At 32.7% G+C, this 72,089-nt stretch overlaps 1 long non-coding RNA gene across 1 annotated transcript; it reads right to left on the bottom strand.

Moving 5' to 3' along the window:
* On the bottom strand, window positions 16,991–49,693 carry LOC110257224. Its single transcript, XR_002339535.1, has 3 exons — window positions 49,593–49,693; window positions 49,118–49,158; window positions 16,991–17,104 (listed from the first exon to the last, which is right to left on the bottom strand). It is a non-coding gene; the product is annotated as an uncharacterized LOC110257224 (long non-coding RNA).

Raw genomic sequence — 72,089 nt, 5'->3', positions numbered from 1 at the left:
TAATTCCCCAAACAATTCCATATGCTATGTTAATATTTACTTATGTATCACATTTGACAACTGTTTGCTTCCTTAAAACAGCAACTACTTAAATATTACTGGATTCTATATTTCTTCTTAAATATAATGCTTCTAGTCTCTATTTTTAAAATACAGTATTCTCATAATTTAATGTGCAATTATTTCTATTTTTAATTTTTCACAGCATTGCATGTAAATAAAATAGAAAAATAGTGCAGATTAACTTTCATATAAAACACTATTTTTCTGCCTCTTCCCTTTTTCCTTCAGTCCTACTATTGTAGACATGCTCTTTTCATTACTTCTGTCGTAATTCTTCCTGTGGATATATGCAGAATTCTAACATTATTTTTGACACTGTTACTGATTTATTAAAATTAGATACTATATGACCATATTTAATATCATATCACCTGTCACCTAATATCTTAAAAATTTTTCATAGCTCTTAGAAACCTTTACCTTATATTAGTTTCATTTATAAATTTAAGTTATATACTTAACATCTTTTATTTTTGTTCAAATGAATTTTTCATAGGTCTAGGGATTCCCCAGATCTTAAGATATGTTTGTCTCATGTACTGACTTCTAGTTTTCTAATCTCACTTTCCTATCCTAATTGTGGCAAAGGATACCTACATACATCATTGTCTTTAACATCCACTTATATCATGAATCTATTCTTAAGTTTTTCAGGGCTGTGGCAACAAAACTTAAAACATTTACATTGCAACTACTATACAAACATAGCTAATTCTGTAACAAATGTGAGTTATGATTATATTATTTTCATGGGTAAGACCATATCCTTTAAGAAAACAAATAAGAATAATCTTTAACATATATCTTTATAATTTGTTAAAATCCCAATAGCCACAATTCATTTGCATCATATAGGGGGGAAGTTTTATTTACTCTTAAAATTTCTTATGGTGGTGGTTTGCTATTTTTCTTAGAGTTATGTTTTTTAACTCATTTTCTCTCTGAATTGTTTTCTTTTGTAATAGCCTCAAATTTTTGCAAACTATCAGTCAAAATATTTTCCCCTTTGACTGGTGATTTTCATGTTTTCTTTATCCCTAAAATCTCTATTCTGGAACAAAGGGACTGGTTTCTTAATAGTTTCCTACACAGCTGTCTTTATATTGATTCTCTTCTTTGCTTCTCTAGTTTTAAAGCACTGTTAGCTGGATATCACAATCTCCCATCTCTTACATTGCTCCCATGATCCTATGAATTAAATTCCCAAGTAAGTTCCTGAAAATAGGTTCACATGAGGTAACTTTGCTTTGTGCTTACTTGCCTAAAAACTCCTTTTGCATTTTTTTTTTTTTTTTTCCCATTGTACAGCAAGGGGGTCAGGTTATCCTTACATGTATACATTGCAATTACAGTTTTTCCCCCACCCTTTCTTCTGTTGCAACATGAGTATCTAGACATAGTTCTCAATGCTATTCAGTCCTTTTGCATTCTAAATGGACTGATTGTTTGAATGTTATCATATATTTTAATGCAGTTGCATACAAAATTTTAAAAACAACATATCATTATTTTCCACGATTTACAGTTAATAATGCAAAGTATGATGGAATTCTGGCTTTTTTGTGTTGTACATAACTTTTTTTTCATATTTTTTCCTTTGGAATTATAAGATAAAATTAATGATGTGTCTAAACTTCTGACATTTTTGACATTGTTTTAGTGTTTCTCAGTCTGAAGTCTTGTGACATTCTCTCTGGTTAATTCCCTTCCATTTTTGGTTCATATGTGGATTCCCTCTCACAGTTCCCTCCTGATGCTGGATCTCGTAAATTTCTGCTTATAACTGTCTTATACAGTTCCTATATTTTCTGTTTCTTCCCTTTTCAATTTTTTTTTAACCTTTCAATAGAGACTGCTATATATTCTAGTTCTTCATTCAATTTTGTTTTAGGGTAGAACAATTACATATTATTTTTGTAATATATATATATGTTTGTTAATTTATGAATACAATATTTCCTTCACTGTGTATCTTCATTGAGGTTTTTATAATTTTTTAGTCTTTATGTTTAAAATAATTTTCAGTTGTTTATTCTCTGGTCAGCTTATTATTACTGTTTTTCATATTGGCTTTTCTCTTTTATGCTTGCTTTTTCTTGATTGATGTGATTACAATCTCAAGGAATTAAAAACTATGCAACTTAACTTTGTTGCTAAATATCTAAACTAAGAACTTCAGATTTTTCTAGATATTTGTCCAATTTATTGAGAGTACTTCCATTTCCTCACAGAGGCTTAGACTACATGCTTGTACAGGAGAAATTAATTCCTAAGAGGTATAATTATATATTTTCAGGTCATCAATTAATCTAGTTGTTGTTATCCTTGTAGGACATCCACTTTTCTCTAGGTACTGTGAACTCATCCTCTCTGTTCAATCACCATACAGATTAATCATTATCTTTTATTAATGTTATGGAACTATCAAGCCTGAAATTTTTTCACCTTCATTATCCCAAAACACTATCCTATAGATGTTATGTTTTCTAGAAATTTTTGAAAACTACATAGTTGGAAATTTCTAAGGCAACTTCCAAGGACAGGATACTAATTTTCTATATTTCAACAATGCTTAATATGTAAAAGAAGGCCTTTAAATACCTATCTTTTTTTACCATATACATTTTGAAATGAATTATGAGTGGTGTGTATTTGTGCAGTTAGTATTTCTGACAGTTCAATAATTGCAAGGAACAGTTGTAACATTTCACCCAATTCTAGTCAGGGACTACTAATTTAGACATATTTGTATTTCTAAACATATGTATCTATTTAAGTAATCTCTGCAATTCACCATTAAATTTACTACCATTATATCATAAGTATTAAAGTGCCCAGAAGATGCTGGAAAGAGAGCTTTATTTCCTTAATAGTAGGAAAAAGCAAACTTTTTACATTTTCACGTCTACACATACCAAAAAAAAAAAAAAAAAAAAAAAAAGTTGCAGGGAGGAGGGAAGCAATTTGTTTTTCATTGACCTAACTTGATCTTTTGTCAGCAATCACTCTGTGGTTTTCAACAGTGAATTGTTATCTCCATAATATTGTCTTTCAAAATATTTCTTTTTTTTTTTAAATTTTCACTTCAGAAAAATGTATGATCCAACTGACAAAATAAAATCTATAAAATTGTCAGTGCCTATTTGATCTTAAACAAAAATTATATTAGCTGAACAGTGATTTGGTTCACTCAGAGATATAATTTATCATTCGTCTTGAAAGGTTAAAAAGAGGCAACTATATATAAAAGTGAATAAAAAACTATTAGGTTGGAAATTCACAACAAAATTCAACTCTTTACCTTTGCACTGGCTCTCAAAGAAGAAAAATGATCTGGTACATTTAAATGTCAGCAGAGTTAAAATTATTCCTGGACTAAACATAACATATTTTAATATTTTTGTCTTCTCATATCAAAAGAAAAAGTCAAAATAATGTCTTCTCCTGAATAAGAAAATACTTAAAATGATTTTTGAATATGTACGTGGATTTTAAGCAGTGGTATGTTGGTAAAGATTTAAAACAGGCTCTTCCTGTAGGGGTGGAAAGAAGCCTTGATTTGTAGTGTTTGTCATCTTTCACAATGAAAATATCCCATGGCTGATTTCAACCTGTCTACATGTCCTCACTGAATAAAAATGGTTAAGGGATGTTAATAAGGAGCTCTGTGAGCAACTGAAAACCATCTTCTGCATACCACTTCCCTAAGGCAGTTATGGTGAAATGGAAAATTATTTAAGATTTTGTTTATATTATCTCTTCTGCATGTAAATGATTGCTATGTTATAGATCAATAAGTAATGATTTTTAAAATAGGATTGATACTGTTTAATCATTACTTGCCTGGGCAGCTTCCTTTATAATCACATCAAGATTAAAATGTAGGGTTTATAAGTATATCACACTTTGGCTCAGATAAAATATAAACCTCTCCTTTCTCAATGTTTGTCACAACTCTGGAAATGTGACTAAGAGTCAGCTCTACATTCTGCTGCAATTTCCCAAAATGAATGAACGCTTTGAATTCTACCTTTGGATTTATTTATTTCCAAATATTTATTTATTTAAGTAACACTGAGAAGTAGTATTTTTCTCAAAATTTTGCCTAGTTCCCAAAAGATTTCAATTTACTTATGACCCACATAATAGTATATGCTCTTTACAATTATACATGTTTTCGCTATTAAATGTATTTGGAATGTAAAATGAAAATAAACATCTTTACGTGGTGTAAAGAGACAATAGGGTATCTTCCCAATTTCTGTCTCATACAGTGTTTTCTATTTGTTTAGTTTTGGGGTGTGTGTGTGTATGTATGTGAGGTATGTTTATGTAAGTTGACTTAAGAGCTGTGTGGAGAATCCCAGTAATTTATCAAATCTCTGATTCTGAAGCCTGATCTCTCTCTCTATCCATTGGTGCTCCTATATAAGTTAAAATTTTGGATACTGTATGATAAGAAGAAGAGGTTTCAAAGAGAAAAGTATTCTAAAAAAGATGTATTTATAGTTTTAAAGAGTTTAATTTGGAGTTCCCGTTGTGGTGCAGTGAAAATGAGTCCAACTAGGAACCACGAGGTTGTGGTTCAATCCCTGGCCTCACTCAGTGGGCTAAGGATCCGGCATTGCCATGAGCTGTGGTGTAGGTTGCAGAGACCTCGGATCCTGCGTTGCTGTGGCACTGGTGTAGGCCGGCAGCAACAGCTCCGTTTATACCCCTAGCCTGGGAACCTCCACATGCCATGGGTGTGGCCCTAAAAAGGACAAAAACAAACAAACAAACAAAAAAAAGAGTTTAATTTATGCTATTAATGTTTAGACACTAAGCATTACTTGGTGATATTCCACTACTCTAAACATCAAGAACTTAAAATTTCAAAGTTTACTGAGAGATAAAATGAAGATAACCTACACATGAGTAGGAAACCTCAGTAACAGAAGTTTTACATACATCAGATCTTTTGGATACTAGAAGGAAATGCCTTAAAAAATGGGGGAATTATAATCAATGATAACCCCTGTCTTCTTGCTTCTTTAACATAGATTCTGGACTAGTAACACTTGTGTCTTTTCTCTCTACACTTTTTACTCAAATTTTCCCAGTGGAATGAATATGAAATACTAGGTCTTTGCGGTGCATGGCAGGCACTGAGCATTCTTTTTTTTAAATGTTTTTTTTTTTAATTTTTATTTTTTATTTTTTTCCCGCTGTACAGCATGGGGATCAAGTTATTACTACAAGTATACATTTTTCCTCCACCCTTTGTTCTGTTGCAATATGAGTATCTAGGCATAGTTCTCAATTGAGCATTCTTGAATCATCCTTTTCCATGTTTGCAGATCTCACTGCCTTCAGAATAAGAGACTTCACTATTCTTGTTTCTATGTGCAAGACCATGTAGGATAATATCTGGGGCAAAAGCAGCATTTGGAATCATGACCAAAAACTGTTTCTCCCTGTCTTCAACAGTGTGGCTGGATGAATATGAATTAGTGAGTTATTAGTATATTTGATCCATAGAATTAATCAATTATTTCTGCACATCATTCAAATATAAGAATTAAGAGTAAATTTAAGTAGTCTGATTTGTTCAAAAACCCAATCAGTGGTCCTTATCACTGTTGATTCAATGAGACAATATTTTAATATTCATCAATATGACTCTTTTATAAATCATTTTGGTATTTAGGAAGAAAGGGGACATTATTTATTGCCTTTTTAAGAATTCAGCAATTATTTTGACAAAATATTTTATATTTGGTTACACTGTAGATTTCAATGAGCTTAAGAATGACCTAAGCTACCACGTGTATATATAGTATCTACTATTCTCTAACACATTAATGGGATAAAGGACAGTTTTTACAAATATAGGTCACTCAAAAACATCTTTCATCTAAGACACTTGCATAGCTTAATGTAACACCACACAGCATTTCATCATTCAGCAAATAAGATAAGCACAGTAAGTTCACCCTGGTAGTCAAAACAAAAAGAAGCACCCTGGGCTACCAAAGTTAGCTTATAGATACATGCAAAATCCAAGCACATATCCCAGTATATATACTGGTAATATTCTAACTGCTCTATAACAATATAAAAGAAAATACTATCTTAAATAATTAAATTGCTACAGCTACATTAGTAAAAAATCATAAACTCAAAGTCATTTTTGTTAGAATTTATCACTTATGTTATCAAATAATAATAATAATTACAAAAAATAACCTATGCTTCATTTTGATCTACTAACATTTTACTTGAAAGAAGAGCATTATAACTTTATGCATAGTTGACATTGCTATAAATCAAAAGATGAAAATCCACAGCACAGTAATTAAGAACAATAAAAAGTAATAAACAGATAGTAACTGATAAATACATTCATAAAAAAGTGCAGAAATGAGGTCAAGTAGCATCTAAAGACTTTAGGATAATTATGACTACACCTATATCTCAAAAACTACCACAAATTATTTAAATACAATTTTTAAAAGGGAAAATTTCAGTACATCATATAAATATTTTATGAAATGCAAACAGTGTTGTTATGGAACATTTTGTGAGTACACAGTATTTTATGCCATTTCTAAAATAAATAACATACAGGAGCCTTCTCGGAAAAGTACTGAATGAGAGCTTTTTTTCATTTTTTTAATGGACCATAGTTGAATTACAATATTGGGTTAGTTCAGATTATTATTCATTATAGGCTATTACAATATATTGACTATTGTTCCATCTGCTATATAGTAAATCCTTGTTGCTTATCTATTCTATATATAGTAGTATCGGTTAATCTTATACACCTAATTTATCCTTCCACCCCTCCCTGCCCCCTTTGGTAACCATACATTTTTTTTTTCCATTTTAGGAGTCTATTTTATATTTTGTATATAGATTCATTTTTGTTATTTTAAAGATTCTACATATAAGTGATATCATATAATATTTGTCATTCTGTGACCTAATTCATTTAGTATGATATTTTCTAGATCCATCCACAATGCTGCAAATAGCAATTTTTTTTTTTTTTAAATGGCTGGAGAGTTCTCTCTTTACTTTTATTTTGTACATGTTTCACCTAACCTAGACCTCTAAATGGACTACTATCACAGCCAGTGACATTCACTGGAATCTGATAATCCCTCGTTTACTATATTCGTACTTGATTACACAATAACAAATATTACACCCTTAAAATAAATAAATATTGACATCATTTTATATTGGTTAAATACTTATCTCTACATTTCTACATGGTATTGTATCTACAGATCTACAGAAAGCCAACCCCGGCTGAAATGCCAAGATTCAGGCAATCAGACTGGAGTTTTGTCTGTACAAAAGAGGTGAGAAAACAAAGGGAGTGACAGAGCCACTGAATTCCAATTTAAGTGATGGTTTGGATTACGTATTTCCGTTAAAAGTGGACAGATAGTAAACTGGAGAGAAAATTACTTCATGACAACAAACTAGCCAAAGTCACTAAATATCATTTCAAGTGCTATCTCTGTCATTCTTTCTGTAGAATAATTTAGCTTGCTCATTGGCAGTCTGCCCTACTCTGGCACTTTGGCTCAGCAAAAGCACTTGACCCTGGCATTGACAATTGATTCTAGCCTCCAACTTCTATCATTCCCAAGTAAGCTTCAGCCTCACCACATTCCATCAGATATACTATTGAAAACCTGGTCAGGAACCACCCACAGGGATCACAGGGATCAAGCCCCCTCCACACTTGACCCCTTCATACCCCTCCCCTTTTGCAAACTCCTTTATTTCTTAACCCCATTTTCCTCCCTTTTGTGGTAACATACCAGGAGTGGCAACAGCTTCTTTGACTCTTCAGTGTGAGTTAACATCGGTATTAAAATTTTAATAGTATAACCTTTCAATATCTATGTAGCTCATCCTTATATTGAACCTCCATTCTTGGGAGTATAATTTGTTATGAATATATGTATATACTTTTGGTTGACATACAAACTTCACACCTCAGAAGGATACCAGTGTGCTTTTTACCATCGCCCCTCTTAAAGTAGACTACTCAGAATATTTTTCCTTTTAATTTTGTGATGTAAACTCTTTTAAATCTATGAATACATTTCTCATCAGTTAAGATTTACCCAAAACTTGGTCATGTCCTTACAACTTTCTTGAGCAAATTTTATTTTATCCATGCCAGATATTCATGATTTTATATTTGATATGAAAATTTTAAAATATCCAATGGTCACACACCAACCTTAATTTCCTACAAAATATATAGCTTAACCTACTAAAATTTCCAAGGACCAAGTGAGTGTTAAAAATAAAATCAATTTGTCTGCATGATTTTTATTTTTAGGGATCGTTTTTTAACATTTTGTTCAAACATATGGAGTAATCTTAACTCACATGACTAAGTGATTGTTACAAGTTTATAAATGGGAAAAAAAGTTATTTCTAAATGTCAGTCATATCAGCTGGTTTTTTAAAATATCTGATTTTAAAAGATTATATAAAATAAAATGCCACTAGACAATATTACATTTTATCATCTTTGATATTAGGATTCCAAGACAGTCCTAAAATATATAGATTAGCAGCTTTTTATTTTTAAAACGGAATTAACAGGGTAATTTTTTTTTCTATGTCATGCTTGAGAAGCCATGGACATAATAATGACAGCATTCATTTCTATCCGAGATCCATGAGTTAGAACAACAAAATGGCACCTGAACTATTCATGGCAAAGAGCTAAGCAGAAAACTCAACTAAAATATAGTATCATTCTTGGTCCTAAAAACAACCTGTGTCTATTGAATTTCCAATAATCTTTTTAAATTTGTTAAGAACTTCTTTTCAAAAATTATTTTTAAATAAAATTAACATCTCAGATATTGGAAAAATTAAATTTTCCTTTGAAATTTAAACAGCATCTATAGCAAATAAAAAATATTAAAATCTTGACTGACTTAAACATATAAAAATAACTAACATTTAATGAATTCCTACAATGATCCCTACATTCTGTCAGCTCTGATTAACTTCCTTAAAATCTCCAAAACTTTTCTTATTTGCATTTTAGAATAAGAATTTCAATAAACACAGTACTCTGAATATAATTGTGCATCACCAGCTTAAACATGTAATGTAAAAATAGAAAGTGTTTTTCCTTCTTAGCAATTCATGTGTAAGTTAGATATTTAGAGATGCAATTTTCATGCAATAACTTTAACACATAATTTATACCAAACAATTAGTCATCTGTGATATAGTTGAACTTGCATATATTAAAAAAGTGATATAAAAATGGGTCCTGCTCTAGGTGACTGACATGTGAGCAAATCCCAGAGATCCTCATTGAGGGAATAAATTAAAAGGTACAAATTTATCCATCCACTAATTTATATTTATAACTCCTACTATGTAGGAGGCTCTCTGTTAGCTACTGGGGGAATTTTCAAATAAAATACCTAACCTCCCATTCTTGTCAGAGGGAACAAGGAGACAAATGCATACACTCAAACATACTTACATGCCTTAAAAAGTAAACCATAAAATGTCATGACTATTGGAGCATGGGAGGGAAACTTGAGCCAGTATTGGAAGGTACATGAAAGAAGGCAAAGCTTAGCTACAATACGAATTTTTGATGTTGCTATACACCACAAATAGGCAAATGTTTTCTGTCAAAGGCCAGAGAGTAAATATTTTAAGCAGTTTGGTTTCTGTCACAACTATCCAACCCTGCTTTTTGGCACAAAAAATGACACAGGCAACATGTACCAAATGAGGATGGCTGTGCTCCAATAAACTTTATTTATAGATACTAAAAATTGTTTCATATAATTTTACATGTAACACTATATTCTTCTGTCAACTTGTTGAAACTGTTTGAAATGTAAAACCTATTTTGTGTGGCTCGTGGGTCATGAAATAGCAGATGGCAGGTTGCATTTCGCCCATATGTAGTCATTACCTGACCTCTGTTCTATAAACCAGGACTCATGAAGACAAAGAGAAGACTATTATATAGGTGCAGAAAGGTGGAAGGCATCAGGGAAATTAAATTGCCCACCAGGAAAAGTTAAGTGAAAACTAATACAGTAGATAACAATTTCCTAGAACAATTAACACATTTATCAATTCATTCATTCAATCAAAAAAGTCACATACTTGGTACCATACACCAGATGCTATTTTACATGCAAGAGTTGGTGCAATGAGCAAGATAGCCAAAAGAAGAAGGGATTCTCTCATGTTCATGGAACTTACATTATAGTACAGACAATTACTCAATTTATAAATTTTTTCTTATTACCTAAGTTATTCTTGGTAATAGGTAAGGTGAGAATAATGGTGTAGAATAAACATAGCAAATACAGTAAAAACAAAATCCACTGAATTTCTTTTGTTTTGTCTATTGTCAGAAAAGCATTTTTTTCCAACCACAGATAGTAAGGGGAAAATAAAGCAAATATCCTTTAATATGTACTGTATTCAGAATTAGCACTTTTACATTTTTCACTTTTGCTTAATTTATGTTATTTATTTTATTAATAACAGTTAAATTTAAAATACCTTTATCTTCTTCACCAATTCAAAAATTTTTTTCAGATATAACCACTATCATGGATTTGATATGTACTAATACAATATACATTTTTATTTGTTATATCACATAACTATGTCTTCCATAGATATGTGTATGTGATTTATTAATTGTCCTATATGCTATCATCATTTGTATGTTATCAATAAAGTTTAAAATTTATGTATCATTCTGTAAGTATTTTTCATTCATCATGTTATGGAGAGTTTTTGATGACAGGTAGTTTATTCAAATACAAGCAATGATATGAAGTTCATCCAACAATTTCATTTGTCCACTTCTCCAATGATGGCTGTTCCCTACTCTTAAATTATGCAAATAATACTACAGGATACATTCTTTCACATTTTACTTGATGTACATTTACAAGACAATTTAGAGAGTATATATGTAGAAAAGAAATTGCTAGATTTTGCAGAGGTATATAGTTCCTAACACTAAATTTTATTGCTTTCCAATGTTGTTACAAATTTATACCTCTCCTTCTATTAGAAGAGTCTCTTGATCTACTATTCTTGTATGCAGTTATAACTGAAATAATTTATTTCTGGAAGTCTGATTCCTATTAAATGGTTTCCAACTGTTACAATTGGATTAAACTTTTAACACTTTCACCGGTAATATCAGCTTACTCTTGAAAAATTTTTATTCACATTATATCTGCCTTATTTTGCTTTTGATGTTTTACCTTTGCTATAGTCATGAAGAATCATTTAATATAGCTTTAATGTAGCTCATGTGATCCAAGTACTGCCATAAATGATGAAAAAAAGTGTATTTCAATTCATTTGCTGTTTTAAATTTAATTTACATAATTTAATATGGTACAGAAGATTTAAAGTGAAACATTTTATTCATTCATACCCTCAAATCAGTTAGATACTTGTCTGTGTTTTTTTCTCATTAATTTTTAATACAACTAAACTTCATTCAAATTATATGAAGTATAGATTAGTATTTTTTCCAAAAAAGGAAAAATTTTTTTTTTTTAATTTCCCCACTCTTGGGCATATATTCGGACAGAACTTTCCTTAAAAAAGACACTTGCACCTGCATGTTCACTGTAGCACTATTCACAATAGCCAAGACATGTAAACAACTCAAATGTCCATTGACATAAAGGAAATAATTTTTAATGCCATTTTTAGATATTACATTGCTTATTTGATTTGTAAGCCCACTTCTTTCACAATCAAGTTTTGATAAATATTTGCATCTGATTTTAGGATAGTGTTAACTCTATTTTTGATAGTTATATATTGTAATTACATATAAATATATTTGCATATTTAAATACATAAGAAAATACTCTAATATTTTTAAGATTTTGCTTAATTGATTCCATCCCATATTTTATACATTATCCTACATTTTGTTAATTATCTGAATCCTTTAAAATAAATTAGAATTATGTGGACTTTATGTGGATTGACATTTATCAAATTATTAGTAATTACATATGACTGGTATTTTTATACTTTTGGAACTTTTTTTTGGACTTTTTTTTTTTAGGGCTGCACCCACAGCATATGGAGCTTCTCAGGATAGGGGTCCAATCGGAACTGCAGCAGACAGCCTACACCAGAGCCACAGCAACACAGGATCTGAGCCATGTCTGCGACCTACACCACAGCTCATGGCAATACTAGATCTTTAACCTGCTGAGTGAGGTTAGATATTGAACCAGCAACCTCATGGTTCCTAGTCAGATTCGTTTCTGCTGCGCAATGTCAGGAACTCCATACTTTTGGAAATTTCTAACTAGAAAACATGCCTCTTTTTTTATTTTGTGTTTACTTTACATACATCAATGACATTTACATATAAATCTATGTATAGGAGTTGCTGTCCTGGCGTAGTGGTTAATCAATCTGACTAGGAACCATGAGGTGTGGGTTCAATTCCTGGCCTTGCTCAGTGGGTTAAGGATCCGGCATATCCATGAGCTGTGGTGTAGGTCACAGAGGTAGCTTGGATACCACGTGGCTGTGACTCTGGCATAGGCCAACAGCTGTAGCTCCGATTAGACCCCTAGCCTGGGAACTTCCATATGCTGCTGGTGTGGCCCTAGAAAAGACAATAAATAAATAAATAAATAAATCTATGTATTTTCTGGACTGTGTATTATTTTGTGGGGTATCTTCAGTGCTAATGAATAGTAATCTTTGATTTAATGTGTATTTTGAATCCAGACAACTTTCTGAACACTTCATAAACTCTTCCAGAAGTTTTTATTTAATAACATTTTATCAATTAAGTATAGGAAAACACTGTATTCTCTTTATTAACAATGTACAAAATCATGTTGTCTGGACCTCTTGACTTTTCTATATTAACTTATAGAAATACGTAGGCTTCGTTTATTTCACAATTTGGATTTCACTGATTGGTGCTTTGATACTTTATTATAGTAAGGGTTGTAATAATAACAGGCATTTTTTACATTATTTTTCTGAATTTATTTGTGGTGCTCATATTTGTACTGTATTATATTTATATAAGATTGGATTATTTGTTTCTAAATATTCTCTCACTTGCTATGATAGAATTAGTATCTGTGTTTACTGTCATATGAGTGGCCCACACATATTGTGCGACTGGATCTCTCAAAGAGTTCAGAGATCTCTAGAACAACCATCTGAGGCCAATGAAGCTAATTATGTTGTGAGCTCATCAACAAATTTGGTAAAGTTTCAGGATACAAAATTAATACACAGAAAGCCCCACAATCCCTACACACTAAAAACAAAAGGTCAGAGAGAAATTAAGGAAATAATCTCATTCACCACTGCATCAAAATAATAACCTATCTAGGAATAAAGCTATCTAAAGTGGAAAAAACCTATACTCTGAAAATTATAAAATTCTGATGAAAGAAATCAAAAATGACAAAAACAGATGGAAAGATGTATCATTCTCTTGGATTGGAAGAATCAATAGTGTCAAAATGACTATACTACAGAAAGCAATCTACAAATTCAGTGTAATCCCTATCAAATTAACAATAGCAATTTTCACAGAACTAGAACAAAAAATTTTAAAACTTGTATGCAAACACAAAGGACTATGAATCGGCAAAGCAGTCTTGAAAAAGGAAAACAGAACTGGAGGAATCAAGCTTGCTGACTTCAGAGTACACTGCAAAGCTACAGCCATCAAACAGTATGGCACTGTCACAAAAACAGAAATACAGTTCAGGACAGAAAGCCCAGAGATAAACTCAAACACCTATGGTCAACTACCTCTGACAAGAGAGTAAAGAACATGTGATGAATAAAAGACAGTCTCACTTTGTTGTACACCTGAAACTAATATGACATTGTTAGTCAACTATACTCTAATAAAAATAAAAAAATAGATTTAACAAAAAATAGAAGATGTAAAGAAACAGGATAATGTGCTTCAACATTAAGAAGAAAAAGTCATAAAGAAACATTTAAAAATTTTCCCTGATATTATTCATAAAAAATTACAAACATAAATATATATATAATTCATTTAAAAATGCCTTAATGCTATATAGATGACACACATATTTTATAGCATCTCACATTCCACACAGAGTGACTGCAATTTTTAAAGAATTTTGGTAGTGTTGGAATTCCTTTTGTGGCTCAGTGGGTTAAAAACCCAATTAGTATCCATGAGGATGCAGGTTTGATCCCTGGCCTTGCTCAGTGGGTTAATGGATCTGGTGTTGCCACGAGCTGCAGTATAGGTCACAGACACAGCTCAATCTGGCATTGCTGTGGCTATGGTATAGGCCAGAAGTTGCAGCTCCAATTTGACCCCTAGCCTGGTGAACTACCATATGATGCAGGTGCAGCCCTAAAAAAAAAAAATAAATAAATAATAATAATAATAATAATTATAATAATAATAATAATTGAGTTTTGGTAGTATTATTCCTAAGCAAAACGTAAATGGAAATAAATGTTTTTGATAAATATTAATTTGCTTTATAGATTTCCAATTAAAATACATATTGCTTTATTACTATCTTAAATACCTAAAATGATATTTATTTTATCTTATAAACTTTGGATAGAAACTTATAAAAATGAGCTCATGGGTGTCTGTCCATTCATGAAACATTCACACAATTACTGGACAAAGTAAAAATAATTAAAATTCAATTGAAGAAAGAGAGAGAGGAAGAGTCATCAAGCACATGTTAATCGCAGGGACTTAATCAGTGGATTCCATCACACCAACAGGTATTACTGAAAATACATTGAGTCAGGCTTACACATCCACAAATGAACATAGGTAGTTCATACCACATACTACAGAAAGGTAGTATCATAAACACAGCTGAAAAACAAGCCATCATTTTTTAATTTTTTTTCACTACTCTTATTAAGTTTCTTTTAAGTTCAATTAAGAAAGGTTACTTTTCTTATCAACATTTTTTGAAAATTTCCTCATCATTTTATTAAATAGATAATGTTCTCTTCAATACAATGATGTGCTTTAAATTACTTAAAAACTGGTGGATTTTGTTAAATGACTTTAATGAAAAAAACAAATTTCTTCCTTTTCATTGGTACTTACAGTTAATTATGTTAGAGTACAAACATCTTGTAAACATTAGACCTGTCCTATATATTTGTATATTAACCATTTTCATCATAAAATTTGTCAGAATAAAATTAAATGCATAAATTAATTTAAAGCATTGTTTTAATGGACCCAAGTGACTAAGTTTAATATCTAAACTCATTAGTACCCATCGCCAAGTAATATCCTTATAAAATATCAGATTGTATCTGATTGCTTTATTAGCCTACATCATTCTTAGAAGTAAGCATAAACTCAAAGAACTGAAAAAACACTCTATTCCTATAAATAGTTCATTGTTATGTGAAATATATTTGTGAGAGGCAATTTGGGATTTTTGACATAGAATTTTTTTCACTTTGTTCCTTGAATGAAAGAAATATAAATCCACACTTTTTTTCAAACATACTTTTATTTCTATCTCAAAAATCAGAAAATTGCCATTAAAATATAATTTACTTAGTCTGACAAAAACATCCATACTTATACCCTGGTTTATAAAATTAATGTATTACTGACAAAATATCTGCTTTTGTCCAAAACTCATTAAATTGCCTATTAAATCTCCTAAACAATTTATACTGCACAAAGAACATTTTTGGTGGATGAGAGCACTGTTGAATGCAAAATTTCTACTCTTAAATCTATACTGGTATGTATTCATATTCCATTAGCTGAAATTTGGTCATATGGTCCTGACTAATTCAGAAATGTAATATTTCATTGTGATCAGAAGTAGAGGGAAACACAAAATTCTGTTTGAGTTACCAATTTCACCATAAACCGTATGTGCATAAATTAGAAAATAAGAAAGATCGCAAATTAAATTCATGTCTCTGTCAAGAATAAACCAAAATAAAGAAAAGCTAATTATTATGAGAGCAGAAATTGGTATGATATAAAATAAGGCTATCAACAGTGACCATAATCTTAAAACTTTTAAGTGATTAGGTAAAACACTGGCAATCAAAGGAGAGGAAAGTAAAATAGCTATATATATTATTTTCAGTAAAAATTTTTTAAACTTTAGAATAAATTGTAATTCCTAGAAAAATAACTATAATGTTTATTCAAAGGACTAATAATCATTATATAAATAAATTTATTAGCAAAATTTACTAACAAAATGATGAGAATTTCACAAATTAATAGTAATAAAGCCTTAAGATACAGAAATGATTAAGTAACTAAGACTAGTATGTATTTTATTGAAAAACTGGATAAGAGCACTTTAGAAAAAATACAAATGTAATTTAGGAATATAGACTCAAACGTTTTAAATATAGATTGAGGGTTATTAACACGGTTGAAAATCACTGCATCTTTCACCTCAATTTGTTCATAATTTATTACCCCAAATCATTTTTAACTGGATATTATCCTTTCCCCTTTCTAAGTAGAGATCTTAGAATGATACTTTTTCTGCTACAGTCAATATTTCATGTGCTTTCCATGAGAGGGATTTGGATTGTTTTAATTTTAATTTTAGATATACATATCACTGACCTGGCCATTGTTCCTAATAGATGTGTGCTAAGATTGCTCCTCCATTTCTTAAAATACAAACTGCATAAATATTGCCTTCTTAAAGCTTCATTATTCAAAATTCCTGACTGTTATACATTTTATTATTTAATATTTCCATAGATACATTTTAAAGAAATTTTTACATTCAAAATCAGGACCAGGGAAGACAGAACTGGGTTTCATCATTTGTCAAAAATTCCCACTCACAGATAATATAAAAGGAGTTAAAATCTTACCTTAATTTCCTGGCTTTGTCACTGTTCACTGTTGAGCCCCTTCTTGAGCCGGGTTTGGTGCTTCAGCTCTGTGACTCATTACTGTTGAATGACTGATTTCTTGTCTTCAACAGGAGGGCTGAAAATGAAGTGACCAATATCGGGTTACTCAGCATCCTCCTTTTGTCCATCAAACGTTAGAACTAGATTATGCATATACCTTAGCAACATTTCTTAAGGCTGGAAATTATCGATCAGATTCTATCTGTATTTATTTGGATGTGCCAGTCTGGGGCCCCGCAGGAAAGAGCATTCTCAAAATGACCGTTTGGAGAGACATGAAAGATAAGTAACGTAGCAATGGATTTTGGAGCACTCATGGAATAGCAAGCGTGTGAAGTTAGAACTGCTACTGACCTGAAGAAATAAGAGAAGATGAAATTATGTGAAGTCAACAATTTATGGAAACTCAGAAGAAAGATTTTCTAAGAGATGGCAGGGAATGTAGCTCTCCCAGCACTGACACAAAGGCAGGGACAAAAATATAAGGAATAAACAGATTGCTTCTAATATTCTGCTGGTGTGTAAACCCAACTGTACCAGAGAACAAAGTGTCCATATAATTGATTTAATAAAAGAACCTCACCCAGTGGGCATTTTGCAAGGTAAAGACTGTAAAGAATAAATCTTGGGATCAAAATGTGATTAACCAGCTTAATTCCCACAGTGTGGTCATCAGAGTATGTAGAAGCAAATTTGTGGCTGAATAGCTTTATTTGGTCTGGATTTTTTACTTTCTGAGTAATATTATATAAGAATGGTCTGTCACAAAGTGATATTGTCAAAATAATAGAATACAATAGATAATTAACAGATAGACCCATACCTATGTGGCCAATTAATTTTGAAAAGAAGTTCCAAAGTCATTCAACAGGGAACTAATAATTTTGTAAGGTCATGTACTTAAACAATTGGTGAGCCAAATGCAACAAGAATCTCAATTCTAACCTCATACAAAAATTAAACTGAAGTGGGTCACAGACCTAAATGTTAAGAGCTAACAGTGTAACACTTGTAGAAGAAAACATAGGAGAAAATGCTAATGATCTTGGCTTGGTCAAATTTTTCTTAAATAAGACATGAATCACTAAGTATAAACTTAAACTAATTAAACACATTTGTTCTTGAAAAGAAAATGGTAAATGTTTTTCATCAGTTTTTTTTTTTAATTTGGAATACAAAATACTTGAAATACAGTTTTCAATTACTTAATGAAATGGTGAGTATAAATTCAATTGGTAATATCTTGAATGAACAATATCATCATTTTGAAAATGCTGTGAAACAAGTGGGATCTAAGAGTTTTTAATATAAGATACTGTCAAAAAGATGTATTAAATATGCTTAATATATTTTCTGTATATTAATAAAATAATTAATGCATAAAACCTAGTTTTTTAATAGTTACATTCTAAAGTTTTACTGTTGTTTTTGTTTAATCATACTGTTGCTATAAAAAGGTTTTCATGTCCCAGATAATTGTTTTCTCAATTTTAAAAACATCTCTTGTCTAATTACCACTGGAAATAGATCAGACCACACGCCACTTAATATATACCTAGAGGGCTTTTCTTTGAAATTATTTGTTGTGGAATCATAGACAAATCCTAAAATGACAATTTACTCTAAGCTGTCTACTGTGTTCCAGATATTGCACAGGCAACTATAATAGAGCAAATTGAATTGGGTCCAATAATTCAAGCACAGTCCACCTATTTGACATGATCACAATATTCTCACAGCTCAGATGAGTGGATATATGCCCATGCATCTCATAGCTGGTTAAAGCAAAGCATTTGGCATTCCTCGTATTTCCAACTCTAGTGTCTGGCCCTCAGCTAAATTGTTTGGGACTAGTACCCTACAACCTGTTAAAATTAGTGTTCATTAAGGCTGCAATAATTTATCCAATTGCAAGGGTAATTATTATGGAATTTCAGGGACTTAGCCAACGGTTTCTCAGTACTTTCAAAAACATTGTGTTAATATTTTTGAATATTTTAATTTTCTTCAGCATGTTCTGTACTTTACTGCTATGATTTCAAGTGTTCTTTGAAGTTATAAAATCCAGGGTTGAGTCTGTCTTACTTAAGCTTGTTATATATGGAGACAACGTGCCACTTTTTATATATACACATAAAGAGGTGGGATATTGGCTAGTCCAACAAGAAGAAAGAAAGCACGAGACAAAACACTGAATTATGTAACTTGCCACTTTGAGAGTAAGCAGGGCAAGCCTGTTACTTAAGCAGTATAATTGTCTGATTCAGAATCTTTCGTCAGTGTTTGCATTTATCTGTGAAGAGAGGTTGTTAGAAATATAAAAACTGAATCATATGAATTACCTTATCAATTACGACCCCAAATGAATTTAACAAAAACTCTATCAGTGGATTTGTAGACTCAAGATGTTGGAATTACGTAGAGGGAAAATGCTAGGAGATGGGAAAATATCATTTGATTATGAAGGAAAAGGAAAAATATGGATATACCCCCATATCTTTAATACCTTAAAGTATTAATGAGTGTGTCATTGAAGAAATAGTACAGTATGAAAAAGTGACAACATGTAATTGATAGAATAAGATCTCATGAGAAATAGAAATAGTTTTTAAATGTAGAGAATATACTTATTCCATTTATAATTGAATAAGGAGACAAATAACAGAAAGAAATTTGGATTAGTAGCAAAAAATGATTTGAAATTTCTTCCTGAGAATCTCAATTTTCTCTTTAATAAAACAAAGACCTCTCTTGAGCTAAATACAACATATTGGAAAAGGTAGTCTCAGGTACCAAATCTTTTGCACCCACTTGCATAAGAATGGGCCTTAGGCCTGAAATATTTCCCTCCAAGAGATAAACAGCCAACACAGCCTGTACAGGCCTTATCGCCTAGTGTGGAAACATATTTCTTTGTTTCAGGCTCAAAGAATGCTCTTTTGTTTTTGCCTGAAGCATAGTGATACAGCACCTAGCCAACCCCACTGTTACACCTGTCCTCATCAGAGAGGTGACTGGGTCTTTCTAAGGTGGCACAGGGACAGGAGGGGTGTGCATAGGCATGTTGCCCTGTGCAGACTCAAGAGTGTGTACCCACACCCACTCTCTCTCTTTTTTTTTTTTTTTTTTTTTTTGCTTTTTAGGCTACACTCACAATGTATGAAAGTTCCCAGGCTAGGGGGTCAAAGTGGAGCTACAGCTGCCACCTACCTCACAGCCACAACAATGCCAGATCCCATCTGAGTTGTTTCTGAGACCTACACCACAGCTTGCAGCAATGCTGGATCCTTAACCCACTGAACGGGGCCTGGGATCAAACCCACATCCTCATGGATACTAGCCCGGTTATTTCCAATGAGCCACAACAGGAACTTTCTCTTTATGTCTCTCTGTCTCTTTATGTTAAGTAAAATATCATTCCATATCTATCCATATCTGCATCTTTCTTTGCATAGTATGATGGATGGCTCTTTAAAATCTCTGATTCAAAAATCTTAAATGTATTTGTTATGTTATTAATGATTCAGATTATAATGTCTTACACAAGTTCTCTGCAGGAGTTTTTCAAAACCTTATAGCTTATATATACAGTAGGACATACCATATAATTATTAGAAACTTTCAATGCCAAGTGAGAGCTTCATCAGATAGGTCACAGCTAAAGCTTCTGAAAACCAAAGATGTAACATATGGAGTTTATATAATAATATCTAGACTTTATATACTGAGTGTGGTACTGAATTGTACTTGTTAAATAAATAAATTATATAATCATATATTATAGTTTTCTATAACTGTGGTTAAAAAATATCCCATAGTTAGTGGCTTAAAACAACAGAAATTTATTATAAATTTTTAGTTTTAGAGGTTAGAATATCATAAGTTTGAAATGTGTTTTACTGGTCTAAAGTCACAATGTTAGTAGGTCTGTATTCTCCCTGGAGAATCTAGGATAGAACCTTGACTTTCTCAGCTTAAAAAAAGAATCAGGCATTCCTTATTCTACGACTCTTCTTCCATCTTCAAAACCAGAATAGCATCTTCAAATCAATCTGATACTTACCCTCCTTTCTCCCTTTTATAACAACAACCCAGATAAACCGAATGAATATTCCTATCTGAAGATTCTTAATCATATCTGCATATCTTCATTGCTGCATGAAGAAACCTAGTCACAGTTTGGGACATGGACATCTTTTGGCAACCAATATTCTCTCTAGTATACATAGGTTTTCCAAAATATGTAAAGTAAAACATGTATGGGAATAAAATATGTGTATGTGTATGTGAAAGTACCTGGGTAGAGATAAGTGCTACCTATTTCCAATTTATTTCCTTTTTTTTTATTCTTCCCAATTGCCATTGCAATCTTCATCCCCAACACTCCATCATATCTGCTCTTACATCACTAAACATTTTTAAGTATGTCAGTCCAAAAGTATATTCTGAGTATTCACTTTATGTGTTGACTCAGATGATTACTATTTTCCCTTGGAGGTACTCCCCTACCATTGGTTTTCATGACACCACACACTTAATTCCTCTCCTTCTTTACTGGTTGATCCTTATTATCTCCTTTCCCTTTCCAATCTCTTATTTTTGGGGTGTTCCAGGGTTCAGTATTCAATTCTTATTTCCTCTTTTTACATTCATTTCCTTGGCAATCATCCACTACTATTTTGAATATCATCTACATTTAGACAATAAAATGTCTGTCGGTAGCCTAGACTTCAGTCCTCAATTCTTGACTTTCTACTCAAACTTTCCATTTTAATGTTCATCACAAACTTCATATGTTCAATTGTTACAACAGAAATTATCCACACTGAAGCAAAGACAAAAACAATTTTGAAAAAAACTCAGTAGTTATCAGGGACCAGCAGGACAATATTGAAGTGTTTAGCTATAAGCGTTTCCCATACGAAGAGAGGAAGAGGAAAAAATGAGAAGTAATAATGGCTAGCTTGAAATGTTTCCAAGCTAGATGGAAACTCAGAAAATCTTGAATGAAACTCTGGGTGGTGATGGAAGAAGACATTTAAAGGGAGTGAAGGGAGGGAAGAATGGCTGGTAATTTATTATCAGAAGTGACGTGAGCCAAAAAAACAATGCATTAAACATTTTAAACTATTGAGAAAAAAAAAATTAAGTTGTCATACAACTGAAGAAGGCAGAATGTAACAGTGGACCTGTACTTCAAGAAATATTAAAGTTAGATTTGGAGACTTCAGGAAGATAATTTAGAGGTAAAATTGAAGATACAAATAAACAAACAAACAAACAAAACACAAACAGTAAAATAATTAACTCTATCCAAAACCCTGTTGTATACTGATGGCCCTGCAGGTGGAAACTTCATTCCCTGACCCTCCTTAGTGATACACCTACTAAATTACACATATTGCATTAATAATGCATATTTCCTAACAGTTGAAAATATATAACAGATAGAAAAGAATCATTCCATCAATCAAGTTAATTATTAATCATATTATTTACTAATATTATTTGTTAAAATTATTAATTCAAAGTTAACATTAATTTTTTACATAATTTTTATTTTTTTCATTTTCAGAGTAAGTTTAGACCATGATATTATACCATTTTTAAGGCAATAATAACTCTTCCTGTTCCCATGAAAGATTTTCAATGGATTTTATCATATATTTTTTAATCCTGAATTTTCTGATTATAGGAGCTAAGCCCATCATGTGTATTTCTTGCTATTATTTATTAAATTTTTAGGTGCTGAGGTTTAAGTTGAATTTTTTTCTTTGCATTTTTACAGGACTGCTAAACTGAGGAGAAAAAAATCTCTAGTTTGGCTCATACCTCTTATTGCCATTAACAGCTAAGCAATTTCTAACAAGTAACAGAATTAAGATAACCTCAATTGCAAATACGATATTATATTTAAATATTGCTGTATATTTTTATAAGTTAATTGATTCAGCAAACATTTAAAGTGTTATTGTAGCAATTCCCACGTTAAATTATGGGTAGAGTACATGAAATTTGATGTTTTACTTGGAGACGTCATGTCACTGTGTACCAAAAAATAAATGATAAATATGTAGCTTTTCTTGGTATTGAGGGTTATTTGAGCATTTATTTTCAGTTCATCTCTTCTATCATAGGTGAGTGGTGTTGCCTTAAAGGATTCTGGCTGAGGTGACTAAAGAAGGAGCAAGAAGAAAATTATCATTAGCCTATTCAATTTTAAGTCAACAGATGCAGGTATAAGTACATTAAATGTTTTACTTATTCTTTTCTTGCTTCTAATGTGCCAAACAGAAACTGTTGTTGTCAGAATTGTTGTTGTTTTTAATTCTGTCTTCTGTTTGATCTTAAAATTGTTGTTTTGTGTTTAATGTTCTTTAGTCACTAAAATCTGTTCAGGTCTTACTTGATTAATTCCCAAATCAATTGTGAAGTTCTTAAAGATATCTTTAAATGATTTTTCTAATCTTTTCATTATTACTTTATTCTAATAATATCTATAAGATGCCATGAAGATCTAGTAAGACTAAATATTACATGAAATCCAAGTGTGTATTTGTACTTCTCCTCATGCAAGTTACTGCCTCAGTCATGGACAGACACATGACCTCTCTTTTTATCTGACCAAATCAAAGAGATTTTTATTCTTTAGTTCTTCTTTTCTCTCTCTCTCCTTCCCTTCCTTCCACTATGCTTTTCTATTTTCTCCATGTTGCAAAAGAGCTCACTTCTAGTTTCTCCTTTTTGCATTCTTGAGAACACATTTCTTTTTTGTCCTTAGTTTAGCATTAAAATACAAGACTTTAGTTTGCAATATGTACTTTTCTATTTAATTAGTTACCACCCACCTCAGTGCCAATGTACCATAAATTTTAAGTGCTTACTCTCTTTCTTTACATAGACTGCAGCCTCTCTCCTTATTTAATCTCATTATATATTGTAATGTTAATGTACATTTTATACAACATTTCTACAGATTTTTTAAACAGCAGTGGAATCACTATCCATGTTTGTTTAGTGTGATCTGTTGCTCTAACAGAAATGTTACTTTCTAAATTGAGGTTTATCACCAGATCATATAGGATGAAACAGGCATAGGCTGTTGGAGATTTTTTACTGTGATGGGCTAAAATATATGAGCATAAAAATCCATTTCCTTTCAGTTAATTAATAAATCTTTTATCACCTCCTTTTAGAAATAACACAAATTCTGTTTACAGTTATGTCAGATAGTAAGAACTATAAAATTTAATTTGATACAATGTGTTCGAGCAGACTTAAGTCTGATTTACATATATTTCCTTGCAGGTAAATCTATATATACACACACATATATAAGCCTTCTTGGGTCAATTTTGATTTTGCACTATGGAATTTTTCCATTATATCACTAATAACGAATGAATTATATTTATATAAATATTATATTTATTTATGTTAGCAGATATATATTTTACAAGAAATTTTTATTTAAAAAGGCTGTCTTTGTGTTCGATCTTATTTTTAAATATGAAAAATTACAATTTAAATAGATAATTACAATTTAAATGGATGGTTTATACTGGGCGTAAAAGATGGCAAAACAATTCATTATGACTTTATAAAAATAGCTAATTTTAATAATTTAATATAGAATTAATGCTATTTTAATTAAAATCAATATTTCTATAACATTTCAACTTTTTAAAAATGTCAATATTCCTTATTTTTTTTATTTTTCAGCAAATATACTAACATCTATCATTGCCAAATTAATGAATGACATTTTAATTGCACTTATTTGATGGAAATAAATTCTATATTATATATATACATATATACTAAATTTGTCTTCAAATTCTATCAATAACATATACTTATCAAATCTTATAAAACACATATGATTATGTTAATATAGCCTATTGTAATTGCTATATATTAGAAATATTTTATTTGAATCATACAATCAATTATATCATTTTTGTTGGCTGCTCCCATGGCATGTGGAAATTCCTGAGCTAGGGATCAATCTTGCACCAGGCTGTAATCAGAGCCATTGTAGTGACAGCAGTGGGTACTTAACCCTTTGAGCCATGAGGGAACTCCATATTTAACTGATTACATAATTTGATGTGGAGTGAACATCTCCCCCCAAAATTTTATGTTCGAATTTAATACCCATTGTGATGGTATTAGAAGTATTAGGACATAAGGACTTTGGGAGGTAATTAGGTCATAAAGTGGAAGCTTTATGAATAGTATTAGTGCCCTTAAAAGCAGAGGCGATTGAGCTAAATCACATTTTTTCTGCATTATGAAGAAACAAGGATGAGCTGTTGATGATGTACAAAGAAGGGTAGAGGAGGGCTCTCATCAGAATCTGACCATGCTTAGCATGCTGAGCATGCTGGCATGCTGCTCTGAGACCTCCATCCTTTGGAACTCTGATAAATAAATTTCCGTTGTTTATAAAGCACCCAGTCTATGGCACTTTGTTAAGGCAGTCCAAACTAAGACAATTCTATCAAAAAATCAATCATGACATTTAAAAAATAAACCTAATTATTTATGATTTCTGCCCTAATATCTATTGAGCTTTAATTTCTTCCATTCTAAATATCTGGGATATTATAAATTATATAATAAATAGACATGATCAACATTGAATAACAGATAATTTAAACCTTTAGGATTTAATGCAGTATAAACATTAACACTTTTTTATTATAATTAATCTAAATGGCATTTTGGACTGAAATTAAACATTCTTTTGTGCTAGGGTAGTCATATTTTAGACTAATCCCTGACAGCAGAACTAAACAAAAAAGATTTTTTTACAGGCCTTCAATATAGCACCGAATGGTACAGCATAATCACTTTACTTTTTCTTTTCTGAATAATGAAAAACTGAATTCATACTATCACCTCAGTTTCGCATTATTTTTGACACAAAATAAGATGGAAAAATTTAATTATGAAATATTCTCTAAAGCATTTGGTTGTATACTTTAACCTTTTTAGTATTCTGAATTTCAACAGATGGTCATTCTAGCTCTTTCCAACAAGGATTTGAGTTTTTAAATAGGAGAGAAATGTCCATCCAATCAAATTTAGAGTTCTGAAAAGGTCAAATTTGTATAGTACATGGCAGTTATTCTCAGAATGTATTAAGCATTAGCAATCTGACAGCTTATTCTTTTGACACAATGTGGGACAACTTTCCACATGAGAAAGCACTTAACAAGAAAGAAAAAATGAAAGTCATTTAACAATTTTTATTACAACTCTTACCAACACACAAATCATAAGAACTCAAATATTTACTATTAGTTATCTTTAAAAAATGTGTTCTTTGGAATGAAAATTTAATTCAAGTTTTTATATTCTCCTATTCTGATATTTAACTTGATCTATCTTTATATTTGCTATCTGAATATTGAAAATGATGTGTGTATTGCCGATTTGTATCACTCAAAAATATGTTGAAATGTTTACTGAAATCTTAAAAAAAATCTTCTTTATAGGAAAAAAATGTATACTATGGAAGACACTGTAAAATAAACTAACCATACATATGGAAATATTGAGATTGTTCATCCTTAAAATACATATTAACAAACAAGTGGAGATCACATGCAAAAAAATGAATCTAAACAAACATCTTACACTCGCCACAAAAACTAGCTCAAAATGAACTATAAACCCAAATGTAAAACACAAGACTACGAAACCCAGAAGAGATAACAAAGAAAGTAACATAGAAGAAAACCTACATGACCTTGGATATGGTGATGCTTTTGTAGATAAAACACCAAAAACAAATCTCTCAAAAAAAAGAAAACAAACAACTGATAACATGGAATTCATTATGATTAAACAAACAAACAAAACTTCTGATCTATGAAATATAATGTCAAAAGAATGAAAATACAACTGGGAGAAAATATCTGCAAAAGATGTATTTCGTGAAAGGTTGTTATCCAGACTATACAAAGGACTCTTAAAACTCATCAATGAGAAAACAAACTACTTGATTAAAAGATGCACTGAAGACCTTAACTAATACCTCACCAAAGAGGAGCCACATTGTGCACAGTATTTTGAAATTTACATGTGAAAAATAATCAATTGAATTTGAATTATGATCTCCTGTGATCATTTTTACCATGGAAAAACATTTCAGTGTGAAGGAGGGAATATGGAAGGAAAAACTGAGGCAAGTGGTGAATCAGTGAGCCCAGTAGGAGAAACTGCAAATATTTTAAAGACATGTTCGGAAGAGTCAACACAAAATCTAGGATTTTACAAGCGAAGAGTTTTGGGAAATACTTTTAAAAATGCAAAATCATAAATATTACTTATTATGAATCTGAAAACATATTGAACATTAGGAAATAAGTGATACAAATTATTTAAAGGCTGAGAAATATCAACTATATTACAAACCTCAAACATATAAACATAGTTTAACTGCCTGACACACCTCTTTAATTTTACTTTTTTGACTCTTTCTATTCAGTGATTTAATAATTTATTTTTCTACAGTGATAGCTGAGCATTAGCTCAGCCCTCCCTATAGCATCATTTGTCAAAATTATTTCATTAAAGTTTTATTATTTTTATTGATATCTGATAGCTAATTTTATGGATTTTTTTCCGTTGTTGCCAAATTTGAGAATATTATATTAGACTTTTCTTATTTGTGTTTTAACATATTAGTACATTGGCGAATCCATTTGTATGGATTCTAAGTAACCTGGAATACTCTATGACACTAGATGAGTCTACTGTTTCTTTCAGAGTTTGGGAGATGGGCATGCAAATGAAGGACTCTAAATTTTGGCATTATTATCCTCAAGAAAAATGTGCTTTCTCTACTTGTACACATATTTGAGAAACATTAAATGTTTAAGATGATTTCAATACCTTAAAATGATTTGAATATTGATTCAAGTGTAGGGGACATAGTATATGCAACATGGAAGAACTAAGGTATTCTACACTGAATCTCTTTTTTATTCCCTATGATTTTAAAGGTCATTACTTTTTAAAATAATCTGTACCATAGTTCCCTGGAAGGTATCTCCCAATATCTCAAAGGTAAAGTAAAATAATTCCCATGCCCATCCTACAGCATCTTCCTGAACTTTATATAGTTTTCTGCATTTATAGCAAAGAAATCAAATGTGGTTAAAATTTAATTATCACTTTCTGGTTTATTTCTTTATCTTTGTTTTAATTTTTTTATACTACATTAAGTACCAGTAGAATATAAACTATATAGATTAATTCTTTTTCTTTGTGTCCATATGTTTTCTTTTCTGTTGTTAGATCCTAATAATAGGCTACCCACATTGGTATCTTCACTTTGGTATCTTTACATTAAGATTGTTCTAAATATTTTTGATTAAACATTCAACTTGTTAGATGATGGTTTTTACATATGTACTATGTACATATATACACACATACATATATACAGATACATATATAGGTATATGCATATACCTATGATATTTTAAACCACCTTATGCAGATATAATTTGCATGGCATAATATCCAGTTATTCAATATATGGAATTCAGTGTTTTACGGAGTTGTACAACCATTACCATATTTGTTTCTATAAAATAAAATGTTGCAGCCTTGCTGTCTACATGTTGGAGGAAATCTTGATGGTATTTTGTCAGGTCTCTATTTTAAATTTTGACATGAGAAACATTTCCTGGACTTTTTTTCATTATGGTTTGCTTTTGTTTGTTGTCATCTATGTGAATATATTCAGATTTAGATGTTTGTTACTTGAAAAATTGCCATCTTGCTTAAATGTGAGTTTTATTTTTGGAGTTTTCTCCTCAAAAGTCTCATTTGCTTATTTTAATGTCAAAAGAACATAATATTTACTTCTGTTTCCTCTTTCTACTGCAAAATATTAAATAGTCTGAGCTATGATTAGAAATTACTGCCAGCAAAAGGCAAAGAAATTTTCTTTTCCAAGTTTAAAATATTTTTATGTAACTGAAACCAAGTATAGGGTTCGTTCTCCCATGTAAAGCACCATAGTACTTGGAGGATCTTTAGAATCTTGTCCCATTAATTTGTCAAGAACAACAAAATGTTATTGGTAATATGGTACTTTAAAGCCTATACCCTTGCATTTATTTTAAGTATTCATGATTTATTGATATTTTGTTGATTGAGATTTCTTTTTGGTTAGGGGATTAATTAAATTTGAAAAAATATGACATATTGATGTTAAGAAAGCATATCTAGGATTTACATATTTTGATAAAAAGTATCAGCTAAGGTTTATTACATTTATACCATTTTCATATTTTATGATACATAAAAGCATAAAATTACATGCAAAATTGCATATTAGCCAATGATCTCCCTGATAGCAAAAATCAAGGCATATCTGGGCTATTGAATGGATGACCACACATATTAGAAAGATAAGCATGTTTTGCAATAGTAGATTCTCATTCCTCTACCTGTAGACTATAGAGGTAGCCCCCACCATACCTTGTAAATTTTAATTGCTAAATCATTACAACTTTGTCTCTACTTGCATCATAATTCTGGTGACTTTAACATCCACAGAGACAATGAGTCCAAAGCACTGTTGTTTCAATTCAATTCCTTGCTAAGTTTTCCTCTACTCTTGTTTTCATATAATCTTTAATTCATATCCACCACTCATTCACTTGATCATACCCTAGATCTTATTCCTAACAACTTCACTACAGGTTCTCACATGTAAGAATCTTTTTCATCTCTATAATGTCTAAATCCTTGAGTCCTACAAAAGGATTCACATATTCCTTAATTTTATCTTCTAGCTACATCAGACTCACTACACATTCTGGCATTTGGGTCCCCAGAGGCTGCTGTCTTCATACTGGAATATAAAGAATACATATAAAGATAAAATATTTTCAAGATTTGAGGAGAAACTGAGGAGAATAGCAGAGATAAAATTGGGAAAACTTACTTTCTTCTCTTGGATTATCTTGGTTACCTTGTAGTCTATCTTGTTTAAAAACAAACAAAAATAGGGAGTTCCTATTGTGGCTAAGCAGGTTAGGAACCCAACTAGTATCCATGAGGATGAGGTTTGATCCCTGGGCTTGGTCAGTGGGTTAAGCATCCAACGTTGCTGTGAACTGTGATTTAGGTTGCAAAAGTGGCTCAGATCTGGCATTGTTGTGGTTGTGGTGTAGGCCAGCAGCTGCAGCTCTGATTTGACCCAAGGCCTGGGAATTTCCGTATGATGTGAGTGTGGTCCTAAAAAAAATTATCCATCATACAGAAGAGAAACTTATTAAATGTATAAGAATGGGATATATTACAGAATTTTTTTCATATTGGTCCTAATCACACTATCCTACACAGTTTTCCTCATTTGTCTTTGATGTTTCTGTCTGTTTCTAATCTGTTTGACCCTGAGCACTAATTCTTTTGAAATGCTGCTGAAGACTGTCAGAGGTCAGTCAGGTATCAAATGATTAATATTCTCCATGCCCTTATAGTACAAGTCTGATAACTTAACAAAGAAAGAGTTAAACATTTGTGTTTCATAAATACCATTGTGATGCAAAATGGAGTTCAGATTTTGGTGACTCTGGGTCAGTTAATAAAGTCCATCCATGCTATCTAAAAATCACTGTGAAAGTATTAGAACATGATTTGTGCAAACGAGATTAAGAAAAAGAAAAAACCTGGGATGAGTTGTCTATTTTTTTCTCACCCTTCTAGAGTAATCCACAAACTCCACAAAAGGCAACTATAAAACTGAGATGCTCAGCAAAGCTTGGGATCTGGGAAACCAATGGTAAGAATATTTGAGTGCTGTATTTTCCAAAGTCAGAGGTCCTCGGTAAATCACTTCAAAAAACTGTGGTTCTATTTGGATGAAACAGACATAGACAAGCCCTCCTAAGACAGAAACCCAAACTCAGGGAAAAAAAAAGACACACATACAACACAAAAACCCTATGAGGACAATAAATAAAACACATATTAAAAAATAAATTTCTCAATATCCATGCATGTTAGGATTATAGCTACAAACTCTCCAAAAATATTACACATAAACTCTAAGAAACAATTAATGAACATGATAGAATTGTTTGATACAGGAGCAAATGTGGAAACATTAAAATTCTTAATAGGGTTTTTGGAAAACAAGATGTTTAACAAAACAAATGATCATTCTATGGAATAAATTCTATAAGGAGACTAGAAAACATGATACATTAAGTAACTGTCCAAGGACATACTTTTAGTAAGTGTTGCTGCCTAGAGTCAAATCCAGTTTCCTCAGTCTGTATGCTTAATTACTCTTCTGTCTTTTCTTACTAACATTACATTAGAGGAAGCATCAAATTTCCCTACTTTAATGAACCTTCTTACTCTATTTGCTCTTTCGATTTTGAATGTTTTATGTTCAAATTTTGCCCTCTGTTAAACTAATTGCATATTTCAAAGGATTTATTCAGTCAGTCTTACATATATGAGAACATATGTGAACTCAGAAAACTATAGTTTTTCAGTATTTATGGATGAGACTTCAAAGTACCATTATTTTAATGTAATTTTTATCGCTTTCAGTAACCTGATTATACACTCTACCATGAATTTGTTCTAGTTTATATCATCTGCAAAAAACAAACAAACAAAATGAAACACATAAAATTTCCAAATGTGATGTATTATGCAACTGGTTCCATAATTCCCTAGGAATATACCCACCAGGTGAGCCAGGCCATTGTCCCAACCTAAATGCACATTAGCACTAATCCAGTCCACAGAGATTCACTAGTTTTGGCTTCTGAACAAGTTTCGATTATAACTTTTATCTGTTTCAGGGTCTGCAACTATCCCTTCAGGTGGTCAATTTTCTCCAGTAAATAGAGTTTAAATAGACCACTTTCAAGGTGGTCCCTCCCATTTAGTGTTCAAAAGGATTATTACTGTTATGATTTATTTATTCCATTAATGTAATTTAAGTTGGCTTAAATATTGCTAAGTAGTTTCTATTTTTTTTTCTTATTTTTTATTGTTATTTTCCCAATACAATTTTTCTATACTGTACAGCATGGTGACCCAGTTACACATACATGTACACATTCTATTTTCTCACATTATCATGTTCCATTGTAAGTGACTAGACTTAGTTTTCTATTTTTCATTTACTTTGATAAATGAGTGTCTAAAACAAGTTTGGTCTACATTATGACAAAACTTTAGATCTATATATCTATATATACTTGATTCTGTTTCAGCAGAATAAATTGTACATGGATATTCTTCTGTATATGCCAGCTTCATAACAGCTTTGGGGTCTTTTTGAAGCTTTGCTGTAAATGCATAGGCCATTTATAATTGTTATAATTTCTTGGTTAAAATTCTCTGATTATTAAATGACCTTTCTCTACAGTAATAATTTTGATCTTAGTATCTATTTTATGTAATATTACTATAGACACCTCGGCATTCTGTAAGTACTCATTTTCTCATCTTTTTACTTTCAACTATTTGTGTATTTGGATGTAAAATATATTTCTCTTAGCATTATAGGTGGATCATGTTTTGTTTTTTAAAATTAATTTTGCCAGTCTCTGTCTTTTGTTTTGAATGCTTAATCCATTTATATTTAATATGACTGACAAAGTAGGATTTTTCTGGTATTTTGCTGGCATCTTTTACTTTTAGTTTTTCACTCTATTATTTCTCCATTACTGCCTCCTTCTGAGCTAAACAGAAAATTTTAGCCACAGCTGCAGCAACACAGGATTTCTAACCCACTGTGGCACACTGGGGACCTAACTTGTGTCCTAGTGCTCCAGAGATGCTGCCAATTAACCCCCATGTGCCACACTCTGACTTTTTTATTTTTAATACGACTATGGTATGTCTAGAATGAATCTCTTTGAGTTTTTTCTACTTGAAGTTTCCTGAGCTGAGCTTCTTTGATGTGTAGAAGAAGGTTTTGCATCAAATATGTAAAGTTTTTGACTATCGATTTTTTCAAATTTTTTTTTTTTCTGTTCAATCATTTTTTCTCATCTCCTGGGATTTCCATCATGCATATATTGGCATGGTTGCTGGTTTCCAAATCATTCTTATTTTTTTTTAAATTTTATCTTCCTCAGACTGTATGAACTCTACTGATCCACTGATGTAATTTAAATTTCACTGTTTCTCCTTTTTGTCAGCTCAAAACTATTGTTGTCCCACACTCAGCATAGTTTTTATTTCAGTTACTGTATTTTTCAACTTCAGAATTTCTATTTGGTCTCACTTATAAGTTATGTTTCCTTATTTGTATTTCCTATTTATAACTTCTTATTGTCACATATGTCTTTCATTATTTATACAAGGTTTATTTTTTAAACACAGTTTTAACAATTTTATCTGTTAAAACAAAACTGTGTACTCCCTAAGGATATTTTTCTCTTGGTTACTTTTTGTCCTCTTTTAAATGGCATACTTTGCTATTTCCTTGTTCATTTTGTAATTTTTGGCAAAAGCTGTTTATTTTAGACAATATAACAATGTTATCATGCATCTTCCATCATGGTTTGTTGTTTTTGTTGGTTTTCACTCTCATTGCTGTTGTTCTTATTGCTGATTATTTGTTAGTGAATTCCCTGGAATAATTATTTACATTCTTAATTCTGTACAGTGTTCACAAACTGAGATCTCTGGCAAATTGTTTTTAAAACTTTTTGGTTTGTTTGTCTGTGTTAAGCCTAACTTCCTAGAGAACATCCCTGTCTCAATATACTTTAGTGGTCTGACAATGATTGCTCAGATGTTTCTCATAACTGCCTTGCCTATATTTCTCTTTCTCTTTTCCAAGGAGCTCTCTGTGAGAAGGTGGAACTTCAAACTTAAGGCAGCCTTATATTTTACTTATGGCTTCTGTAGGTCCCGAGATGGCTCAGAGGTAGAATAAGGGGACTTTTTCCTATTCCAGTCTTTGCAAGAAATATATAGAGCATTTCCCATTCCCACAGCTTTTAAATCCCCTAAGAATAGCCTTCCAAAATTCCCTATGATTGGCTAGTTCTCCAGTATCTCTTTTAAAATGTTTGTCCAAGCTTTTTTTTTTTTTTTTCTTTACCCCAATTAAAGATCTCAGGGAGCTAAGTTGTTGCCAACTGATTTCTAGTATTTTTGGTGATTTTTTAAACAATTTCTTTATTTATTTTATTTAATTGATTTCTTTCCTTTTTTATTTTTTGTTATTATTATTTTTATAGTTATTTTTATGGGTATATATATATATATTTTTTTCCTGAGGTAAACTCTCAATTAAACCAAACAGCTAACATACTGCAGAAATAGAGTTTTCCCTGGGAGCTTTAGGTATAGATAAAATGCTTGTATTTTGGGGTGCTAATTTTACAAGGGTTCCAAAGAAGGTCGGTCTTTTCTGTTGATTGTTAGGCCAACTTCTTTTCAGGACTGTCAAACCAGGTAGCTTAGGAGGGAGAAAGGATAAGAATAGCCCCAAATCAAAACATCATATAGAAAAGGGATAACTACTTAGTACTGTGTAATAACCTTATGGGAATGTAATCTGAAAAGGAATGGATATATGTGTATATGTATAACTGAACCACTTTGCTGTACACCGGAAACAACAACATTCTAAGTCACCTATATGCCAATAAAATTTAATGAAAACAAACAAATAAAAATCACAGCCCATCTGGCTTACTGCCATATTTCCTGATGATGTTCATTTTTTTTTTTCTTTTCTGTGAAATTGGTCAATTTCCAGATTTCTGAAATGGTTATATGCAGTTGTTTTCCCAGTATTTTCATTAGTTTTGAAGAAGAGTACATTCACAGAGGTCCCCCTTCTGCCATTCCAGAAATCAACCTCTTCCCTTCATTGTTAACACGTTTGCTTCTTTTTTTCTCCTAAGGTTTATAGTATATATAACAGTTGATTATTAGAGTACAAAAATTCAAACAAGATAATCTGATAGACATAATAAAAGATCATAAGAACAGGCTTCGCAGTGTGCCTGTGAGTGCCACACATTCTCTTTCTATCTATCATCTATTTATCTATCTATCTATCTACCATCTATTTATCTATCTATCTACCATCTAAATATTTAAGAAAGTAACTGCATATCAGGCATATATGTTGGCTGGACAAATGGGAAAGAAAAAAGGTTAAATACAATCTTGAACGACAAGTATATAACTATTAGGATTCTTCCCACTTAAAAACATGAGACAGTTTACAGACATACATTTCAAATAATTATAAGATGTCAAAAACTCTTAGGTTGTCAGTATGTATGTGTAGGCAAGTGTTTTGGAGTGACCTAGAGTGTTATAGTATCTTCAGCTGTCCCAGTTATTTGAATCATTCACTGTATCCTACTGCCAGCAAAAACAGATGGCTTCAGTTACATAAACCAGGTGTTAATTTTGTATCACTGAAAGTATTATACTAAAAAATGTTCCTGGTCAGTAAAATCTATTTCACGAGTGCTGAGTTTCAAACACCTCATTTTCAAAAATATATATATTATTTTTAAAGTGTCCTTGTGTTAGATCTATAACACCACTTTTTCTTTTTTTTCTTTTTTCTTTTTTTTTTTGCTCTAGCCTTCTGCAAAGTACTTATTAAAATAAGTGTGGGTATTCCAGCTATGGGATTTTTTTCTATTCTAATACATATGCAGTTGAATCAAATCAAATGGGACAAATCATTTGCATTGAATTACAACAATCTATTATAGAGTTATATAATTTTAGATTTCTTTATCTTATGAAACTAGACAGATATGCCAAATCAAGTCAACCTCGATAATCCAACCATCATCTTTTTAAAGATATTTCCACATGCTCATGAATAGTTTTTAAAGAATCTTTTGTTACAGAAAGTGATATAACTTTCAGAATTGTTATATACTAAAACATATATTCTGAGATTATAGGATAATTTGGATATAATTCTATCCAATGATTTTAACTTAGTAGGAATCTTTACAGTTGAAAAAATGACATTTATTGGAAGTATACTGTACCAATTATCAATGAGTTCATCAGCTACAAATTTAGTCTTTGCTCTTTGACAGTGTAGCTGGGTTCTATAATATTTCTTTTGTGTGTGTGTGCGTATCCAGAAAAATGTTATCCTTGTTGGTAGAGGGTAGTGTAGGGTCATTAGAAAGGAAAGTTCTATTTTTTCTACTTCTTTCTTCCAGTGTGCTCATCTAGTTTTGCCCATGCAGAATGTGTGGCTTTTTTCAGCACTGGTTCTCTAGCCAGGAGAAAGTGGCAACTCCCCCAAAACTATGTAGTATGTTTTAACCATACCATATCCAATGAAGTCTGAATCCCAGTGTTGTGGAATATATATATTTTTTCCTTCCAACAGTCTTCTTTTCTCGGGCATACACATTTAGCTTTAGGGCATTCTTTAGAGTTATATACTTTTGTCTAAGACAATTTTAATCTCATGTTAGTTATAATTTATATTAATATTTTATCATAAAATTACTGTTCTCTTTCTGTTTATGGAACTAAATAAAACCTAATTTATAACAGCAGTGGTTCCTAGACATTGACCCAACTGATGAAGTTTGAGAAATGTTTTGTTTATGGCATTTGGCTTGAATGAACTGCAGATCTTCTTGCCAACAGGAAACAGATGCTAGTAACTCATTATAGCACAATTAATTAAGATATCATATGTAGTTGTTTGTGATGAATTGCCAACTGAAGTATATGCCTTGGACATCCAAGGGGCTACTGCATTTGACCTTTATGGAAATAACAATAAGACTATGTTGTAGAATGTATTCTTTCAGAGCTCTTCTGTGCCAATAAAACAAAAATGCAAACTGACTTCATTAATTTTCAGATTAAGTCATAATGCAATAACCAGATATCCTCCACAACAGCCCTAAAAATAAGCCAGTATTCCTGCAGACACAAAGCTAATTATGTTGAAAACCAAACATAAAGTTTAAGTTTGAATGTTACAGAATTAAACTATAGTTGGATTCACAGTCACATTAGTTATTCATGTGAAATTTAGGTCATTGCTTGGCAAATAACTGGATTCCAAAATTTTAAATGGAGACATCTTGTTAGGCTCAAAAACTGATACCATGAACTGCCAAGTCACTCTGAGACTCACAGATTATCAGAGGAGGTAGTTTGCCTTTCAGTGCCTGGGATTAGCTTTCCTCTGGTTGAAAATGCTGTGATAACATAAGTTGGGCAGATGTCTTGAAAGAGGATGACAATTTTCCTTAAGACCCACCAAAAGCATATTGTATTGCTACTAGAATCACCATAAGGTTAAAATTCCCCATGCTCAAAGGTGTACAAAATATGGACCAAGAAATAATAGCATACATACAAAAAGGCGCTAATAAATGCTGAAGGGAGCATCTGCATTCATGAAAATATCTCTGGTTGCTTTCTTTCGTATGGAACAAGTGGGAAAAACTTTCCCCAAAGGGAAAAGGATAGTGACAGTGTATTGGGTAAAGAGAAATATTCAGAATTTACTGGGATTACTATATACTCTGAGTCAAAACTGACAGCTGGGAACAGAAAATGCTACTGGGGTTCAACAGCCAAGATGGGAGCTTAAAAAGAATCAGTTATAGTAAAATTGGGAGATAAACTTCCTGAAATGATCTGTTTTAAAAAGCCTTTTACGTAGTGCCATCTTTTCCACCACCTGAATATATGGGTCTGGAAATCAAGGAGAGGAATTGGAATTGGCATCTCTCAATGTTACATCTATCTAATAAGCAATCGGCAGAATGTTTTTTTTCTGTTCCAATGACACTGACCTTTGCTTTGCTCTTTAATTGTTTTTAGAATTCGGGGGGGGGACAAACTTCTATTAAGAGACATAATAAGGTTCTAGTGAATTGCAATATGAATCCAAGCCATTACTGGGTTTTGAGACTCAGATATTTGAGGACTCAGGCCATTCTTTAATTCAGGTTTGGGCTACTCCACTGGAGAAGAACCTCAACCAGCTGATATTTTTGAGTAGTGTACGGGAAACACAGAATGGATGGTAAAAGAAGAATCCATAGATATTCATTATTACCAATTAAGGAAATAAAGACTGTAGTAGTTTTTCACATTCTTTGTTTCTCATATGCATGCATTTATGTATATATGTGAATCAATGTTTTCTTCTGTCTTCTCTTTAAAAGATATATATATGGAGTTCCCTCTCTTGCGCAGGGGTTTCGGATCTGACTGCAGTGGCTTGGGTCTCTGTGGAGGCATGGGTTCAATACCCGGCTCTGGCACAGTGGGTTAAGGATCTGGCATTGCGACAGTTATGGTGTAGCTTACAGCTGCTTCTTGGATTCCATCCCTGTCCTGGGAACTTCTACATGTGGTAGGTGTGGCCAAAAAAAGGAAAAAAAAGGTAAGAAAAGAAAAATAAGAAAACAAACAAAATATAAAAGTTGTCGCATGTTAACTGCCAATTCGGTGTTAGGTACTAGTATTCAGGGGACTGGGGTTATGACAGAATTTGAGAAGTAATCAACATAGCCATAGTAATGGATGCAAAGATTATTGGGACTGTGCACCTTTTCATTTTGAGAAAAAAAGCAAGAACTTACTTATTTGTAGGAAAGGTAGCCATATATTTTTAGATGTAAATATAGTTTGTTTCTCTGTGGGGAAGTTTATGTGCATATGATAGTGGGATAACTGAATAACCGAAGGGGCTAGGTTAGTTATAAATTCATTGCCTTTCTATTCTGTGGCAATTACCGTAGGCCCTTGTAATTTTCTTTTTTTTTTTTTTACCCAGCCAGTTCAATGTTAAGCCTTATTAGTATAAACACTAAAAGGGATTTCTCTTCCTGGTTCCAGTAGATGTGATGTTCTGGTGTGCCCCTAGTATGTGGTATTATTTAGCAATATCCTAGTGGCTGGGCTGGCAGCAAAAGGTACCTGCTCATTTTCTCCCAGCACACTCTTCCCCACCTGGACTGTTTCCAGAGGTCAAGGGACCTTCAGCAATAAAGGATTTGGTGATATTCCTGAGGACACTTATTTATTTATTTATTTTCCAAGTGAAAAGCCAAAGAAAGTCAATACCAAACTTGCCTCCAAAACTTGAAGATTTCCAGAAACTTCCTGGTGAATTTAGCATGTGATTTCAACTGGCTTTCAAGCAAATTTAAAGCAATTGCACAAGACACTTGCTAGGGAATCTTATTCCAGCAAGTGTTCTCTACCTGCCAGCCACCAGCCCTGGCCAGAAACAGTAGAAAAAGTGTCAACCTTTCTGTAGGCTTCAACCACCCTCTTCATATTCTTTCCTTCAGTGTGCTACTTTCTTAGGTACCCTCACTCAGACATAAAATATCCTTTAGAATCCACTTTTTCTTTTCCATCTAAGCAATCCTACGTTCTTTTAATCCACTGTCAATACTCTTTATATCAAATTTCTCTTGTTCAAATTAAAAGGTGGTTTCTCTCATTTTACTGGAACCATATTAATGCATGTATTAAATAAACATGTTGCAGAATTCACTAGTAAAGAACTGATTGTGTAGAGGATGAATATTACTACATAAATGGTAGCATGAAGCAAAATATGTTCACAGTAGAGCATGTGATATATTTGTAGAAGGGTCATGAATAGTTCATTCAAACTATTTCATCTAAAATATCCAAGGCAAATTTGATCCAAGTTGCTGAGAATATAGATTTAAGAGATCACATATTTAGGACTCTATTAAGCACAGTGCTGTATGGTTGAAGGAGTGGCTAAACATTAAATTGTGCAGGCATGATATAAATTCAGAATATATTTAGAAAGTAAAAGTGTAGCAAATATTTATTATCATTTTAGCTGTTACAAAGCAAAATGAAATCATAAATATACATTTCCTCGTTCATAGCATGGAATAGCTTACACGGAAATATTAATATATTTATGTAAAATTAAATTTTGCTTGGTATCTCATGGGGAATCAGATTTTTAAATAAAAGGTATATACAAGTTCCCCTTCTAAGTATCTTTTCCTCCTACCTGAATGACTAATTTTAAGGTAGGTAAATTTGATTTTATAAGTCTTTTGGTCACAAGATTAATTTTTAACATTTGGTATAACTGTAAAGCCTTAGACTCATGGTTAAGTCTTGTTTGTCAGAATATCATCACAGTTTTAAGTTCTTTTTATAATGATTGATTAACATGACTACTCACTATCAGAACACTCTTTGAATTTCATGTAAAGTAACTAAAATAGAAAAAAAATGTTAAAAATACACAAGTTAGAGCAAAGTAAAAATGTCAAAGCATTTAAAATAACATCTGTGCACGAGCAACAGCTTTTATAACCTTTGTCAATTAACCATTAGATCGTGGCCTTACAGTGAAGGGGGCATGACTACACGCAAGGTTTTTCCTTGATTAAGGAGGTTCCACAAAGAGAAAATCAGAAATGCTGGAATAGTAAGTCCTTTGCTCCTGAACGTACATGTAGGTGATATAGCACAGCATCTTCTCACCCTGAATGAAGGCAGAAATATGCTGCTGAAGTTAATGCTTTAGGGTTCTTTTCTTCATAAGACGGGTGATTTCCCATCCTCATAGTTGCTTCTAGCTACATACGGTGAAGCCCAGAGTTACACAAATCCTAGAGTTACAACTTCTGACATTAAGCTCACATTGTTACAAACTCTTTCTGGCCCAGTACTTATGTGAATAGCTGTTTGTATGTGTCATGTTTACGTTTTGGGGATGTTTTTTGACCTGTATAGAAGGACCTGCTGTTATGATCAGTCAGGCACTTATTACATTTATAAGAATATTTCCAGGTGTGGAGTGAAGCACCTTTCTGGTTTAGTAGAAATGTTTAAGAATGTTTCAGAATCTGTTTTTAGTCTTCGATGTACTGTTATGTGCATTTCACCTTTTAATGAATGCAATATTTACATTTCTTATTTTTCAGAGCTATTATCTATTTAATTTTTATTTTTATCCTGACTTCTTTACTTACATTTTCTGTTACCTTCAAAATTTGTGATGGAAGGGGGTCATCTATAGCATGTGCTCAGTTGACCCTCTTAAATTAGAGGGCATAACAGATACTTTCACATGACCGTATTTGTGCATTACTCATGAACATAAAAATATACATACATATATATTGAAGTTTTTAAAGCAATTTTAGAAATTTTCAGCATTAATTTTCTAAGGTTATTTCATACCCTGCTGTAATTCCTGAGCTTCACAATTCAGTGATTTTAGTTTATAAGCATACATTTTTAAAACCCAGCAAATCCATGTCATAAAACATTCTGTTTCTTTAAAAAATAAGTAATAATTTTCTCCATGATACTGTTCTCTCTTCTCTAACTTTCATAATTTATCCATTTACTACCCTTCATAAATTCATGTAATTCTTTGTTATTCTTTGAATACAAAATGCTTGTAATTTAGCCTTCTTTCTTTTATATAATGTTTTAACAAATTAATATTGTATTTCAAAAGTAAATCTGTGTTATATCATCAGCAATTTGCCTTGTGCCTATTTACCACCTTATGATTATATTTATCATTCTCATTTTGTGAGCTAAGTGTTAAAATTTTTCACTTTGAAATTCATATCATTTTCTATAGAACTATTTTCAAATAAATTGTTCATAAATGTTATATCTTGTTATTTTTAGCATCACCTATTTTGTGGATTTTGAAACAAAATAAAAGATAGCAAACATTTATAAAATTACATTAAAAGGCACTGTTATCTATAAAACTCAAAATGTTAAAGAGTTTGATTTAATCAAAGGTAACTTCATTAAATGGCAATTTGAATATTGAATATTATACATGAGAATTAAGGCAGAGACTCAGTAATAATGCGATTAAAAATGAGTGTAAATGCTATGGTTGATTATTTTAAGCAAAAATATGATCCTGTCAATTTTCACAATAGAATTAGCAATATCATTATTTTTAAAATTATCTTGAGCACTTTGCATTAATTTTTCTCCTTCCACAACACTTCTTTTCAGAATGTATGTTCATCTATTCCGTGAATTAATGTATACTGCTCTCCTTAGTGCACCCAAGGAATGAGACTATATACTGTGGTATATAAAAGTAAAGACTTAAGATATAGTTAGTGGCCTTAAGTACCACTAACTATACACAGTTATAGTAGAAATAGGAAGAGGTATTAAGCATAAACTTAAAAAAACAGTACAAAAAGCTAAAAGCCAAATGATTGATTTTATGTGTAGATTAAAAAATATATCTTTTTTTTTTTTTTTTTGTCTTTTTGCTATTTCTTTGGGCCGCTCCCGCGGCATATGGAGGTTCCCAGGCTAGGGGTTGAATCGGAGCTGTAGCCACCGGCCTACGCCAGAGCCACAGCAACGCGGGATCCAAGCCGCGTCTGCAACCTACACCACAGCTCACGGCAACGCCGGATCGTTAACCCACTGAGCAAGGGCAGGGATCGAACCCGCAACCTCATGGTTCCTAGTCGGATTCGTTAACCACTGCGCCATGATGGGAACTCCTAAAAAATATATCTTTAAAGGTATTTAGGATTTTATTTACACAGAATAGAATGTGCTAGGGATGGTGGTAATGAAAACAACTTGTCCAATTTCATGAGGTAGTGGAATGTGAGAACATGAGGCATGAAGAAGGAACAGTGAGGAGAGTGGTGTCTACACTATTCTCTGAGCCACCAACAATGGCCACCTAAAATGTAACTCTTGTCATACCACTCCATGATTTAAACCAAAATTTGGGCTCTGATGAGAAAACAGGAATTCTCATGAGCAGAAGATCATCTGCTTTCAAACATTTTAGAGTGATGAAAATATTTTGGAATTTGGTAGATGTGATGGTTCCACAACACTATAATAAATGTAATAACCAAATTGTATACATTAAAATGATTAATGGTTAATTTTATTTTTTATAAATTTTACCTCATTAAAAATAATATAAATATACATTCTTGTTTTGGTTCAAGATCTCAGATATCTATAGCCAATAAGCTCTTCACATGCCTTATATTCTGCCAGGCTATATGACTGAAATTCTCCAATGGTGATTTTCCCTCACCAGTGCCCTTCTGCCTTAATCATATGATCAAATCCCTACGGGAAACTTTGTAGAGAAACTCCTGGTATCCCTAATTGCCGTAAAATTTCTTAACTCATTCTCAAAAACATAACAATATAAATTAGGTCAACCAATCCACGACAAAGAAGGCAATAATATACAAATGGAAAAGGACAGTCTTTCAAAGAGTGGTGCTGAGAAAACTGGAGAGCTACATGCAAAAGAATGAAACAACACCACTTTCTGACACCACATGCAAACATAAACTCAAAATGAATTAAAAAACTTAAATATACGACTTGAAACCATAAAACACCTAGAAGAAGTCATAGGAAGTAAGTTCTTGATATTCATCTTAGCAATATTTTTAAAGATCTATCTCTTCAGGAAAGAGTAACAAAAGCAAAAATAAACAAATAGCACCATATCAAACTAAAAAGCTTTGGCATAGAGAAGGAAACCATCAACAAATGAAAAGGCAACCCACTAAATGTGGCAAAATATTTGTAAATGATATGCTAGATAAGGAGTAAATATCCAAAATATACAAAGAACTCATACCACTCAGTATCAAAATGCCAAACTATCCAATTAAAAAATGGGAAAAGGATCCGAACAGTTATTTTTCCAAAGAAGACGTACAGATGTCCTACAGGCACATGAAAAGATGGTCAACATCACTAATTATCAGGGAAATGCAAATCAAAACCACATGAGTTATCACTCCACACATAACAGAATGACTATTATCAAAAAGAGAAGAAATAACAAGCATTGATGAGAATGTGGAGAAAAGGGAGCCCTCATGCACTGTTGGTGGGAATGTAAATTGGTACAGCCACTGTGGAAAACAGTATGGAAGTTTCTCAAAAAATCAAAAATAGAACTACCATACAACCCACCAATTCCACTATTTATCTGGAGAAAACAAAATCACTAATTCAAAAAGATACATGCACTCAATATTTATTTGTAGACAACCTAATTATCCATCAATAGATGAATAAAGAAGATGTGGCATATATATATATATATATATACATATACATATACATATATACATATATACATATATATATATACATATATATACATATACATATACATATATACATATATACATATATATATATACATATATACATACATATATATACATATATATATATATATATACAGTGGAATATTACCCACAAAAAAGAATGAAATGTTGCCATTTGCAACAGCATGGATGGACCTAGAGGGTATTATGCTAAGTGAAATAAGTCAGACAATGACAAATGTCTTATGATTTCACTTAAATGTGGAATATAAAAATCAAAAGAAACAAAAGTAAAACAGATTCATGGTTACAAAAAACAAACTGGTGGTTGCCAGAGGGTATGGGTTGGGGATGTACAAAAGATTGCAGGGAATTAAGAGATGCAAATTTTAAGTTATAATATCAATAAGTAGTGGAAATGTAATATATAGCATAGAGAATAAAGTCAATAATATTGTAACAACTTTGTATGCTGACAGAGGGTAAGGAGACTTTTAGTGGTGATCATTTTGTAATGTATAAAAATATCGAAAAACTGTAGTACCTATGAAACTGGTATAATATAAGCCAATTATACTTAAATTAAATATATACATAAATTTAAAAATATGTAAGTCATTGTTTTTTTTTGTTTTGTTTTGTTTGTTTGTTTTAATCTGCCAGACAAAGCCGCAGGAGAAATCAGGTCTGTTACAGAGGAAACAAAGAAAAATGAGGCATGGATGTCCAGGCTTGGCACAAAGATGGCTCATTTCAGTTTCTACAATAGCACTGTTCGATAGAAATAAAATGTGAGCCATATAGATAACTTTAAATTTCTGGAAGGCATAGCTAAAAAAAATAATTTTAATTAACCATATATATAAAACTTATTTTAACATGTTACAGATATAAAATATTATTGTGGTACATTTTATACTAGGTTACATTGTATATTTTACATTTAAAGCATATCTGAATTTGAGTAATTCGCATTTCAATTACTCAATGACAACTGTGGCTAGTGTCTGTTTTATTAGACAACATCGCTAGAAAACATGTAAAGTGCTGATGGTCATACATTGTAAAACAGTTATTTAAAAAATATTTTAAATACTTAAGTTTCATATAAAAGAGCCAGATCTGACTATTTGAATGTTCACCTTTGTCATACACCATTGGTAGAAAGATTTCAATCTATAATAGCAGATTAGCCCTTATTGTCTAGAGAGTGAGAAAATCCTGCCTATTTTCTTTTGAGTTGGGAGTGTGGGAAATTATATGAAGCAGAAGGAGGGAAGTTCGGTTGTGTTCTGGCCAAAGAATCTGCAAATTTAAATTCTGAAGAGGATGAGTGTTAGGGTAACTGAAACCCTAAAAACATTTGTTGGTGTCAATCAGAATGATATTATGCCAAAAGTATAGTTACAACAATGTAAAGAGAGTTGTACTACATGAGTAGACAGAAAAGAATGAATCAGACAAATCTTAATTGATTTTACAATATTTTGTGAATACAAACATTCCATATTCTGTGAGGGACGAAACAGGTCACTGAGTCAAAGGCCATTATCCTACCAAGAGCCCTCTGGAGAAGGGCAATGGAAACAGACAGCAAAGGCTAGTAAGTGTTCAGTCTTCATCCAAAGACACGGGTGAAAACTGTGTACTCAGGAGGTGTGCAGGTCAGACATGCTAACAAGGGAGAACCAAAAAACATCCAAAGGTAGCAACAACTTAGTTTTTTCTCTTCTCAGAAAACAAAAATGAAAATCCCTGTGGACTTGACCAGCCTGAACTGCAGTGGGGATCTGGGACTACAAGGAAGACAACCTAAGGACCACAGTTCAAATAGCAACATTCCTCTCCTCTTACAGATAATTTCAGGCAAGTCTCCTATATTACATGCACCTTAAAAACAAAACAGGAACCAAAATAAAAAAGCAAAGTTCCCTTGAGAATTGGGCTTATTGCCCCCGGGGGGGGGGGGAGGGAAAGAGGTTTTAAAACCTAAAGAGACTAGAAATAATTAGTATGTTAAAGTGTTCTCCCACAAACTCAACTGCCCTGAGGCTTAAGAAATTTAAGTAGACATTTCAAAAGCTGCAACATTTCTGCAATTTTGTATGTAAGCATGTCAACATTCTATGTGTCTAAATGCCATTATTTTTCATAATTACAGTAACTCTTCCTCAAACAGAAGGATGTTAAGTCTCTTTGAATATGTTCATTATGAAAGAGTTGAAGAACCAGAAGAAATTCATTGTCATAGGGAATTCAACTCCAAGGCATCATCTTGGTCCCATCTTTCTACATGTCATAAAGATTCACTTGACCCTGACATTTCACAATCTTGCAAACCTTGAACTCCTCTACAAATTCACTTGGTTCAGGTCTTCAGTCACACACACTTTGACCCTCAATGTATTACTTGCAACAATGATAAAATTCCTTTGTCTCCACACCAATCATTGCCCTCAGTCTCAAACCTTTCCTCACTTGTCAACAATCTACATTCCATGGAAATCAGGCCTAGAGGCCCTTACAGGTTGAGCAATTTCACACTGTACCTCATTAAGAGATCTTTCTGAATCCTGTTTGTGTGTAAACTCAGCCTTCATAACAACTTCATCTCCTGCCTCATCCTGTTCTATCATTTCACTGATTTAGCTATCAATAAAAGTATCATTTTAAAATATCTAATAATAATGTAACAAAGCCAAATTTAATCTAAGGAATTTATAAGCATTTAATTTTCTTCAAAACAATTATTCAAGGAATAAATATCACCTCTAACATTTTATAGATGAAGAAACTGAATATTGGAAATAAATTAGGAACTTGCATCGAATTCTAGGCAGGTGGACTCCCACACCATAGATTTTGCCTTCCATAATGCACTGTAAGCAACCTTCTTTACAAGTGAAGAGATTTCTTCCTTCTCTTCCAGTCTAGATATATTCATTTTCTAAAATAACACTAGCCTTCTCTGACTCCCTCACAATGGTTATCATTTCTTTGTTGCCTCTTATATTTGCTGTTTTTTTTTCTAAGTATAAAATAATACAATGACTAATATAGTTAAAGGAGAGATAGCAAAATAAATAATTGTGGGGATGATAAAGAGAATCCAGCTACAATTATGATAGAACTTATAAAGCAAAAATTATACAAGACATAACTGCACCAACATTTTCAAAACTAGAAAAGACATTTTAATGTAAATTATATCATCAAGTTTAAGTAAGGCTATATAAGCAAAGATTCACTACCCTCAAAAAATGATAGTGGCTAAACTTTTTCTATACCTTGAAAGAATTTGTGTAAGATGAGGATTTCTTCCTTAAATGTTTGGAAAAATGCATCACTGAGATCATCACATTCTTAGTCTTCCTTTTTTGGAAGGTTTTATAAAATGGATTAATTGTCCTTAATAATGATATCAGATTCTTCACAGTTTGCATTACTTCTTCAGTCATCTTTGGTAAGGTTATTACTTTGAGGAATTTATCTATTTTTTCCAAACTTTAAAATGTAATGTTGACTATAATATGCACTTGTTACTTTATGAATGTCTTACAATATGGCATGATATCGTTTATATTACTAATATTGGTAACTTCTATTTTCTCTATAGAAGTTTTACTATAGAATTTTTTCAATTTTGCTGTAAGTTTGTTATTAAATAAAAATCATCAATGGACTGCTTTTAGCTTTGTTGATTTGGTATATTGGATGTTTGTTTTCTCTCTCATTGATTCCTGCTATAGATTTGATTTTTATCTTCCTTTTTCTTTAGATTTGATTTTCGTGTTTTTTCCCCAGTTTCTTGAATTAGAAGATTATCATTGATTGTTTCCTATCATCTTCTCTAGTGTATATATTTAAGGCTATCCATTTCCCTCTAATCAGTGCTATTACTGTATTCTACAAGAGATAACATGCACGGCTTCATATTATTCTGTTCAAATATTTTAATATGTCTACTTCGACTTATCATTTGACTAATTAATTATTTAGTAGCCTACATAGCCATATACCCTTTTTCCCCCCTGAAAAGAGTGTTTTTCTAGTTATCTATTTGTTGTTAATTTTTAGATTAAATCCACCCAGGTCAGGAAAAACACAAATGACTGCACATATGGTAGCAAAGATCAAAACAATAAAGATTTTAGAGGGGGGCTACAGGAAGACATCTTTGTGATATTGAGTAGAATAGCTTTTGTTTTTCAAATATGTTGCAATAAGCACTGACCATAAAAGGAAATATAAATGTTACAATAAAATTAGGAATATCTGCTCCTCAAAAGCCACAATTAAGAAAGTCTAAAGACAATCTATCAAATTAGAAGACAGTCATTGTACTTCCATTTGATTTTTCATATGCACAAATTAGTAAGAAAAAAATGGATGGCCCAACAGAAAAAAAAATACCTCAAAGACTTAATACTTCATATAAGAGAATATTTAAATGGACAATAAACATATTTAAAGATGTTCGACTTCATTACTCATCAATAAAATGCTATACATTTACAAATACAAGAATGGCTAAAATGAAAATAACCGACAATTTTAGGTATTAGCAGAGATATGGAAATACAATTTAATATGAAACTCTGGTGGTGAGAATGTAAATTTGAAAATGATTCTGAAAAACTCTTTGAGATCATCTTAAAAAATAAAACATACTTAACCTGTGGCTCTGTAAGAGCATTCTAAAAAGAATATTCATACATTTGCTAATTAAAGCATATGTATTAGAATGTTCATAGCTACACTATTCAGTCTTTCCCCCCTTCCCCCTCAAAAAAGAAAATCTACCAAACTGCTTATCAAAATTTGACACTATAAATAAAGTATAATATAGAGGCAGGGAGGAGTGAGGTCAGCAAAATAGCATCATAGGAATTTCTAGCTCTTGTCCCCTCGGAAATATCATTTTGAGCAACTGTGAATGAAAATACCTTCACAAGAGCCAAGGATTCCAGGTGAAGGATGGCAGCACCTGCGTGAAACACAAAAATAAGAAAAAATGCTTTGAGGAAGGCAGGGGAGATAGAATCACATCCTCCGCCCCATTACCCCTCCCCCACGCCAGGGCGGCCAGAGGAGAGAGTGAAGTGAGTGCCCGACTTCACAGAGGACCCCAGACCAGCCCACCCCAGCACCAGGCCAACTCCGCAGCCCTATAGGGCCCCTGAGGGCTCCCAGGAAGCCAGACCCCAGGCCACCCTGGCCCCGGCAGCTCGCCTGCCACCTGGCTCCCGGCAGGCGGCTCAGACACAGAGCTCCCATCTCCCCGTCACGCCCCTCCTCCTCTCTCGACTCCCTTGCCACAACGCCTGCCAGCTCTCACAGCCTCAGGTGGCCCCTGCAGCCCCAGGCAGCCTCCAAGACCCCAGGCTTCCAGCGGGCCCCGCGCAGCCAAACTGGACTCACCTCAGAGCCTCAACTTCTTGGGCTTCTTCAGGCGGCTCCCAGGACACGGGGTTTCCGGCGCACTCCTATCCCGGCTGCCGCCCCACCCCGCGCAGGGCTGTGGCTCCTGCTACTGTGGCCTCAACTGCTGGTGAACCCAGGCTCCCAGCCTACCTCAGCACCCGCGGGCTCCCACAATCGGCTCCCTCCGCAACACCAGCTCCCGGGACAGGCCAGCTCCAGACCTGCAGGGCTTCCACAGCCCTAGGTTGTTCCTGAAGCCTCAAAACCTCACCCTTGCAAACCCAGGCTCTGGCCTGGCACCACGCGGAAGGCTGAATGCTGGGACCCAGGCTTTCAACCCACCTCAGCACCCGGCCCTTCCAAGGTCCCAGGGCTAGGCTGCTCCCCGCGGATGTAGACCATACACCAGTTGCCACCAACTGGACTCTCGGCCGCCAGAGCACCAGGCCCGCTCTCCTGGACGCTCCCTTGCAGGACTCCCAGAGATTCAGGCCCTGGTGCCCAATTGGCCCAGGCAGCTCTCATGTTCGGGCCCCAGGATGCAAGCCGACTCTGGAAGCTCCAGTTTGCGGACTCGCTAACACCGCGTCAGCCCTGGAGGCCTCAGTGGCCCCACCTCCAAGGAGGTTCCTGCAAAACTAATTCCCAACCTGGCCTGGTATCAACTTGGCCTACCTTGGGGTTCCCAGGCACCTGGTTGGCCCCTGTGGACCCAGCATGCAGGATGACCCAAGGCGTACTGCTCAAAGTAAGTTACAAATTCATTAATATCCTAATATAGTGATGTGTTAGTCACCCAACTGAGGTTTAAAAGTTTTAAGGATAGGAGTTCCTGCTGTGGAGCCGCGGAAAACGAATCCGACTAGGAACAATGAGGTTGAGGTTCGATCCCTGGCCTTGCTCAGTGGGTTGTGGATCCGGTGTTGCTATGAGCTGTGGCGTAGGTCGCAGACTTGGCTGGGATCTGGAGTTGCTGTAGTTCAGGCTAGGCCGGCAGCTATAGCTCAAATTGGATCCCTAGCCTGGGAGCCTCCATATGCCATGGGCGAGGTCCTAAGTAGACAAAAGACCAAAAAAAAAAAAAAAAAAAATTAGGGACAAAAGTACTAAAAATAACTATCAACAGAAAAATACAATAGGAACATAATATAAAAATATACATGTATATGAAAATTGATGTCAAACAAAAATTATGACATCAAAAAGATAAAATATGGGGAAGGGGAAAAAAGCACAGAAGTTTTGTATGCCATGGAAGTTAAATTGTTATCTAGTTAAAATAGACTGCTATAATTGATGAATGGTAACTTATGATAACTATGAAAAAAAAAAAAACTGCAGTAAATACACAAAAAGGTAAAAAAAAGAGTCAAAGCCTAACACTTTGGACATTTTGTAGTCAATTGTAACTTTGCAAAATTTAGAGAGCATATGAATGTTTATAGCATCATTGCTTGTAACAATAAATCATGAAAATAGAAAAATAAATTTTATTTGTAATACAATGTCACAATTAAGGTTAATAATCTTGATACACATCTGTATTAGTATAATATGAGAAACAATTTTGAGTGGTAAAAGCATGGAAATATAAAAATCACACAATAATACCAAATTATTCTTGGAATTGCATACAGGTACATTATATGCAAAGGTAAGACATAATTACACTTGCAAAGCAAGACTATATTTATCATAATGGACCACTTTAATAAAAGGAGAGGAAAGGGATTAAATTGAACTTCATTTCTTCCCTGAAGTTTCATGTTTTATATGGAACACATAAGTCAAATAAGGAAAACCTGAGAAGATTATGACTCTTCTTTGTTGATACCTAGGTGACTGTGTTTTGTTTATTTCTGCAGCCCAGAGGTTAGTACAAAAAGATTTACATACTAGTTCTTGTTATGTCAATGAAAAGTTTATGGAGAGAGAAAGTACTTATATCTGTGGTAAATTTCCTCATGTGTAAAATGGAGGACATGACTTATACAATAAATAATACCCTTTCCTACTATGTCTATAGCTTTTTACCATTCTACTGCAAACATAAGTCCAAAATAGGTTATGAGACCCACCGACTGAATGTATATAATACCACTAAATCTCATGCTTATTACATAGCTCTATTTTTTTTTCTTTGTTATTCACATAGCCAGCTAGCATACATTTAAAACCACATTTTAAATTAGGTTGAAGCACCTAGTGAAGAAAATCAGTAATATTCTTTTAGTGCAAAAGTGCATCCATATTTTAATATGCAACAAACAATTATATCATTCTCTTATATCTACAAAATTTTCTCTCATAGTGCCTCCTAGTTAAGACTTCCTTTACGTCATTTTAGAGCAAAATATAGAAATGAGATTTAAAATTTTTGTGCTACATAAATGCATTATAGTCTCAGCTTTATATTTTGTTGTTCATGGCGTCTATACTGAGTATGAGAATGTTAAAAGCGCACTGTTGATTCTCTCTCTCTGGGGAAAGACTTATTTAACCTGTAGGAAACTCAAGCTGATTTAATATACTATGTAATAATACACAAAGAAAAAAAATCTTTAGTTTGTACAATAATACTAAACTTATTTTTTTTCCTTAAAATATCACAGAGATATTCATCAAAACTAAGATTGTCAATTAAGTTTATTATCTTGTGTTATGTTTAAATTTATGCACCAACTTGGTTGGGCCACTGTTCGGAGATGTTGATCAAACATTTATCTAGATGTTTCTGTGATATTAACATTTGAATTGGTGGACTCTGAATAAACTAGTTTGCATATTGTTATGTGGGTGGGTATCATCCAATCAGTTAAAGGCTTTAACTGAACAAAAGACTAACCTCCTAGCAAAAGGAATTCTGTAGTAGGCAGTCATAAGACTTGAGCTACAGCATTCTGTAAGTCTCCAGCCTACCAGCCCACCCTGCAGATTTTGGATGTACTGATACCCATAATTACACAAGGCAATCCCGTAAAATAAATTTCTTCATCTACAGATCCTTTCAGTTCTGTTTCTCTTGGAGAAACGTGACTTACATGTCTTAAAACCTAAAACTATACTAGTTTTTTTAAAGCACTGCTGTAATGTAGTGACGCAAATTGTGAGCCCTTGATTTATAATAAAATTTCTTAAAAAGCATTAAGGTTTTTATCTTATTGCAAATAAAATGTTGCTACCTTGAACTTCTCCTTTAGTCTTGCTGGGTAGACCCTTTTGTCTCTTCCCCTGAGTCCCTGTGGTGAATTCCAGTATAGGAGCAGGGAAACAACCTTTACAACATCAGCTTGAATAGCATGACTGGGGAACCCATAACACGAGCATGTCAGCCCCTTGCACAGACTGATTGCAGACATTAGCAGGATAACCTGAATGTTTGTGATTCTTATCTTGGAACCCTTGGCTCTGGCCAAAAATGGTCAGATAGCATACTAAGAGTCTTATATAACCCAAGTGCTTCCACACTCAAGAGTTTTCTCATACTTGCCAAACGTTGAAGCACAGCTTAGCTTTTGCACAACTAACTGTGGTCCTGAGTGTAGTGTATGAAGAAATGGCTGATTTATAGGAGTTCCCCTCGTGGCTTAGTGGTTAATGAATCCGACTAGGAGCCATGGGGTTGCAGGTTCTATCCCTGGCCTTGCTCAGTGGGTTGGGGATCTGGCGTTGCCATGAGCTGTGGTGTGGGTTGAAGCCATGGCTCGGATCCTGCATTGCTGTGGCTCTGGTGTAGGCTAGTGGCTACAGCTCCAATTACACCCCTAGCCTGGGAATCTCCATATGCCGTGGGAGCGGCCCTAGAAAAGGCAAAAAAGACAAAAAAAAAAAAACGAAAAAAAAAGCAAAAAAAGAAAGGCTGTCTTTATAGAGGTAAAGCTAATCCAGAGCAACTATACTACCCTGGCATTTTAGGGCCTGTCTCTGAAGATGTAATATATCACATCTAGAATATAATCATTCCCCGTCATTTTTTCTTTTCTTCCTTCCTGTGAATAAATTCAATATTTATTTATTTATAACTATATAATTCATATATGTATGCATGAATTAATATATTTATCCATTTAAATATTTTAATGTATTTATGTATATCTACAGATGCATGTTGTTTATTTCTCTAGTGCAGAGCCACAAAAGTGAAATATGTTGGTTGAAAGAAATGTAACAGCTACTACCTATTGTTTTCCAAAGAGGATTTATCAGTTTACATTTGTATCAACAATGTATGGTATTCCTATTTTTCTCATGTTCTAATGAGCATTAGATGTTAACAATGACTTAAATTTGCATCCAACTGATGAGTAAACAATGCTGCCACATACCTTGTGGTTTTAAATTCAATTTCCCCAAATAATACAGCATTTCCCACTGATTTGGAAAAATAACTAAATTAAATTGGAAAAGCCTCTAATTTTACCCCATGCTAGTTGTTATTCTTTTAACAAAAAACATTTTCTTTTTGATTTTTATATTCTCTATCTATATCTATGATTTTATATTTCTTTGGCTAGAATCTATCATTAAAATTTTAAATATCTTCTATTTCAGGGTACTCAAGTTGTAATAATAGAGCTGGTCAATGAATATTCAGTATGTCAGGACAAAAACTAGGAAAAGAGCTATAACAGGAACAGAGTAGGTTTTGATAGGAAGTGTAAGGTGTTGGGTCTGTAGTGCTCTATAATAAGAGTCCTCATTGAAGGCTTCCGTGCCAAAGAAGAAATTTTAGTAAAACCCTGAAGGAAGTGAAAGTGATCTAGATGTAGAATCATATACCCATCATGTAGAAGGGGTTCCAGTTTGAATTTAAAGCACTTGCAGAGGTCCTGAAGTTAGAAATTTCTTGATATATTTGAGCAACAGAAAAATAAAGAAGGATACAGTCAGAGTAAAATTGTAGAAGATAGAGGGGAGTATGATTAAAAAGTTGTTTTTAGTTTTTCTTTGTTTTTAAAATAAACAAGAGTATATCCTGTTTGCTGATGGAATGATCTAATAGAATCAATGTAGAGAGATCATTTCTGGTAGAGAATTTATGGCCATTTTATGGGACACTGCCTGAAGAGATGGAAAAGGATGGGACTGAGTACAAAAATGGACAAGTATGCTTTAGCATACAGCACAGATAGTCCCTCTGTGTCAGCAGGAGAGAATGCTTAATCTGACCACATGCAGTAGTGCAGATAACTGTTCTCTTTTGACTGATTCTGTGGTTTCAGTAAAAAGGGAAGCAAAGGCAGCAGCTAACAGTAAAGAGGGGAGAGTGTTGGAGATTTAAAACCAGATGTAAGGAATGAAAGAATCATTTAGGACAGAGAGTAAATCCGTAGACAGAGAAAATGTAGTAAATTAGCACCGATGAATCGGTAATTTAGAATATGATTTTATTGTGTATGATTATGTGTTTTTCTCCAGTTAAATTCCAAGATCTAGAGAAGAGTTAATGAACACCTTTTGCTCAATTGTTCCAAGTCTAACCTTTTAAAAAAAATAAAAATAAAATGTGAGCATTTGAGACAGATACCTTAAACATTATCTTTCCCTGTTCTTTCTATATCCTCCCCCCAATCAAACTGTTTTCTATGATTTTTGTTAAGCATTCCCTCCCAAATGCATTTTCTTCCCCAACCCCTGTAATTTGCCAATTTGATGGTTTCTCAGAGATTTGTTTATACCTCTACATGGCAGTTCTTCAAAGGAGCCTTTGTTACTATCTCAAAATCAATTGGCTCTAAAACTAGAGGTTGTAAAAATCTTATGACATACATATATATAAGAACCAGAAATTGTTCAGAGTCTTGGACACATTCCCACACGTAATGGGTTTAAATTTGGTTCTCAAGGGTGAGTAATAGCACATTACTTCAAATTTTTAAATCAGTTGAAATTGTTCTGCACTCCCACCCACTTGAATGACTGGAAAATGCATGCGTATACTGACAAGCTTACCCCTCTGCTGTCTCAAAACTACTGTCAGTTGGTGTCAAGGAAAATGGTGAGGTTAATTCTTCCTTGTGATTTGTGGTGATACAAATCATTTTCTCTCTCTCTGCTTAAGGCATCAATGCCAAGCAGTGATTATCCAACATTGCTGTGGGCAAATTCAGAGATGACTCTCATACTGAGATGTTCAATTCCATGTAGACTTCAGTGATCTCCCTGCTGCTACCAAGCTATTTCCATCCTTTGGAAACCACACCTGTACTTCACTAGTTGAGATTTAGGCACAGATAGGATATAGATTTTGTGTTTCTTGAAGTTTATTAATTTAGAAGTGTCCTCCAAAATACATACAAAAATAAATCTAATGTTATACAATTCTTAAAAACTGCTAAATACAATTATAAATTAAGAATGCCATCCTAATATTTATTAGTTAACTACCCAACATCATTTTTCTAAAATAATACTTGTCAACACATTTTTTGATGTCCTCTTCATGTACAAACAAAAGTTTTATTCTGTTTTCTATGGTGAAAATAGAATGTTGTTACTTGAGATGTGCTACTAGAATTATTTAGTATTGTTTATCTCTAGTTAAGGAAACTTTTTTCCAGCTTTTTGTTTCATTATTTTGTTTCATTTGCTACTACACAGATATAGTTACTAACTTGTAGTGATGATACTATTTCCCACCCTGCAAACACAGGAATTTTTTTTTTTTTTTTTTTTTAGTCAAAGAGTTCACTGTGCAAGGTAGAATAAAGTATATCCTTGTCAAGAAAAATGTTCTATTTTGATGAGGTATAAACTAAAAATTCATTTAAATTTTGCACGTTTAATATGTTTTCTACAGACTGAATTCAGTTCTGAGCACTTAATATCTTGTTTTTGTTTACTTTTTAAAATTTTACTATTCATATATGTTTAAGGTTTAGTGCCATAGAACACATATTTTGACATGATCTTTAGTGAGTCTGTGTCCTTTCATGCATTTAGGTGAGTTTTGGCAATGGTTGCTAGAATTCCACCAGACTACTACTTAAGCAGATAGATAAGAAAAGCATAACTGAATGGAGACAATTCTGATCCATGTAAATATATTCCAATAAACCTATAATAAATATTTCTCCAACTTAACCTCCCCTCTACCAGTTACCAGAAATGTGGGTGCTATGCTCTACTACCAGACATAGTGGGAAATATAATGGAAGGGAGCCATAGTTGAAAGAGGTAGAAATTTAAACCAAATGTAGTTACTTTTGTTTTTTTTAAACAATTACAGTAACAATAAATTAAACAAACAAAAAAGAAGCATTTTAGGTGCTTAAGGATCAAATTACAGTCTTCTTGCTATGCTTTTTCTCTACACACAATTTATTCTAGTTGAATTGATCTAATTTTCTCTTTTTAAAATTCCATTCCTTGTGTTGTCTCCCTATCCTATAATTCTGTCACCTACACCTATCCAAGTAATTTCCATTTTACCAAAATTTATTTTTGAAGCTAAATAAAACCACAATGTGAGGTATGTTTCTCTTTTAAATATCATTTTCTAGCATTCATTATTGTTATTACTTTTTAAATCTTTTATTTCCCATGAGTCCATGTTTTAACGATGTCTCTTTCATAAACACTAGTAGGAGCCACATTGCTTAGCACTGTATCACCCCTAAATATACAAAATCCTTACTATTAATCCCAGGTCCCTAATAAAAGCTATTTTATAGTTGATGATTAATCAAACCATTTAACTTTTGGTCTTTTCAAATATTTATTGGTTTTAATTAAAACATATACTTATGTTCTTGTTTTTATTTGAAATAATCAAGATGAAAAATATAATACTATAAATGCATAAGAAAAAGGAGAAAATGTACATTGAAAAAAATACTTGATATGCAGAATGGTGTGTATAAAAGAAAAAAACTGGTGCTCTTAATTTGTATTTTTGTGTTCAACAATACTAGGTTTAATTTTACCACCATCGCTTTACTAGCAGTGTTATACACAGCATGTAAATTAATTGTGGGCAGGTAGTCAACATATATAAGTCCTTATTTATTAATATGTAAATGGAATAAGAATATGTATTTCATAGAATTTTTTGAGAATTGAAATGATACTTTCCATGGTCCAACAAAGCTTCTCACTAAATGTTATTTCCCATTTTTGTTTAAGCCTTTTGTGAAAATTATAATGCGGTTGTCATTTTATGTAAGATGAGCCAAAATCAGATAATATTTTCTTTGGAGACGTAAAAGGGATGACAAAATTTTTATATCAGGGCTGCCAAAAGTTGTTAAAACACCTACACATAAGATCCACATGCAATTAAAGAATATCCTATATCCCATTCATGGATGGCACAGGCACTAGGTTAAAAAAAAAAAAGCTATCTCGGAAAATCTTAAGAAAGAAATTTATGAAGCCATAAGGTCCTATGAAGAAGATTGGCCAAATAGTCATTTCTCAGAATAATGTACTAATCTCATTCTTTTGCTTTTAAGTTGAGTGTTTAAAAAACAATTAACAAATAAGCCTAATTAATCAAGTAACCATCTAACTAACTAGATAAATAAGGGTGGGGGGAGGGAGAGAGATGCACTCTTCTTGTTCCAAGATAGGTCAGAAAAATGAAAACTCCATATTTGATGCAGATTGTTTGAAAATGTATAAATATGGAAATAAAATGATGCTTAATATAGCCATACTTTAGCTATTGTGGGTTTTGTTCCAGACCACCACGATACAGTGACTATCACAATAAAAGGAGACAAAAATATACTTTTTTGGATTCCCAGTGCATAGACAAGTTATACTATCTGCATATGTATATGTTTTAACAACTTTCAGCAGTCCTGGTATAAAAATTTCTATGTTATATATTAAAAAAACCCAATCTGTATACCTTAATAAAAATTGGATTATTGTTTAAAAATGCCAACCATCATTTGCACTTTCAGTGAGTTGTAATCTTTTTGCTGGTGGAGGATTGTGCTTTAGTTATTGATGGCTGCTGACTGATGAAGGTAGAAGTTGCTGAAGGTTGGGATGGCTGTGGCAATTTCTTAAAATTGACAACAGTGAAATTTGCTTCATTAATTGACTCTTCCTTTCACAAACAATGTCTCTGTAGCATACAATGCTATTTGATAACATTTTACCCACAATAATACTTCTTTCAAAATTGGAGTCAATTTTCTCAAACCCTGCTGTTGCTTTATCAACTAAGTTTATGCAATATTCTAAGTAATTTTGTCATTTCAATAAACTTCACTGCATCTTCACTAGGAATAGATTCTATCTTGAGAAGTCACTTTGTTTGCTCATCCATAAGGAGCAACTCCTTATCCATAAAGTTGTAGCATGAGATTGCAGTGATTCTGTGAAGTCTTAAGGCTCCAGTTCTCTTGCTATTTCTATCACGTCTGCAGTTACTTCCTCCACTGAAGTCTTGAACCCTTCAAAGTCATCCATGAGGGTTGGAGAAAACTTCTTTCATACTCCTACTAATATTGATATTTTCCCACTTCCTGTGAATCATAAATATTCCTAATGAGATCTAGAAAGGTGAATCATTTCCAGAAGATTTTCAATCTACTTTGCCTGGATCTATCAGAGGAATCACTGTCTATGGCAGCTATTGCCTTGGGAAATATATTTCTTAAATAATAAGACTTGAAAGTAAAAACTACTCCTTAATCTGTGGGATACAAAATGGATGTTGTATTAGTAGGCATGAAAACAATGTGAATCTAATTGTATATCTCTATCAGAGCTCTTGGTGACCAGGTGCATTATCAGGGAACAGTAATATATTGAAAGAATTTTTTTTGAGTAGTAGGTCTCAGAAGTGGGCTTAAAATATTCAGTAAAACATGTTGTGAACAGATGTGCTATCATCTGGATTTTGTTATTTCATTTATAGAGCACAATCAGGATAGATTTTGTGTAATTCTTCAGGGTCCTAGAATTTTCAGAATGATGAATAAGCATTGACTTCAATTTAACCAGCTGCATTAGCCCTTAGCAAAAGTCAGTCTGTTCTTTGGAAGGAAGGCTTTGAATCCTCTTCCCTAGCTATCAAAGTTCTAGATAGCATCTTCTTCCAATATAAAGCTGTTTCATCTGTTTTGAAAATCTGTCGTTTAGTGTAGGTACCTCCTTTAATTATCTTAGCTATATCTTCTAGATAATTTGCCTTAGTGTCTACATTAGCACTTTCTGTTTCACCTTATACTTTTTATGTTGTAGAGGTAGCTTTTCCCCGTAAGTCTCAGGAATCAACCTCTGCTAGCTTCAAACTTTTCTTCTGTAGATCCCTCACCTCTCTCAGCTTTCAGAAAAGTGAAGAGAATTATGGCCTTGGCTCTGGCTTAGACTTTGGCTTAAGGGGATATTGTAGCTAGTTTGCTCTTCTATCCAGACCACTAAATCTTCTCCATATCAGCAGTCAAGTTGTTTGCTTTCTTATCATTCCTGTGTTCATTGGAGTACTTTTAATTTACTTAAAGAACTTTTATTTGCATTCACAGCTAAGTTAGTGTTTGGCACAAGAGGCCTAGCTTTTGGCCTCTCTTTGCTTTCAACATGCCTTCCTCACTAAGCTTAGTCATTTCTGGCTTTTGATTTAAAATGAGAGGTATGGGGAGTTCCTTTCATGGCTCAGTGGTTAGCGAATCCGACTAGGAACCATGAGGTTGCGATTTCCATCCCTGGCCTTGCTCAGTGGGTTGAGGATCTGGCTTTGCCATGAGCTGTGTGTGGGTTGCAGACACGGCTTGGATCCTGTGTTGCTGTGGCTCCGGTGTAGGCCAGCACCTACAGCTCTGATTGGACCCCCTAGCCTGGGAACCTCCGTATGCCACAGAGTGACCCAAAAATGGCCAAAAAAAAAAAAAAAAAAAAAAAAGACAAAAAATAAAATAAAATGATAGGTGTGGGGCTCTTCCTTTCACTTGAATATTTAGAGGTCATTGAAGGGTTATTAAATGACCTAATTTCAATATCATTGTGTCTCAGAGAGTAGGAAGTCCTGAAGAGATAGAAAGATAGGGACATAGACAGTCGGTAGAGCAGTCAGAATACACACGCATATTAAGTTCACCATGTATGTGGTTTTTGGCACCCCAAAACAATTATGATAATTCTGTCAAAGATTGCTGATCACAGATCACCATAACAATACAATAGTAATCAAAAGGTTTTCAGTATTGCGAAAATTACCAAAATATAAGAGACTCAAAGTGAGAAAATTTTGGAAAAATGGAACTGAGGACTTGCTTGATGGAGTTGCCACAACCATCAATTTGTGTAAAAAAAAAAAAAAAAAAATAGAGTACCTGTGAAATGCAATAGAGCAAAGAACAATAAAACAAGATATGCCTATAGTTACAACATTTAATATGTGACCTGCCACCCCAAGCTCTGTTCTTCATTTCTCAGATATTATCTTGGTAGGTGTTTCTCTAGTGAATCAAATTATCTTAATTTTCTTTTTCCTTATTTGTAATTATACATTTTTTTTAATGTGGATTTCTGACATATGCTATTGTCATATGTTTTTTGTTCAAAATTTATGTTGTTCTCTACTTATGGCCTGAAGACCATGTTGTGTGGTACATACTTTGGTTTGTGCCATTAATAGTTTTGTGTTGAGAACTTCATTTCCACTAGTACCTAATTTTATTATATTGAGTAAATTACTGAATTTACCAAATCTCAATTCCCTCATTTGCAAAGACTTGAAAACAATCCTAACTACACCTGGTGTAGATATATACTGAAAAACTGTATAAAGGCTTTGGTACATATAAATTGTTAAGCAAAGATTATGTATATTTCCTTCTCTCCTCACCATTAATTATAAAAATAAATTCCTTTTCCAGAACATTACGCAGTTTTCTCCATGTAGTAACAAGTATTTTTGAATGAGCGAAAGACTGACCCAGATACAATTATAGTTTTATATCAAGAATTAACTTATGACTTTGAAAATAGTTTATGATTAATTCTTCTTCTCAGCTAATGTAATATGAAACCTTGATTAATGGACTTAGTTAAATTTGAGTTTTGTGAAAGCTTTAAGAGACTTAAGGCTCCTTTTTAGCCAAGTTTATTGGAAAATTTAATAATTTTAGAAGCAAATGTTTGACTCTAAACAACCTTCTTTTTGAAAAATTAATAAATTTTTGGAGAGATACTGCTGGGAAGTGAATTATATATTTTATTCTGGAATAAATTATATGCATAAAACATAATTCAGTAATTTGTTCTTTTGATCAGTTAGTTTTTATTATAAAGATCAGGTTTTGTGGTTCAGTGATCCCTTAATGAAATCATCAAATATGACTTGATGAGATCTATTTTTATCCATTAGAAATGATTTCAGAAACTTATGCTTTAAAAAAATTTCATAGCTTTATTCTCATAAGGAATTTTGTTTTTATATTTTCTGTCACTGTCTGATAATATATTCAACTTTGACCACTATATGGGACTATAGCAGCCTTTTCAAGTTATTTTACTTTTTGTTTCTAGTCTGCCATCTTATTGAAAATTAAATGGCATATTTCATAAAATGAAGTAAAATAATGAGATAAAATTTGAAAGAGCTGCTATAGTCCCATATTATGGCATAGTGGAATATGCAGTTGGAGTTATTTCTAACTAATTTCCCTGATACCTAATTGATAGTCAAAAGACATTTATATATTCAATTTTATTGTAAATTGTGTCACGTCCCTTGCTTTTTTGTATATATTACATATTTTTTTGCCATGTTAAAGACCATGAAAGATAAATATGTAGACCCAATGTATAAATTTTATGAAGTAGTTAAAAGAACTCAAATGATAGTTGACATATTTTATATACAATTTGTGAATTCCAACAGGTATTTTTAATTTATCTCAACTCTTTCTATGCATTAGGTACATACAATCCCAAGTTTGTTTCAGAGTTATAAAAAATGTAGGAAAATGTATTTTACCATTTATCTTATGGAGGGGAGTGATATTTTATTATAATTATCAGTACTATTAAAAATAATAAAAATAGGAATTCCTGTCGTGGCTCAGCGGAAACGAATCTGACTAGCCTCCGTGAGGACGCAGGTTCCATGGATCCCTGGCCTTACTCGGTGGCTTAAGGATTTGGCATTGTAGTGAGCTGTGGTATATGTCACAGATGTGCCTCCGATCCCGAGTTGCTGTGGTTGTGGTGTAGGCCAGCAGCTACAGCTCTAATTCGACCTCTAGCCTGGGAACCTCATATGCTGCCAATGTGTCACTAAAAAAGAAAAAGAAAAATAATAAAAATAATAGTAATAATCAAGGAAGATAACAACACTGATTTTCCATAGATATTATTAAATCTATTACAGAATTATAATTTTTCCAGTGAATATTTTTTCTATTTTAGTAGGCCTTTATTTAATATACCAGCTGCAATATTAAAAGAAGGAATTATATATACTTCTAAAAAGGACTTTGAGTAATTGGATTCTTATAAAAGTAGGCAATAATTTACCTACTTTTTGCCCTCTAACTTTATCCTATTTTGTTTATAATTTTAAATCTTATTGATAGTAAGAATCATACACTAGATTCTCTTATTTGTGTCCAAGTGACACAAATTGTTCGCTGAATTTATTTTTGTTGTAAAAGGTAATATGAGAACTTCCTATTTCTACTTTCTCATCTGCTCTTTACAAGGTAAAATTTTAAAGTAATTTAATATCGAAAGTTCAGTTGTTAAAAAGGTACACACCTCTAACCCATGCCCTTTTTTGATTATGTTTCATTAGTTTAATGTAAAAATCACACAGTGAGCTCTAATGAAATATTGCTTTATGATATAAAGGACTAGATTATAACTTTTTTTTTAAATTGAAGCAGCAATTGTCTAATAGGACTACTTTTTTATAAAAAGTTTGAATGTTTCCTTTGGGAAAGTTCGCTTTATATAAGAAAATTTGCAAAATTATATCATGTTAGCAGAAAGAGACAATGAGATGTCTTTGCACAAAATATCTGCTGTTATTGTGAGCTGCTACCATATGCTACAAAAACAGGGAGAACATATATAGTTGTACCTATTATTTGAACATTAAGTTGAATTGACATCATAATGTCTCTAGGTATTATAGTTTGAAAACTAGGCTGATTTTCCATCTAAATCAAAATAATTTGTTTTGATCAAATATTATGTATGTTAAAACAAATTTTTATTCACTGTAATATTTTACAATCCATTCTTCTTTTAGTACCATGATATATGCCCCCCCAAACCATTCAAACATTATGAAAATGTGGGTGAGAAAGCCTCCAAACTCAATTTAGCAGTTGAAATTTGAACTTATTTCATAATTTTGAATACTGAAATGTTGTCTATCTCTCAGATATACTTGATTATCTTTCAAAAAAAACAGTTAAGTTTGTCTTCATTTTCAGATCTGTTGGTCACAGTAATATTTTGGTTAGTGTCTTTGATGAATATGAAGAAGGTTGAGTTAGAGCAAATATCAGTTTTATCATGTAGGGGAAAAGTGAAAGTAAAATATTCTGAGATAAAATAGAGGAAGATTACTAGTGGATACTGTTCTTTCGTTGGTAAATAAATGTATAAGTGGAGAGAGCTTTAATTCACAGGAAAATGATGATTAATAAAAACATAAACCAGAGTTAATTCAAAACATTCACCACTAAAGTAAACTGATTAGATTAACTGTCAATGCCAATTGAAGTTCTTTAATATTGAGGTTCAGAGAATTGAAGTTTCATATTAATTCCCCTACCAATTCACCTTTTACTTCTTAGAATAACTTTAAGTATTAGTGTTTAAGGTATTGTTTCTCAGCTGTATTTCCTTATCTGAACCTCAGTGCATAAAATTACTTGAGTTATTATTTTCTCAGTTCTCCAAAGGGTGGCAGATTACTACTACAGTTAATAGAGGACATCTTATGTAATCAAATGATTAGAAATTTCTTGAATTATCTATGAAATATAAATATTTTTATGGACAGAAAATAATTAGATTTTCTGAGTTAGATTAAAATAATTTTGAAAATAAAAGCTCTATACATACGTAAGCATTTAACTTTTTTCTGCTTTGAGGAAAATTATCACTCTAAAGGTCAATGTAAGATGGGTAGAAAATTCTGCAAAATTTCTACTTGTCCTTACAGTTTATGTCATTTGTTTTAGTATTAATGACTAATTCTAACCATTTTTTCTGTGTGTATAAGAATGAAATAGCTAACAGAGCATATCTTTAAATGTGAAGAGAATGATTCAAAAATTATGTGCAAGCTAAATGTGTGGGACTTGTAATAATCCATGTTGTATGTTTTTAAGGGCAATGGCATGCAATTAAAAATGACATTGTTATGATACTTTTACAGAAACTTGCTAAAAAAAGCGATCACGATACTCTTAGGTCATGTTTAACACAATATGTTCTATTCAAATTGCCATTCAAAACTAATTTTATATTAGTCTTGCCTTCTTTAAGACAAAAAAAAAATATGTACTTTCTCATTAAAGTCAACAAGCATTGCTGGGAAACCTGGACAGCTGCATGCAAATCAATGAAATTAGAACACACCCTCACACCATGCACAAAAATAAACTCAAAATGGCTTAAAGACTTAAATATAAGACAGGACACCATCAAACTCCTGGAAAAGCACATAGGCAAAACATTCTTTGACGTCCACCTTGGAAATGTTTTCTCAGGTCAGTCTCCCAAAGCAACAGAAATAAGAGCAAGAATAAACCAATGGGACCTAATCAAACTGACAAGCTTTTGCACAGCAAAGGAAACCAAAAAGAAACCAAAAAGACAACTTACAGAATGGGATAAAATAGTTTCAAATCATATAGGTGACAAGGGCTTAATCTCTAGAATATACAAGCAACTCATACAATTCAACAGCAAAAAAGCCAACAACCCAATGGAAAAATGGACAAAAGACCCGAATAGACATTTCTCCAAGGAAGATATACAGATGGCCTACAAGCACATGAAAAAATGCTCAACATTCTTGATTATTAGAGAAATGCAAATCAAATCTACCATGAGATACCACCTCACATCAGTCAGAATGGCTATCATTGAGAAGTCCACAAATAACAAATGCTAGAGGGGATGTGGAGAAAGGGGAACCCTCCTGCACTGCTGGTGGGAATGTAACCACTATGGAGATCAGTATGGAGATACCTTAGAAATCTATACATAGAACTACCATATGACCCAGCAATCCCACTCTTGGGCATATATCTGGACAAAACTTTCCTTAAAAAAGACACATGTACCCGCAGGTTCATTGAGGCACTATTCCACAATAGCCAAGACATGGAAACAACCCAAATGTCCATCAGCAGATGATTGGATTAGGAAGATGTGGTGTATATATATACAATGGAATTCTACTCAGCCATTAAAAAAATGACATAATGCCATTTGCAGCAACATGGATGGAACTAGAGACATAGTGAGTGAAGTAAGTCAGAAAGAGAAAGACAAATACCATATGATATCACTTATATCTGGAATCTAATATGTAGCACAAATGAACCTTTCCACAGAAAAGAAAACCATGGACTTGCAGAACAGACTTGTGGTTGCCAAGAGGAAATGGGAGGGAGTCGGGTGGATTGGGAGCTTGGGGTTAATAGATGCAAACTATTGCTTTTGGAGTGGATTAGCAATGAGATCCTGCTGTGTAGCACTAGGCACTATGTCTAGTCACTTACGATGAAGCATGCTAATGGGAGAAAAAAGAATGTGTAAATGTATGTGTAACTAGGTCATCATGCTGTACAGTAGGAAAAAAAATTGTATTGAGGAAGTAACAATAAAAAAAATTAAAAAAAAAGTCAACACACTCTTTTGCTCCAGTTAACTACTACACAGTGGTAGCAAAAGTTTCATATACATAACCCTGACTTTTCACCTAAAAAGGTCTATTCTGTTCATGGCATTTCACATCATACTATATTTTTCCCATTCCTCAGTTCTTATTTGATCATCCATATGTAAAAATACCAATTCAACTACTATGTGTTTCATGATAGGAGCTCTCACCATGCCAGTATACAGAGTTCTCATTTGCCTGTGGAATACCTTTATGTGTTATTCTTTCATTATTATATAAGGTATTGATACCTATTTCAGTGTAAACATTTTCATCTTCATGCTATTTATTTCCTATAAGTTTTTGCTTCTCCCCCAAATTGAGAATTTTTTCTCCAATGTATCTTAAATGCATTGAACAATTCGAATCTTCCCCAAAATTCATGAGAATACCATACACACCTAAACTCTTCATAATTATTTATCAGTGGATTATCCAAGTGATACGTGAGGACATTGCCAAAATAATAGAACGTTGGTGATGATAATAACTTATTTTTTATTTTAGCTATCTTAGTAGCAAGCTGATTTATACTTTACTGATTCTAACAAATTTTGTCACAATGGATACTTCTCAGTACAGACAGGAATAGGAATTTAGAAGAAGGAATCAGTATTATTCATCCCTACAATTTTGGCGGGAAGGCCTTAGGTTCTTTTTGCTTCCATCTATTATTTTCAGCTATACTTAGTTTATTACTGTATATCAATTATGTTTTTATGTCTGCAATATCTACCTTCCTTCAAAGTTTTAATATAAATTTCAGTGACACTAGAGTATATATTCTCATCAACATATCAAATGTGGCTTTTCTCTCATCTTGGCATGAATGCATTTCATTTGTGATGATATCATACATTGTTCATAGTTACATTTATCTGTATTTTTTCTTTTATACAGAGAACAGATTGCAAGGGAATTTATGATTTCATCATTCATGCTCAAGGCTTTTCTTCACAATTGATGGCTCACACACATCAAGGAATATTGAAATTCATTTTCATGATGACCCCTGTCTTTTGCAATAAGCCATGTCATCTTTAGCTTATACTGCAAAAATAAAAGTGATTGGTTGAAAAGAAAATCATTTACTGTTTATGTGAAGGACAGAGTCATATTTTCAAAAATGTTAGCTCTCACTAAAGAATAGTATTTGCTTATAGAAATAAAGAATTGAAAATTGAAAGGTGATATAGTTCGTATTTAACTCAGGCCTCAAAACCAGAAATAAAGAAAATATTTCTGTAGAAGAAATTTGCACATTCTTTTTTAATTATACCCATTGTTTGTAAAAATACAAACTAACTAGATTGAATTTGTACTACTTGCTCACCTCACAATATTGCGTAGAGTTAGAAACACCTGGTTTCACATTTTATTATTAGATTTTTGATCTTGAGATAGTTACTTGTATATTTTATCACTGTCCCCATGTATAAAATAGAGCTGATAATAGCAACAGTTTTATAAAGATGATGTGTATATTCAATTAGTCTATTCCTGAGAATTATTTGTATTTGATTAGCACATATGTAATCAATAAATGTTAACCTTAATTATAATAAATTATACTTTCTTAGAAAAAAAACTTATAGTAAATCTATGTCTATCCTATATTGTCATTGAAAAGATACATTAATGAACTTTCAAACCCTAATTATGACTACAAACATATAAAATCATCCAGCTAAGTCATTAAGCTTTGATGCTTTATTAACTTCTAAGGAATATCATATTCATAAAATTCTTATTTAAAGGTGAAACATCATGGACATTCCTACTCCATCAGAAATAAGCTTGATGTAATTGTAGAAAGGCATTCTCAATGTAAAGAAAAAGAAAAATATAAGCAAAAACTAATTGTCTAAACTGTAGTTCCATGCTTTGCTTAGTTGAAGCTGGAAACATGATTAAGGCTGTCTTCAAGTACGTAGACTTTATATTTTTGCTCATTTATTGAAGACCTTACTCATCATGACTTTGGACTATGGAAAATGTCATTTTTTTAAAAAAAGTTTATGTGCCATAAGATATGAACTTGTAATCTTTACCACTGTAAGACCCATTGGTATTTTCTCTACCTAAAATGTACTCCTTACAATTGAAGATTAAAGAAGAATAGTGGCCTTAATTCTGATTATATAAACTCAAAAGAATCTATTATTTTAATAGTATATCAACAATGAATATAATTATGTGGTTCAGTTTTGCATTGCTTCGATTAACAAAGGCTTGACTTTAATCATAGTAATAAATTAATTTCAGTTTTTTTTACTTTAGAACACAAGTACACCAGTACACTCTCAAAAAAGGCATAATAATACGTGATGTCACCTTTGCCAAAAAAGCATTTTTAAACTCAAAAAATATTAATAATCTCATGCTGCATGAAGCAATAAACCTTTGCCAATATTTATTATTTGGAATGTCCACTATGTAATCCTTTGTTTCTCACAAAATTCCCAAATGTATTTAATCACAAGCCCTCTGCTCATTGCTTACCTCTACCTATGGTCCCATTTTTCTTATATAACAACTAAATAGCATTCCATGGAACACATTCCGAAGACGGTAATATTTATTATTAATCTAATTATGACAACAAAGATTATAGCTATGTTCTTATTGAATTTCAAATAGCTTATCCGTAAGATTCTAACAAAGAAAATTAGAACAATCCTGTATATTTTATATCTGTAAAGGGCAGATATTTATTTTTCAAAATTATATAGAAAAAAGGGTAAACTTTCATATTAATTGCAGGAGACATTTTTAATAGTCTGGCAAAAGGTAAATCAGAATTCATATTACTTTGTTTAAAAAATTATTGAACTGTGAGTAAATTTCAAAGGATGTTAATCAAGCTGCTTAAAATCTCCTGTATGATTATACTTTCTGAGCATTGCTTTATTTAACACGTCAGAAACGTTTGAGTACCTTATTAAAAATATCCTTTCCTTACACCCCCACATTAAATCTACTAACTCAAAATAAGGATTGGGGCTCAGGATCATGTGATTTAAACTAACATACCAGTTGACTCTGATGCACATAACAGACTGAGAAATATTGTTTTCTTGGTCCCACCCAGCACAGCAAAGTATTGAAATGGTGGCTGTATTCAGACAAATTTATTAAAGCGAAAATACACTTTCAGAGAGAGAGAGGGCGGCCCTGGAAGTAGGGCTTGCCCCTCCTTACAAGTGGGTTTTTATATCCCCATGCTGTGGACCTGCGTGAAGACCTGATTCTTCCCACCCTGGCCCACTGCACATGCATAATGTCTGTGTTGATTGGTCTTTGTATGGGGCATATTTGATCTTCTGATTGGCTTTGGGCAGGATACCTTATTTGCATGGGGGACAGGTTACAGGGAAATTCCCTAGAGAATCCCTCAATTTTATGTCTGCTAGGCCCAGTTACTCAAGTTGAGGAAAGGAAAATTACAATGAGATGGGTGGGGTGATGATAAGGGTCTAGTAATTCTTGTCTTGGCAAGAAGCTTTCTGTGTAATTCCTTGAAGGGAACTTGAAGCCTAACAACAAAAAAACTTAGTTTAAAACATATGTGATTAAATTTCTATTTACGTGTGTCTCTGTAATATTCTGAAATATTATCATTTATACTTTTGAAATTGGCAATATTTTGAGGTACAGTACTGTATCTCTGTGTTTAAATAAGGTCTGCATCAATATTAATGATATAATAAACAAAATTATTTTACATATTTAGGATATTCTCAATAATTAATTGAATTTCCTGACTAAATATTCCAAACCTAATGTCTCAAGAGAGAAAGCATTTTCTTTTTTTCTTTTTTTTTTTGACCTCTCATAAATAAGCTTTAATTTTCCTCTAATTCAGCAGCCGTGGTTGACAATACTACCGATGGTCAAGACTTGACTCAATCCTACAATGAGTCCTGTCATGCTATTTGGTTTGACATTTCCTACCATGAAAAGCTGTCCTGAACAACAACAAAAGGACAGATATTGGGATAAATGTGTCAAATGCAGAAAGCACAAGAGAAAAACAGGATAAAAGATGCAATTCTTGGTAATTTCTTTTCTTTCTTTTTTTTTTTTTTGGCATTTCAGGGCCTGCCTTTTTTAAAAATTTTTTTAAATTTTTGTTATTATTATTTTTTAATAGTTATTTCAACAATACAATTTTTTTCCCACTGTACAGCATGGTGACCCAGTTACACATACATGTACACATTCTTTTTTCTCCCATTAGCATGCTCTATCATAAGTGACTAGACATAGTTCCCAGTGTCACACAGCAGGATCCTCCACTGTTGTTTAAACTGTAAGTTGTTTGTATATTCTAGAGATTAAGCCCTTGTCAGCTGCATCGTTTGAAACTATTTTCTCCCATTCTGTAATTGTCTTTTGGTTTTCTTTTTGGTTTCCTTTGCTGTGCAAAAGCTTGTCAGTTTGATTAGGTCCCATTGGTTTATTCTTGCTCTTATTTCTGTTGCTCTGGGAGACTGACCTGAGAAAACATTTGCAAGGTGGATGTCGGAGAATGTTTTGCCTATGTGCTTTTCCAGGAGTTTGATGGTGTCCTGTCTTATATTTAAGTCTTTAAGCCATTTTGAGTTTATTTTCATGTATGGTGTGAGGGTGTGTTCTAATTTCATTGATTTGCATGCAGCTGTCCAGGTTTCCCAGTAATACTTGCTGAAAAGACTGTCTTTTCCCCATTTTATGTTCTTATCTCCTTTGTCAAAGATTAATTGACCATAGGTGTCTGGGTTTATGTCTGGGTTCTCTGTTCTGTTCCATTGGTCTACATATCTGTTTTTCTACCAGTGTCGCACTGTCTTGATGACAGTGGCATTGTATTGGAAACTCATATTTTGAATTTGTGTTTATGTGTTTTTCATGTCTGTTTGTTTTGTGGAGGGGAGGTCTGTTTAGAATTTAGTGAGCTAAAAAAATGGCCTGTCAGCATCATTACAACAGCCAGGACTAAGAGATAAGTAAACAAAAACAAAAGATACAACATTATGACATTGATTAATTTGCATAAGTTGAACCATTCTTGTGAACTTGGGATGAATCCCACTTGGTCCTGGTATATGATCTTTTTTTATATGTTGTTGTGTTCAGTTGGCTAAAATTTTGCTGAGAATTTTTATGTCTATATTCATCAAAGGTATTAGCCTGTAATTTTCTTTTTTGGGGTAATGTCTTTGTCCAATTTTGGTATTATGGTAATAGTGGCTTCATAGAATGTCTTTGGGATTGTTGCTTCTTTTTCAGCCTTTTCAAAAAGTTTAAGAAGGATGGGTATATGTTCTTCTTTGTGTGTTTAAAAGAAATCACCTGTGAAGCCATTTGGTCCTGGACTTTTGTTTGTAGGGAGTGTTGTATTACATATTCAATTTCATTTATAGTGATCAGTCTGTTCAATCGATCTTCTTGATTCAGTTTTGGTGGGTGTAAGTCTCTAGAAAGTTGTCCCTTTCTTCTAGGTTCTTAAGTTTGTTGGCATATAGTTGTTCATAGTATTCTCATGGTTTTTTGTATTTCTGTGGTATCTGTTGAGATTTCTCCTTTTTCATTTCTTAATTTGTTTATTTGAGTTCTTTCTTCTTCTTGGTGAGTCTGGCCAGAGG

This window comes from Sus scrofa, chromosome 16 (assembly GCF_000003025.6).
Source record: "Sus scrofa isolate TJ Tabasco breed Duroc chromosome 16, Sscrofa11.1, whole genome shotgun sequence".
Taxonomy (NCBI): Eukaryota; Metazoa; Chordata; class Mammalia; order Artiodactyla; family Suidae; genus Sus; species Sus scrofa.
This window is presented reverse-complemented; position numbering and strand designations above follow the sequence as displayed.